This window comes from Sciurus vulgaris, assembly GCF_902686455.1.
Source record: "Sciurus vulgaris genome assembly, chromosome: 8".
Lineage (NCBI taxonomy): Eukaryota > Metazoa > Chordata > Mammalia > Rodentia > Sciuridae > Sciurus > Sciurus vulgaris.
Window position 1 is genome coordinate 102927651 of NC_136468.1, and position 72089 is coordinate 102999739.

At 38.3% G+C, this 72089-nt stretch overlaps 1 pseudogene across 1 annotated transcript; it reads left to right on the forward strand.

Annotated features, from left to right (window-relative positions):
- The first annotated feature begins 32400 nt into the window (after positions 1-32400).
- On the forward strand, positions 32401-34522 carry LOC306667301 (growth arrest-specific protein 7-like; annotated as a pseudogene). The gene is made up of 2 exons: positions 32401-33525; positions 33957-34522. The product of its transcript is annotated as a growth arrest-specific protein 7-like (transcript).
- The last annotated feature ends 37567 nt before the right edge of the window (positions 34523-72089 follow it).

A 72089-nucleotide genomic window follows, 5' to 3' on the forward strand; every position in this document is an offset into this window, starting at 1 on the left:
GAATTTTTAAGCACTTCATTTTAATTTTTTCAATTTAGAGTATTTTTCTCTGTATTTTTATGTGATTGCTCTACATATTACAGTATACAAGCTCAATTTGTTACAGTCTACTTAGGATTTATATTTTCCTCTCTTAACATGGAATTGTTAAAATCTTATTACCATATCGGTTTCCTTATCCTCCTCCATCCTTTGTCCTAGCTATCACATATTATATCTACATACTTATAAAACTCCTTGAGAAAGTTCTGTAACATTTCCTTCAACTGGATAATGTTTTGAAGAAAGGAAAAAAATAGTCTTTAATATTTATTTATATAGTTACAATTTCTTTCATTCTTTCTTCATTGCTACTACTTTTCTCTCTAGTATTCTTTCCCTCTGCCTGTAGAAATTACTTTAGCATTTCTTTTATTGCTGTCCTACTAATGATACATTCTCTTGGTTTTCTTTTATCTAATAATGTATATCTTATTCTTAAGGAATATTTTTGCTGGAGAAACCATTCTTAATTGATAGTTCTTTTCCTTCAGGATTGTAATGGTGTGGCGTTTTCCTTTTTTTTTTTTTTTTTTTTTCCTTGGTTTCCAAGAAGAAATCTGCAGAGATTCTAATCACCAATTCCCTGTGATAATGCATTGTTTTTCTATGACTGATTTCAAATTTTATCTATTTCTTTGATTCTTAATTGTTAGAGCATAAAGCATCTGAGTGTGGATTTCTTTGAGATTATCCTTTTTGGAGTTTTCTTCTGTAATCTGTAAGCTTATGGCTTTTGCCAAATTTTAAAAAATTAAGCCATTATTTCTCAGACAAGTTATTTTGTGACATACTCTGTCTTTTTACTTTGGGACACTGATGACACTTTATCTCTTTTGGTTTTTCTAAGGGTCTCTGAATCTTTGCTCATTGTATTTTTTTTTTTTTTCAATCTCATTTTCTCTTTCTGCTACTTGGATGGCATATTTCCCTCTACAAATGTCTTAACCATGTTACATGTCACTGTCATTCTGTTTTTAATCTCAATCACTGAATTGCTTATGTTACTTTGGTAACTCTCAAATTTCCATTTGGTTCTTCTTTGCATTTTCTATTTCTTTACTGAGATTTTCTATCTTTCTATTTGTTTCAAGAATGTTTATCCTTACTTTGTAGAGCATAGTCAAAATAACTGTTTTTATTATCTTTTCCATTTATTATGAATTGAGATTTACCTAGACTTTCTTTTGATGAGCAGTTTGGATTAGACATTTTGAATATGACATCATGAGATCATGGGTCTTATTTAAATCTTAAGGAAACCGTTGACTATCTTTTTTTAAGCAGGGAATTTATCTGGTTAATTTTATTCCAGAGTTTTGACCCACCATTTTTCAGCTATGGTTCTAATTTCTATTGATTTTTTTTTTTAAGGTTTTGTAGCACTTCTTAAATCTGTACCATATATGTAACCCCAGTGGCCAATCTTGGGTTTGGCTGGTGGTCTATCCTGTAATGAAGTTCTCAAAGTCAATCGTATGTTGTTTAAGATTAGATGAACTCATGAACAACTCTCAGATAAGCCTAGTAGTTCAGAAATAACATTATGAGGTGTATCTCTTGAGCTCCCTCCTCTTCAATCTCTCTTATGTTTTCATGGTCCCAGGCCCCTCCTCTTTCCCTGGCACATTAGTCAAAAAGCCAGGGTTTTATTTGCTCTGTTCTGCTTCAGAATTCCAATGACTACATCTGTATTAGAATCAAGAATTAAGAGGACACAGAGAGAAAAACAGTAAAAGAAGTTGCCCCACACTCTCATGAATTCAACTCCTCTGGTAGAGTGAATCCTCCTCCCTTGGACCTTGGAGTCGGTTCCCTTCCAGCCACGGCTGTCATTATCTCCTCTACCATGCCACTATGATGTTGTATGTGTATGTATGTGTGGAAGGGAATTCTGGGAAAGAATAGCAAAAGTGGGGATTTCCCTACTCTATATATAACACTTGGTGGTCTCGTTTTCTGCTCTTGGTCTATAAGAGAGGAATTCTTCAGGAATTGTTTTCCATCTCTGCCTGCTATGTACTTCCAGGTTTTGGTGACTTTTGAGGCAGAATGTTCTTGAATGGGAAAAGAATGAGAAACTTAATCTCAGAAGTATATTACATCAAATTGTGATCTCTTTTCTAACCTATCTGCTATCATTTACTTTCTGGAGTTCTCAGCTGTTTCATCATGCTGTCCAGAGCTTAGCAGTTGCACACAGTAGTAAAGTATCACAGGATAGAGTGTATTTACTCCATCTAGCCTGGAACCAGAAACTTAAGAACATTAAAAAGAAATTGTAGTTAAACTTATTGCATAAGGAAACATCTCAAATTATTGCATCTGACCTATTGGATGTGTCTTAATTTAGTGACCCTACTCTTATCATTATGAAAATGATATTGTTTTGAATGTTTTATCTTTTTAGTATAGCATATGTCTATTTTCGGTCTCTTCTGAGAAATATTTTATTTTACCAAGACTATAAAGCTATTCGACTTTATGTTGGACCTGAAATTTCAACTGAAATTATAACTCTTCTCCTCAACAATTAAGCCTACCATCTGAAAGATTTATCACTAAGACATCTGCCTTTACAACAATTGTAGGAAAAAGTAAATCCACTAGATCATCATAATTGTACCATCTTATTCAACGAGAGTTAGCATCATTACATAAAGTGACAATTCAACTAGTTACTTAGGACCAAATTGAATTAAAAGTAGAGAAGGGGAAGGAGGTTCAATCTTCCATAGAAGCCTACAATAAGATGTGATCAATATGAGGTCCCACACTCTGAGAATGGAACTCACAGTCTATACTATGGTTTCAATGTCCCACCAAGACTCATATTGAAATTTAATCCCCATTATGAGATATAAAGGTAGTGAAACTTAGTCTAACTATGATATTTGGAAGGAGGGAACTTTCACAGGTAGTTAACACTAAATGAGACCATAAAGAGGTAGGGTTTTTCCCTAATCCAATGGGACTGTGGTTTTATTGGAAGAGGAGAGAGGAGACATAGGAACATTCTGTCTCATCATATGATACCCTGTGCCAACTTGTGACTCCTTGCAGAGTCAAGCAAGAAGGTCTTCACCAATGCAGCATCTCCCACCCTGCCACATCTTGAATTTCTTAGTCTTCACAGCTGTGTGTTGAATAAACATTTGTTCTTTACAAATTATTTAATTTGTGGCATTCAGTTATAGCAACAGGAAATGGATTAAGACAATATATGTTACAAAGAACTGGTAGAGACTAATCAATCAGAGAAGTCAAAAGCAACTTGTAGTTTATCTTTTGATATCATAAAATATAATAGTAGAAACTGCATCAGATTAATATTCACAGGAGGTCCCTAAATTATTATGTAAAATAATAATTAAACCATAGATGTCAGAATCCCTTCTGCTATACATAATGAATGTACAATTTTACATCCAAGATTGTAGGTCTTTCCCATGTTCCTACCAACCAAATGCCAGGATGATTCTATTATTTACTTCAGACAAAACAAAATTTTGACTATATTCACAAGCATGTCTCAGGATTTTTAATGCCAATGTTACTTGATTACTCTGATTTTCTTGTTTACTTTATGATAAGAATATGAACAAGTCTTCATATTCAAAATTTCCCCAGAAATCACAGCAGAAATTCATAAACCTCTTACTAATGGTAACCCTGTTTGTAAAGACACACACACACACACACACACACACACACACACACACACATAAATGGCAGCATAAGTTATCCACAGGAGAGTACCCACATTGTAGGCAGAATAATGGCCTTTCATAGATATCTGTCTGTATTCTAATCCTTGGAACCAGTGAATACATCACCTTTAATAACAATAACAACAACAAAAAAAAAACTTTGTACATAGGATTAAGGTAGGGATCTTGAGATTATCCTTGCACATCCAAGTGGGCCCAATGTAATCACAAGTTTCCTCCTGATTGGGAAAGAGGGAAAAGACTCATAGGTAGTATGATGACAGAAGCAGAGGTTGGAGTGACGTCATCACAAGCCAAAGAATGCAGTTAGCCTAAAGATGTGAAAAGCAAAGAATGGGCTCTTCCCTACAGTCTCCCAAAAGAATGTAGCCCTTGATTTTAACCCCATTACAGCCCATTTAGGACTGCTGACCTCCAGAACAGTAAGATAATTAATTTGGCTTGTTTTAAAGCCACTTTTTTGATAATTTCCTTCAACCTCAGTAGTAAACTAATACACCCAGGTTCAAGGGTAGAAGCTACATGAAGATGCATGCAAGGGCATCACAACGGATTTACCTGGACTGAAGGGTACTCCAGAATCTATATGAGGGAGCAGGAGAGAGAAAGAAAGGAAAGAGAGAGAAAACATCTTCCCATTGTGATTCTAAAAGGCAAGCTAGGACTTTAGAGCTGTGTTTTGGTAATTTGAATAAAACTTTCTCTCTTGCACTTTCTTCCTATGTTGCTTGCCCTCTTGCTCAAAAGTCAGAGGTGAGATTTTATTTTTATTGCAGGAATAATATAAACCTCAGATCAAGTTTTCCTAAAAAATAAAAGGAAAGACTACCTACAAAACTATACTCAAGCAATTCTGGAACAGGTCAAATTTGCCTCACTGTGATTTCTAATTTAAATGAAATCTAAAAATTTTGAGTTGACTCTTTTTGCTTTTCCCATTTTCATGACATTTTGAAATAAAGACAGACTTCCAGAAAAGAATAATAAAATCAGCAAAGAAACATAACTTTACCTTTTCATTTTTTAATTTAAATTATGAATGGAAGTGAAAATAGAGATGAATCTCCATGAGCATTAGGAATGTCCTCCACACATAATAGCAACTTCAGGGCATGTAGATGGAAGGAAGTCATGTAAATTGGACTCCCTTCCTGAGAAGGAGCAGCTGCCTGAGAAGTCATCAGAGATGCCAATAAAATTCCTCTAAGGTCTCATAGTTCAGAGAACAGAGCCAAAGGTAAGGAAAGACAAAAAGGCATTTGGAGCCCTCTGCCACCTAGAAGTCCTTAGAAGACCATGGGAGATTGGGCAGGGGTGGGGGGTTAGGGCATGAATTAACCCAGAAAGGGGGCACTACCTCCTGCCATAATTTGTTCCTGGGGCTTGGATTGTATTAAAAAGAAAAGTCAATTCCCAGGAGACCTAATGTCCATCTTTGGGTTTTTGCAAAAACAGTGAAAAAATATCATAAGCAAAGTACTATGGAATTATAAATTGACTTCTGTGGGTTTGCTTATCTTTGTAAATTAATAAAAAGTATAATAAATGCACCTTTATTTTTCTTTTCATTCTAGGTTCAAAAATTTCAGCAACGTGCTTATCAGCTTATCTTTTGGGATAACTTTAACTCATGTTTAACCATAAAAACCAATATATAAAGAAGAGCAAAGGGAGAGAAATAGTCAACTGTTTGCAAAGACAGTGAATGCCAATAGTAGAAAGTTCTCCAGGAAACTGGAGAAACTTGCTGCCAGGAACAGGGGAAAAAATTTAGAGAATTTCTCCTATCAATTCTAAATGATTGAAGAGGATGTTTTTATCTCTGAAGCAAGTTTGAGAAGTTTAGGAGTAGGGATCATGGGAGTCTTCATAAAGAATAAAATATGTATGACTGGTTGAGGGATTGTAAACAATACAGGTGGAACATGATAGATGAGCTTTTGTAAAAATCACACAAGGAAGAGTAGATGCATGAAACAATTCAAAGTTGCATGGAAAAGATAAGGAGAAGAAAATAAAGAGGAAAAGTTAGGTTTTCCTAGTAGTTCCCTGTGCTGCAGCTGGCTGATCTATCTGAGCAGTGTCTTAAATGTTACTATCCCATTAAATGATTCAACATTTCATTCTGCAGTAAAAGGAACAGAAGCAACTAATGTAGTCCAACTACAGATAGAATTCTCTGGACAACATCCTGAGCAGCAGAATCTTGGCAGTGGTGATCTGTATATTATGGATTAATGTCCTTGGCCTGCTCTTGATCAAGGGTGAGAAAGATTTAACCATAGATCATGTACCAAATAGATGTATTGAGAAATGCAAATTGAGTTGTAATTTCACCTTTCAATTCATGGTTGAGTTGGTAATAGATTAGTTACAAATGTAAGTTTGGCAGAAATTTAAATGTATCATTATTTCAAGCATATTTTATTATTTTTCTGTAAATTATGTGCTATAATCCTTTATACCAGCAAAATTTATAATAAATTTGTGTTTATAACTTTACATAAATTCCATTTTTATATAAATATAGTTTTATAAAATCTATAATAAACCTGTGTGTTCATAATATACGATTTCTAATTTGGGGTATAATCATATGTAAGTATAATTTTACAAAACATATAATAAATCTATATGTGCATACATGTGCATACACACACACATAAACACATACACAAGCTTTTCTAGAGCCAATTATGAAGTAATTGCTTCTTGAAAATTGATACGAATTGCCTGAAACAGTATACAAAATTAATATAAAATTTCTTATGTTTTATTTTCTTTGATAAAATTGACTGCAGGATTGGATTTTTTAAATAGAAAAGAAGAGAATCATTAAAATTCATACACATACACACACCCCTGGAAAATATTCTTTCAACTTAAAAAATATTTGTGACAACTTACCTATTTTGCAGGTACAAAGCTGAGGTCATTATTTTAAAATGTGTGTATTTGTTAAAATTCCCTGTTGTCTTTACTGCATAAATCACATTCATTAATGGAAGATTTTGAAGACCTCTGTGCCTTGATGTGAATAACTTGCCCAAGGTCACACAAGCAGGTAAGTGACAGAGTTGAGATTGGACCCCAGGTAGGACAGATACAGAATCTGATTCACTCTATGTAGATGCTGGATAGCTGCTGATCTGCCAAGAGTATTCATTTACAAGTGTTACTGTAGCTTTATTTTATAACAACAACTAACTTAAAGATATAATAAAACTCTCAATTCAGGATCACAATAAGTTACTACTTCTTACCTACTAAGAAGGCTGGGATAAAAAAATATCAGAAAATAATAAGTGTTGGTGAGAATGTGGTAGTGAAGTTCAAATGTTTACACGCAGTTGGTAGGAATGAAAAATGATGTTGCTGGTATGGAAGATAGTCTAACAGTAGCTCAAATGGTTAAACATGGGGCTATCATGGGTTCCAATACTTCTCCTCATAGGTACCCATGAGAAATGAAAATGTATGTCAGCACAAATACTTATATATGAATGCTCATAAAAGCAATATTCATCATAGCTCAAAAGTGAAAAGGCATATGTCCCACAATTGTTTAAAGACTGTCCAGGAAAAATATTAAAATACATATTAATATGGTATGAAATATACTAGTTCTATGTGATAAAAGCATTATAACTTTGATGAGGAACATAAAATAAGACTTGAAAAAAAGAAAAAAGTAATTTATGTAAAAAAGTTTTGTACTGAATGTATGGATATGTGTTGGAGAATTCAATGCTACAAATAAATTAAATCATCCCACTTAATTTTTGAATTTAAGTGAATTCTTTTAAATTTAAGTGAGAGTTCATAGAAATCCCATCTCTTTCCTTTTTGTGTTTATCAGTAGGCTTCTAAAGTTTACTTGAAATTTAAGATTGACTTATTCCACCACATGTAAGTTTCAATATTACTACTAAGTTTCAATATTTGTATAAACAAGGAGACAGATAATTTAACTGAATAGAAGAAACCAGGAACATGATTTTAAAACTAAATTTGCATACAAAATAATTGAGAGAAATAATTATTGAGTAAATTTATAACAGCTGGCAAAAGATAAAATTCAATTTCTCTCATATTTCATGTTGAAATAAATTTCAGAAGGAATCAAAATATGTAAGCTCCCTGGGGCTGATGGTATTTGTTCAGTGGTAGAGCATTTGCCCTGCATGTGCAAAGCTCTGGGTTCTATTCCTAACACCATAAAAAATAAAAATTAAAAAAAAAAATCTACCTAAAATATAAAGATATAAAAAAACAAAATGAAATAACACTGGCAATATCAGTTAAGAAAGAATATCTTGTATAACTATGTAACAACAAATCCCAAATCTCATCATTATCTGTAACTATAATGCACCAATTTAAAAATGTAGGGAAAAAAAAACAATAAAAAAGAGTGTCTTTTGAAGGAAAGCTAGAAAAGAAATCATGACTTAATCTGTTGTCATATACAAAAATCTTCTGTAGAAGTGGTCAACATTCATAGATAAGTCAAAATTTTATGACAGAGTGGTTGGGTAAGAGTTTTTTGTGTTAGTCAGCTTTCTGTCACTGTGTCAAAATACCTGAGAATAACAGCTAAAAGCAGGAAATTTTTTGTGTCACTGTGTCAAAATATCTGGGAATAACAGCTAAAAGGAGGATTCAGTTTGGCCCAGTCTCAGAAGATTTAGTTCATGGTCTCTTGGTCACAATGATTTGGGCCTGTGGCAGCACAGTACATCATGGTGGGAGCATGTGGTGGAGGAGACCTGATCACTTGCATTCAGGAAGTAAAGAAGAATAAGAGACCCCAATATTCCTTGCAGGGGTTCCCTGTAGGTGACTGAACTTCCTCCCCCCTCTTGAAAGCTTCACCACCTTCCAACAATGTCATAGGTAAGGAACCAAACCTTTTTAACACCTGACTTTGGGGGAAAACTCCAGACTCATTGTCTTTCCTACAACTCAGAGTTGCAATCCTGTCCTTCTAAAACTTGGCATTTCATGTGTCTATCCTTATAGAAGATTCACAGCTTTTCTTCTATAAATTTATTAGTAGTCTCAGATCCAACAAGACATGTCTATTTATAGCCAATGGGGAGAATGTTTATTCTATCGACTGTCATATAAACAAATTCAGTTATATCCACATTCTTTTATTCATTTTAATTTCTAAGTTTCTGGAGGACAGGGACCCTACAGCTACTCTGAGACTTGTGTAGACACTAAGTTAAACACATCAATTTTTAATAAAGACACCAAAACTTTATGATTATTAAACACTGGGTTACTCAGTATATAGTAGAAAACTGTGCACATTATCTGATTAATGACTTACCTTGAGTGCTGCATAAATATGCTCTTACAACCTTGTCCATACAGGCTTTGATAGCCATGATGAAAATCATGCTTCCAGACTATTTATACAAAATTAAGCTAATATTGCCAAAAAAATTTCTTTTGAAAAAACATCATTCTTAGTTGAAAAATGTATATCCTTTTATAGGAATCTACAACACTGAAGAGACACAAAATAATTATAATGTGCATTTCTCTTTTGTCCTACCACATTCTTGAAAAGAGAATATTTCAGGGCTAGATAAATTTTACATCAAAACTTGTATTGACGCTGTGAAGAAATGGCTTGTAGCAATCCCACATTTTATTTGTTCACTTTCCTTCCTGGGATAAAAAGACTGGCAATTCTAGTATATTACCATTTTGTTTATTTAAGTCATGTGCCTAGTTATTAAGCAATCTAAGGAAATTAGACTTACATATAGCTCAGAAGAACATCAACATATGATTTCTAAAGTCATCATTTTAAACCCTTTTGTGAGCACCAAAATACCCTGAAGAACCTTTTACAAAGAATTTCCTGGCACCCATTCTCAGCAATTAGAATTTTCATAGGTTTGACTTGAGCCAAAAATTATTATCTAAAAAATTTCAGGATTTACATAGATGATTCTGATGGATCCTAAATGCTTTTAAATTATGTTAGAAAAATAAGTGTTTACATAACAGTTTTCTATGTAACTTTGATACATCAAATTAATCCAATTCCACTACTATTTATGAAATATAGACTGCATATGTCACCTTTCTTTGACTGGGGGAATATTAGATACATTAAAAACCCAAAAATCAAAATAAATAAATAATGTTACACAGATGCATTGATAATTGCACTCCAAGAGAGAATCTGGGAGGAACTCTCAAAAGATAGAAAAGGTGTTATCCTTATAATAATATTTGAAATGTGAAGGACAGAGAGCTCTTAATCCCACTAAGAAAATCTTATTAAATAAAGAATATATTGGCGAGCAGACCTAAATAGCAACCCTCAATCCCTCCACATCCCAGAAATGAAGTAGAGAGAGGTGAGTAACACAGTAAAAACTCTAGAACTCAATATTGGATAGCTTAAGGACTTGAAGGGACTTGGAATTTGGTGGCCAGAGCAGAAAATAAGGACAGAATTCCTTGACTCCAAACCCTGGGCAGGGGAGGGGGAGGGGGGAGGGGTAACAAAGAGAGAACAAGGGAAAGGAAATGCCCATTAGCCTACTTCTCTTACAATAATTGGGAAGAAAAGTAGACCAAGTTAAAGTGGGACAGAAGCAGCAGACATGGAAGTAGATCACACAGTTTAGCACAAATTGTGAAATGAAAACTGTGCAGGGCAGCCATTTTGTAATCTACATCTAGGCAGCCTCCCTACAGGAAATAAACATAGCTTCTGCCCACCAACATATAGTACCCAATAAAACCTTAGGGAATACCTCTGAAATGGGCTGTCTCAGTAATCCATCTAGAAGAAACTTGGAGAGGAATCACTGCTAGTTAAAGGCTACAGAAACTCCTTTTCCCTTATTAAAGACAAGAAGAATGGGTTGGTGCTGACCTGAGCAAATCACTCCTGGGAGTGCTCACTCCAACCCAGTGCTCCCCTCAGCTTCTGCAGGAGTTCAGGCCAAGATGCACAAACTGACACCCTACTCCTGTCATGATTATGGGTAAAAGTCTGGTGATCTGCAGTAACTAGGGTGGGGGCTTTTGTGCCAGTCTGCCCAGAGTTTTCAATCACAACACCCACAGTTGCAGTCACCAAGCTCTATGCTACTATGAAGAAGTCGGAGCTGGTGTTCAGCATCCCACAGTAGTCAGCAAAAGTCCTGAGCCCAGGACCCTGTGTCCTAAACTCAACAGCCGGCAGAACCCTCTAAGGATACAGACTCCCATCTCTGGGCTAACAAGCAGTGGTTGGTGAGAAACCATAGCAACCAGGGAAGCAGCTCCTCCTGTGCCCTGGAACTCTAGGAGGGTTCACAGCTGCAAGTTCCAGAGATGTCAATTAACTTGGTTCTCACTCAGACCCATAGACCCACAGAAGGCAATTCCCAAGGATAACCCCAACAGCCAGCAGAGCACCCCACAGACACCAGCCACCACACATTGTACCCACATACAAGCCCAACAACCTGCAAGCTGCGCACTCCAGAGGGAGCAGCAGTTCCACCCCACCATGGGCCACCCAGTGCCACATCAGACTACAATACTCCTACCTCAGACCACCACACATACATTACAAAATACAAACAAGGGACCCCACATTGAATTTGACAGTGCTAGATATCACCCCAGACAGACACTTCTGAAATTCAAAAACATCATTAGAAACTATTTGTAAAATTTAGACTCTGATAAACTGGAAAATGCAGAAGATACTGACAAATTTTTCGACACATAAGACCTACCCAATTGAACCATTAGAATATAGAAAACCTAAAAAGATCAAACTCAAATAATGAGATTGAAGCAGTAAGTAAAAGCCTTCAAACAAAAACAACAACAAAAAACAACCCAGGACCATGTGAGTTCTCAGCCAAATTCTACCAGACCTTTAAAGAACTATTGCCTATTCTTCTCAAATTATTCAATTAAATAGAAAGCTGGAACATTCCAGATTCATTCTATGCAACTAATATCAGGGTATCTGTGATATCCTAATACCAAAATCAGACAAACACATCAAGAAAAGAAAACTACAGACCGATATCCCTGATGGACATAGTTGTAAAAATCCTTAATAAATTATTGGTAAATCACAATAAAAGACATGTTAAGAATATAGTATACTATGATCAAGTGGGTTTCATCTAACAGATGCAAACTTGGTTCAACATATGAAAATCAATAAATGTAATTCACCACAGAAACAGAATTAAGGACAAGAATCATATGATCATCTCAATAGATGCAGAAAAAAATCTTTAACAAAACCCAGCCCTCACTCATGTTAAAAATACTGGAGAAACTAGGGATAGACATTCCTCACCATTATGAAGGCAACATATGACAAACGCAAGGCCAGAGTCATACTAAACAGAGAAAAACTAAAATCAGGAACGAGACAAGAATGTCCACTCTCAGCATTTCTACTCAATATAGTTCTTTAAACTCTTGCCACAGCAAACAGGCAAGAGAAGAAAATTAAGTGATACTCATAGGAAAAGTTGAGTTATGTCTGCTGACCACTCCATCCTGCATCTGAAGACCCAAACAACTCTGCTAGAAGACATCTAGAACTGATCAATAAATTCAGCAAAATAGCAGGATACAAGATCAGATGATGAATCTACTGAGAAAGAAATCAGAAAAACAATCCCATTCACAATGACCTCAAAAAATAAATACTTGGGAATAAATCTAACCATGGAGGTAAAAGATTTCTACAATGAAAACCACAGAACACGGAAGAAATCAAAGAAGACCTCAGAAGATGGAAAGAATGCCCATGTTCTTCTTTAGGCAAAATTAATATTGTCAAAATGGTCATACTACGAAAAGCAACATACACACTCAATGCATTGCCCATGAAAATACCAATTATATTCTCCATAGAACTAGGGGGGAAAAAGCGGTCCTAAAATTCATTTGGAAGAATAAAATACCCAAAATAGCCAAAGCAATACTGAGCAAGAAGAATGATACTGGAGGCACATTTTAGTTAGTTTTTCAGCTACTATAACCAAAAGACATGATAAGGTTTTTGAGTGCAGATTGCTCACTGTCAGGCACCTATCATCCACCATTTGCCTGCCTCTCACCTCTGTCCATCGCCTGCCTTACACCTATCCATCACCCAACGCACGAGGTTCACCTCCAGATCATCCGACAACAGTCAGCAAACTGATTGCCGGCCACCAGTGGAGCATCAGCTGCCTGCTGTTGCCTGGAAGCTCACTGTTACAGTACCTGCAGGTTTGATTACATGTGGCTGCCGCCATTTTGAGACAACAGCCAGGCCCTGTAGGACCCCTGGCTGGACTGACTGAGCCCCATCTCCAGGATTCCTCAGCCCGACTGATCACTCCCTGCCTCTGGGACCCTCACATTGACTGACTGCTCCCTGCCGCCAGGACCCCCAGACCAACTGACTGTGCCCTATGACCGGGACCCCAGACCAACTGATTGCAACCAGCCTCCAGGATCCCACAACCACACCAAACACACCCCACCTCCAGGACCCCTGCCTGACCAACCACATCCTGCCTCCAGGACCTCCTGCTGACCACGGCTACACCCTGAGCTGCAGCTCCCCATTTGTCAACACATTTCAAAGCCAGAGTGGACATCTTGGATAATCCTGCAAGCCATAGCTCTGATCTTTAGGTGGCACAAATCCCATCCTGAGACACCTGCTGGAGACTTGAAGCTCATTATCAGCCACATTCTACATCCCTCTGCATCCTCTTTGTCCTCCATTTGAAACTGCAGACCTTATTGCAAATCTGTTTGTTTTACTGAAGATAATATTTGAACTCATTCTGTTTATTATGACAATTTTGTTATTGTCCTCATAGGGACTATTTGGTCTAGGATTGCATAGTGTCTGAATTGGGCACTGCTAATATTGATCTCCCCCTAAAGAAAAGGTTTTGGAAACCTATAGGGCCACAATAAGCCTATAGGGGGAAATCTTAATACCCCAGATCTGCATTGCTAGAGGGGAAGATACATGAACAACATGAAAAAACAAGGGAATAAAATGATCCAAACAAATCTAGATTCTATATTAATAGAATCCAATGACAGTATGTTAGAAGAAATGTCAGAAAAGGACTTTAGATTGTACATGATTAAGATGATTCATGAAGCAAAGGATGAGATAAGAGAGCAAATGCAGGCAATGAATGATAATACCAATAATCTGAAAGAGCAAGTGCAGGAAGTAAAAGATCATTTCAACAAAGAGATAGAAATTCTCAAAACAACAACAACAACAACAAAAAAATGGAAATTCTTGAAATGAAGGAGACAGTAAACTAAATAAAAAACTCAATGGAAAGCATCACCAAAAGACTAGACCACTTGAAAGACAGAACCTCAGATAATGAAGACAAAATATTTAATCTTGAAAATAAAGTTGCCCAATCAGAGAAGATGGTAAGAAATCATGAACCCAAGAACTATGGGATATCATGAAAAGACCAAATTTAAGAATTTTTGGGATTGAGGAAGGCACAGAGATACAAACCAAAGGAATGAACAACCTATTCAATGAAATAATATCAGAAAATTTCCCAAATCTGAAGAATGAAATGGAAAAATCAAATACATGAGGCTTACAGAACACCACGTGCACAAAATCACAACAGATCCACACCAAGGCACATTATAATGAAAATGCGTAGCATTCAACATAAAGATAGGATTTTGAATGCCGCGAGAGAAAAGCATCAGATTACATAGAGGGAGAGACCGATACAGATAGCAGCCGACTTCTCAACCCAGACACTAAAAGCTAGAAGGGCCTGGAACAACATATTTCAAGCTCTGAAAGAACATGGTTGCCAACCAAGAATCCTATACTCAGCAAAACTAACCTTCAGATTTGAAGATGAAATAAAATCCTTCCATGATAAACAAAAGTTAAAAGAACTTACAAATAGAAAGCCTGCACTACAGAATGTTCTCAACAAAATATTCCATGAGGAGGAAATGAAAAACAACAATGGAGGTCAGCAAAGGGAGGAACTACCTTAGAGAAAAACCACTCAAAGGAGAAACCAAGCCAACTGAAAAACCAAAAATAAGCCAAATGACTGGGAATACAAATCATGTCTCAATAATAACCCTGAATGTTAATGGCCTAAACTCATCAATGAAAAGACATAGACTGGCAGAATGGATTAAAAAGAAAGACCCAACAATATGCTGCCTGCAAGAGACTCATCTCATAGAAAAAGACATCCACAGACTAAAGGGGAAAGGATGGGAAAAAAACTACAACACACATGGACTCAGTAAAAAAGTGGGGGTTTCCATCCTTATATCAGATAAAGTGGACTTCAAGCCAAAGTTAGTCAGAAGGGATAAAGAAGGACATTTCATACTGCTTAAGGGAACCATAAATCAGGAAGACATAACCATATTTATGCCCCAAACAATGGTGCATCCCTGTACATCAAACAAATCCTTCTCAATTTCAGGAATCAAATAGACCACAACACAATAATTCTGGGCAACTTTAACGCACTGCTGTCACCACTAGATAGATCTTCAAAACAAAAACCAAAGAAACCATAAAACTCAATAACACAATCAATAACCTAGACTTAATAGATATATATATATATATATATATATAATATTCCATCCATCAAGGAGCAGATTCACTTTGTTCTCAGCAGCACATGGAACCTTCTCGAAAATAGACCACATGTTATGCCACAAAGCAGCCCTTAGGAAATGCAAAAAATTAGAGACACTGCCTTGTGTTCTATCAGATCACAATGTACTGAGAATAGAAATCAATGACAAAATAAAAAAGGGAAATTACTCCAACACCTGGAGACTAAATAATATGCTATTGAATGAAACATGGATAACAAAAAACATCAGGGAGGAGATAAAAAAATTCTTAGAGGTCAATGAGAACAACAATACAACATATCAAAATCTCTGGGGCACTATGAAAGTGGTACTAAGAGGAAAATTCATTGTATGGAGCGCATTCCAGAAAAGAATGAAAAGTCAACAACTAAATGACCTAACATTACAGCTCAAAGCCCTAGAAAAAGAAGAAAAGAGGAACAGCAAAAGTAGTAGAAGACAGGAAATAATTAAAATCAGAGCTGAAATCAATGAAATTGAAACAAAAGAAACTATTCAAAAAATTGACAAAACAAAAAGTTGGTTCTTTGAGAAAGTAAACAAAATAGACAAACCCTTAGCCACACTAACAAAGAGAAGGAGAGAGAAAACTCAAATTACTAAAATTCGTGATGAAAAAGGAAATATCACGACAGACACCACTGAGATACAGAACATAATGAGAAGCTACCTTGAAAATCTGTATTCCAACAAAATAGAAACTACCAAAGACATTGACAAATGTTTGTCCTCCCAAACTGAAGCAGGAGGACATACACAATTTAAACAGATCAATATCAAGCAATGATAGAAGAAGCCATTCAAAATCTACCATCCATGAAAAGCCCAGGACCAGATGGATTCTCAGCTGAGTTCTACAAGACCTTCAAAGAAGAACTAATTCCAATACTTCTCAAAGTATTCCAGGAAATAGAAAAGAAGGGTACCCTACCGAACTCATTCTATGAAGGTAATATCATCCTCATACCCAAACCAGGAAAAGACACATCAAGGAAAGAAAATTTTAGACCAATATCCTTGATGAATATAGATGCAAAGGTCCTTAACAAAATATTGCAAGCTGTATCCAAAAACGTATTAAGAAAATTGTGCACCACGATCAAGTGGGGTTCATCCCTGGAATGCAAGGATGGTTTAACATCTGCAAATCAATAAATGTAATCCATCATGTCAATAGATTTAAGGATAAGAATCATATGGTTATTTCAATTGATGCAGAAAAATCATTCAACAAAATAAAACACCCCTTCATACTCAAAACACTAGAAAAAATAGGGATAGTAGGAACATAAACCTGAACACTGTAAAGGCTATTTATGCTAAGCCCATGGCCAACATCATTCTTTTTTTTTTTTTGTTGGTTCTCAGACATCAATTCTTTTCTTTTTTTTATTGTAAACAAATGGGATACATGTTGTTTCTCTGTTTGTACATGGCGTAAAGGCATACCATTTGTGTAATCATAAATCTACACAGAGTAATGTTGTTTGATTCATTCTGTTATTTTTTCCCTTCCCCCCACAACTCCCACCCCTCTTTTCCCTCTATACAGTCCTTCCTTCCTCCATACTTGCCCCCCTCCCTAACCCTAACTCTAACCCTAACACTAACCCTTCCCTACCCCCATTATGTGTCATCATCCACTTATTAGGAATATCATTCGTCCTTTGGCTTTTTGAGATTGGCTTATCTTATTTAGCATGATATTCTCCAATTTCATCCATTTGCCTGCAAATGCCATAATTTTGTCATTCTTTATGGCTGAGTAATATTCCATTGTATATATATGCCACAGTTTCTTTATACATTCATCAATTGAAGGACATCTAGGTTGGTTCCACAATCTGGCTATTGTGAATTGAGCAGCTATGAACATTGATGTGGCTGTATCTCTGTAGTAGGCTGATTTTACGTCCTTTGGGTATAGGCCAAGGAGTGGGATAGCTGGGTCAAATGGTGGGTCCATTCCAAGTTTTCTAAGGAATCTCCACACTGCTTTCCAGAGTGGCTGCACTAATTTGCAGCCCCACCAGCAATGTATGAGTGTACCTTTCTCCCCACATCCTCGCCAACACCTGTTGTCGCTTGTATTCTTGAAAATCGCCATTCTAATTGGGGTGAGATGGAATCGTAGGGTGGTTTTGATTTGCATTTCTCTTATTACTAGAGATGTTGAGCATTTTTCCATATGTTTGTTGATTGCTTGTAGATCTTCTTCTGTGAAGTGTCTATTCATTTCCTTAGCCCATTTGTCGACTGGATTATTTGTATTCTTGGTGTAGAGTTTTTTGAGTTCTTTATAGATTCTGGAGATTAGTGCTCTATCTGAAGTATGATTGGCAAAGATATTCTCCCACTCTGTAGGCTCTTTCTTCGCATTGCTGATAGTTTCCTTTGCTGAGACAAAGCTTTTTAGTTTGAATCTAAACCAGTTATTGATTCTTGCTTTTATTTCTTGTGCCATGGGAGTCATGTTAAGGAAGTCTGGTCCTAAGACGACATGTTGAAGACCTGGACCTACTTTTTCTTCTATAATCTGCAGGGTCTCTGGTCTGATTCCGAGGTCCTTAATCCATTTTGAGTTTAGTTTCGTGCATGGTGAGAGATATGGGTTTAGTTTCATTCTGTTGCATATGGACTTCCAATTCTCCCAGCACCATTTGTTGAAGAGGCTATCTTTTCTCCATTGCATATTTTTGGCCCCTTTGTCTAGTATGAGAAAATTTTATTTATTTGGGTTTGTGTCCGTGGCCTCTATTCTGTACCATTGATCTACCTTTCTATTTTGGTACCAATACCATGCCGTTTTTGTTACTATTGCTTTGTAATAGAGTTGAAGATCTGGTATTGCAATACCCCCTGTTTCGCTCTTCCTGCTAAGGATTGCTTTAGCTATTCTGGGTTTCTTATTCTTCCAGATGAATTTCATAATTGCTTGCTCTATTTCTGTAAGGTCTGTCATTGGGATTTTAATTGGAATTGCATTGAATCTGTATAGCATTTTTGGTAGTATGGCCATTTTGACAATATTAATTCTTCCTATCCAAGAACATGGAAGATCTTTCCATCTTCTGAGGTGTTCTTTAATTTCTTTCTTTAGTTTTCTGTAGTTCTCATTGTAGATGTCTTTCACCTCATTTGTGAGACTGATTCCCAAGTATTTCATTTTATTCGAGGCTATTGTGAATGGGTTAGTTTTCTAAATTCTCTTTCTGAAGATTCATCACTTATGTATAAAAATGCGTGGATTTATGAGCATTGATTTTGTAATCTACTACTTTACTGAATTCACTTATGAGTTCTAAGAGTTTTCTGGTGGAATTTCCAGGTTCCTCTAAATATATAATCATGTCATCAGCGAACAGGGATAGTTTGAGTTTTTCTTTTTCAATTCATATACCTTTAATTTCTTTGATTTGTCTAAATGCTCTGGCTAGAGTCTCAGAATGATGTTGAATAGAAGTGGTGAAAGAGGGCATCCCGGCCTTGTTCCAGTTTTTAGGGGGAATGCTTTCAGTTTTTCACCATTTAGCATGATATTAGCCATGGGCTTAGCATAAATGGCCTTTACAATGTTAAGGAATCTTCCCACTATCCCTATTTTTTCTAGTGTTTTCAGCATGAAAGGGTGCTGTATTTTATCAAATGCTTTTTCTTCATCTATTGAAATAATCATGTGATTCTTGAATTTAAGTCTATTGATATGGTGAATTACATGTATTGATTTCATGATGTTGAACCAACCTTGCATCCCTGGGATGAAACCCACTTGATCATGGTGCACTATCTTTTTAATATGTTTTTGTATGCGATTTGCTAAAATTTTGTTGAGAATTTTGTGTCGATGTTCATTAAGGATATTGGTCTGAAATTTTCTTTCCTCGATGAGTCTCTGTCTGATTTAGGTATCAGTGTGATATTGGCTTCATAGAATGAGTTTGGGAGGCTTCCCTCCTCTTCTATTTTATGGAATACTTTGAGAAGTATTGGAATGAGCTCTTCCTTAAAGGTTTTGTAGAACTCGGCTGAGAACCCATCTGGTCCCAGACTTTTCTTTGTTGGTAGGCTTTTGATGACTTCTTCTATTTCAGTACTTGAAATTGGTCTATTTAAATTTTGTATGTCCTCCTCGTTCAGTTTAGGCAATTCATATGTCTCTAGAAACCTGTTGATGTCTTCGAAATTTTCTATTTTCTTGGAGTATAGATTTTCAAAATAGCTTCTAATTATGTTTTGTATTTCAATCCTGTCTGTTGTGATATTTCCTTGTTCATTCCGAATTTTTTTGATTTGGGTTTTCTCTCATCTTCTGTTTGTTAGTGTGGCTAAAGGTTTATCAATTTTGTTTATTTTTTCGAAGAACCAACTATTTATTTTGTCAATTTTTTGTATTGTTTCTTTTGTTTCAATTTCATTGATTTCAGCTCTGAGTTTAACTTTTTCCTGTCTTCTACTACTTTTGGTGCTGGTCTGTTCTTCTTTTTCTAGGGCTTTGAGCTGTAGTGTTAGGTCGTTTATTTGTTGAGTTTTACTTCTTTTATTAAATGCCCTCCATGAAATAAATTTTCTTCTAAGTACTGCTTTCATAGTGTCCCAGAGATTTTGATATGATGTTTCTTTGTTCTCATTTACCTCTAAGAATTTTTTAATTTCCTTCCTAATATCTTCTGTTATCCATTCATCATATAATACCATATTGTTTAATCTCCAGACTTTGGAATAGTTTCTGTGTTTTACTCTTTCATTTATTTCTAACTTCAATCCATTATGATCTGATAGAATACAAGGTAGTGTCCCTATCTTCTTGTATTTGCTAACATTAGCTTTGTGGCATAATATATGGTCTGTTTTAGAGAAGGATTCATGTGCTGCTGAGAAGAAAGTGTATTCGCTCTTGGTTGGATGGTATATTGTGTAAATGTCCGTTAAGTCTAAATTATTGATTGTGTTATTGAGATCTATGGTTTCTTTGTTCAATTTTTGTCTGGAAGATCTGTCCAGTGGTGAGAGAGGTGTGTTAAAATCACCTAGTATTATTGTGTTGTGGTCTATTTTGTTTCTGAAATTGAGAAGGATTTGTTTGACATACATGGATGAGCCACTGTTTGGGGCATAGATGTTTATGATTGTTATATCTTGCTGATTTATGTTTCCCTTAAGCAGTATGAAATGACCTTCTTTATCCCTTCTGACTAACTTTGGCTTGAAGTCCACATTTTCTGAAATGAGGATGCATACTCCAGTTTTTTTGCTGAGTCCATGTGCATGGTATGCTTTTCCCCATCCTTTCACCTTTAGTCTATGGGTATCTTTTTCTATGAAGTGAGTCTCTTGTAGGCAACATATTGTTGGATCTTTCTTTTTAATCCAATCTGCCAGTCTATGTCTTTTGATTGATGAGTTCAGGCCATTAACATTCAGGGTTATTATTGAGATATGATTTGGTTTCCCGGTCGTTTGGTTCATTTTTTAAATTTTATTTATTTATTTGACACAACTTGGTTCCTCCTTTATTTGACCATTCTTTTAGGATAATTCCTCCCTTTGCTGATTTGCCTCTTTGTTTTTCAACTCTTCCTCATGGAATATTTTGTTGAGAATGTTCTGCAATGCTGGCTTTCTTTTTGTAAATTCTTTAGCTTTTGTTTATCATGGAAGGATTTTATTTCATCGTCAAATTTGAAGGTAAGTTTTGCTGGGTATAAGATTCTTGGTTGGAATCCGTTTTCCTTCAGGGCTTGAAAAATGTTGTTCCAGGCCCTTCTAGCTTTTAGGGTCTGGATTGAAAAATCTGCTGATATCCGTATTGGTTTCCCCCTGACTGTAATTTGGTTCTTTTCTCTCACAGCCTTTAAAATTCTGTCTTTATTTTGTATGTTAGGTATTTTCATTATAATGTGCCTTGGTGTGGGTCTGTTGTAATTTTGTGTATTAGGAGACCTATAAGCCTCTTGAACTTGATTTTCCATTTCATTCTTCCGATTTGGGAAATTTTCTGATATTATTTCATTGAATACATTGTTCATTCCTTTGGTGTGTTTCTCTAAGCCTTCCTCAATCCCAATAATTCTTAATTTTGGCCTTTTCATGATATCCCAGAGTTCTTGTAGATTCTGTTCATGATTTCTTACCATCTTCTCTGTTTGTTCAACTTTGTTTTCAAGGATAAATATTTTGTCTTCAATGTCTGAGGTTCTGTCTTCCAGGTGTTCTATCCTACTGGATATGCTTTCTACGGAGTTCTTAATTTGGTTTATTGTTTCCTTCATGTCAAGGATTTCTGTTTGTTTTTTTTTTTCAATATCTCTAACTCTTTCTTCAAATGATCTTTTGCTTCCTGTATTTGCTCTTTTAACTGTCGATTGGTGCGATCATTCAATGCCTGCATTTGCTCTTTCATCTCATTCAGTGCATGCATTTGCTCTTTCATCTCATCGTTTGCTTCCCTGATCATTTTAGTTATGTACATTCTGAACTCCTTTTCTGTCATTTCTTCTGCCATGCTGTCATTGGGTTTTATTGATGTAACATCTAGATTTGTTTGTGACATTTTCTTCCCATGTTTTCTCATATTGTTCAGGTATCAGTGGACCGCTGAGATATTGCAGATTTCCCCTATTAGCTTATAATGTCCCTGAAGATTTCTAGTATATCCCCTTTAGCCTTCAGTAGGCTGAAGTCTTGGAGGAAGTTGATAATGCGGTGCTCCACAAGGAAGCTGCCTCTCTAGGAGTGGTGACCTTCAGGTGGGGTATATTTCCTGCTAGTGGGCAGAGGTGCCTCCACTTGTTGACCAATGGTCATCCAAAGGGGAACTAGGCTGCATGCTGAGGCAAGGCCTGTTTGGGCCTGTGTCTCTGGTTTTACCATCCTTGTGGGGAAACCTCACCCGGCAGGGAAGACTCACCCGGTGGGGAGGTCTCGCTGGTCAGTTCCCCTCCTAGAGGTTCACCTCAATTTACAGCTACCACCTGGGCTGCCTTCCTCTGCAAAGTTCCCAGGGGCCTGGCCCTACCTCCTGGGCCTGGGAGCCTCACCCTTCGCAGATGAATCTCCTTAGGCTGCCCCTCCTCAGAGAATCTTCCCGCAATCCTGGAACTTTCGCTCTGCCCCTATGCGTGTCTCTGTGCGGCTCTTCCACCAAGAAGCCTCCTAGATCCTGGGACCCTGCTCTGCACCTAATCACCTGGCTATGCGGCCCCCCCTCTGAGCAGCCACCTGGGGCCCCATAGAATCTCTCTGAGTCCCAGAGACCTGCCGCACACCTCTTCCTCCAGACAGCCACCCAGTATTCCAGTGCAGTCACTAGGAGTCCAAGCAACTCACTGCATGCCTCCTCCTCCCACCAACCACCCGTATCCCGTTGCAATCAATCACTCCGAGTCGAAGTGACCCTCCTCGTTCCTCCTCCTCCTCCCAGTAACCCCCTGGGTGTTCAGGAGCGGTCGCTCTTAGTGGCTGTGAATCCACGTGACCCGCTGCATGCCTCCTCTGGGCAGCAGCCCAGAGCTCTGGTGTGGCCACTCGAGACCAAGCGACCTACTGTGTTCCTCCTCCAGGCAGCCCCCCTGTGTTCAGTAGCGGTCGCTTTGAGTCCAAACAACTCACCACTCGCCTCCTCCTCTGAGCAGCCGCCTGGAGCTCTAATGCAATCACTGCAAGTCCAAACGACCCGCTGCGCTCCTCCTCCTCTTCCGGGCAGGCCCCGGTGTTCAGAAGCAGTTGCTCTGAGTCAAAATGGCTCACCACGCAGCTCCTCCTCTTGCAACCGCCAGTAGCTCTGCTATAGTCACTCCGAATCCAAGCGGCCACGCTGCTCCTCCTCCTCCTCAGGGCAGGCCCCGGTGTTCTGAGTCCACACAGCTCTCCTCGCCGCTCCTCCCCTGGGCAGCCGCCCGGAGTCCCAGTGGTTGCTCCAAGTCCCAGCACTGTGCTGAGCGGCCTCCTGTATGATGCTCCCAGTTGTCTGAGTTCACTGCTGCAGTGGGGGGAGGGGCGTCTCGCCGGCAGCTCTACTTCACAAAGTTCCCTGCGTTCTGGGACTACCGCCCCATCCGGGATGCCTCCCCAACAGGAGAGACTCACCCCGCTGCTTTGAGTTGGTCTCAAGTCTCTCAATATCTCCTCTTTTGAATCCTGAGTCCTGGAGCAACATGAAATGCAGCCACCCTCTAGGCTGCCATCTTGAAATGCCCCGTCAACATCATTCTTAATGGAGAAAAACTGAAACCATTCCCTTTAAAATCGGGAACAAGACAGGGATGTCCTTTTTCACCAGTCCTATTGAACATTGTCCTCGAAATTCTAGCCAGAGCAATTAGGCAGACCAAAAAAATTAAAGGGATAGGGATAGGAAAAGAGGAACTTAAGCTGTCACTATTTGCTGGTGACGTGATTCTATATTTAGAGGATCCAAAAACCTCCTCCAGAAAACTTCTAGACCTCATCAATGAATTCAGCAAAATAGCAGGCTATAAAATCAACACACAAAAATCTAAAGCATTTTTATCTGCAAGTGATGAAACAGCTGAAAGGGAAATGAGGAAAACAACTCCATTTGCAATAGCCTCAAAAAAAAAAAAAAAACCTTGAGAATCAATCTAATCAAAGAGATAAAAGATCTCTACAATGAAAACTACAAAACATTGAAGAAAGAAATTGAAGAAGACCTTACAAGATGGAAAGATCTCCCATGTTCTTGGATAGGAAGAATTAATATTGTCAAAATGGCCATACTACCAAAAGTGCTATACAGATTCAATGCAATTCCAATTAAAATCCCAATGACGTACCTTACAGAAATAGAGTAAGCAATCATGAAATTCATCTGGAAGAATAAGAAACCCAGTAGAGCTAGAGCAATCCTTAACAGGAAGAAAGAAACAGGGGGTATCACAATATCAGAACTTCAATTATACTACAAAGCAATAGTAACAAAAACGGCATGGTATTGGCACCAAAATAGATAGGTACAGAATAGAGGACATGGACACAAACCCAAATAAATACAATTTTCTCATACTAGACAAAGGTGCCAAAAATATGCAATGGAGAAAAGATAGCCTCTTCAACAAATGGTGCTGGGAAAACTGGAAATCCATATGCAACAGAATGAAACTAAACCCATATCTCTCACCATGCACAAAAATCAACTCAAAATGGATCAAGGACCTTGAAATCAGACCAGAGACCCTGCGTCTTATAGAAGAAAAATTAGGTCCAAATTTCCAACTTGTTGGCTTAGGACCAGACTTCCTCAACAGGACTCCCATAGCACAAGAAATAAAAGCAAGAATCAATAACTGGGATAGATTCAAACTAAATAGCTTTCTCTCAGCAAAGGAAACTATCAGCAATGTGAAGAGAGAGCCTACAGAGTGGTAGAATATCTTTGCCACTCATACTTCAGATACAGCACTAATTTCAAGAATATGCAAAGAACTCAAAAAACTCTACACCAAGAATACAAATAACCCAATCAACAAATGGGCTAAGGATATGAACAGATGCTTCACAGAAGAAGATCTACAAGCAATCAACAAACATATGAAAAAATGTTCACCATCTTTAGTAATAAGAGAAATGCAAATCAAAACTACACTAAGATTCCATCTCACCCCAATTAGAAGAATACAAGCAACAATAGGGGATGGTAAAGATGTGGGGAAAAAGGTAAACTCATACATTGCTGGTGGGGCTGCAAATTAGTGCAGCCACTCTGGTAAGCAGTGTGGAGATTCCTTAGAAAACTTGGAATGGACCCACCATTTGACCCAGCTACCCCACTCCTCGGCCTATACCCAAAGGTCTTAAAATCAGCATACTACAGAGATATAGCCACATCAATGTTCATACCTGCTCAATTCACAATAGCCAGACTGTGGAACCAACCTAGATGTCCTTCAATTGATGAATGGATAAAGAAACTGTGGTGTATATATATACAATGGAATATTACTCAGCTATAAAGAATAATAAAATTATGGCATTTGCAGGCAAATGGATGAAATTGGAGAATATCATGCTAAGTGAGATAAGCCAATCTCAAAAATCCAAAGGACAAATGATCTCCCTGATAAGCAGATGATGACACATAATGGGGGTGAGAGGGGGGCAAGAATGGAGGAAGGAGAGACTGTATAGAGGGAGTAGAGGGGTGGGAGGGGTGGGAGGAAGAAAAAATAACAGAATGAATCAAACATCATTACCCTATGTAAATGTATGATTACGCAAATGGTATGCTGTTACTCCATGTACAAACAGAAACAACATGTATCCCATTTGTTTACAATAAAAATAATTTTTTAAAAAAATGTGATAAGAATAATTTTAAGTAGGAAAAGTTCTTCTGAGGGCTTATGGTTTCAGAGGTCTTAGTCCATAGATGGGTGACTCTCTTCCTCAGGGCCTGTGGTGAGGCAGACAATTATGGCAAAAGTGTGCGGTGGAGGAAAGCATCTGAGGACATGGCCCCAGGAAGAAGAGAGAAAGTTCTCAACAAGGACAAAATATAAACCCAAAAGGCACACTCCCAGAGTCCCGTCTCCTCCAGTCATACCTGCCTGCCTAGAATTACCATCAATTTAATTCCTATCAGGGAGTTAATGCACTAATTAGGCTAAACCTCTTATTGTCCATCATCTCTAAACATTCTTACATTGTCTCACAAGTGAGATTTTCGGGGACATTTAATTCATAACAAGTCCTCACAGTACCTCACCTCAAATTATACTACAGAGCTATAGGAATAAAAACAGCATGGCATTGGTATAAAAATAATGGAGGAACTTTAGATTACATAGAGGGAAATGAGAGGAAGAGGGGAATGAAAGGTGGTGGAATGAGACAGACATCAGTACCCTTATGTACGTGTATGATCACACAAATGGTATGAATCTGCATTGTGCACAACCATAGAAACGAAAAGATGTATCCCATGTGTGTACAAAAAATCAAAATGCAATCTGTAAAAATAATAAATATTTTTTTAAATAAAATAAAATAAATATTAACTGGATATCCATGTGTACTAGAATAAAACTGGATCACTATCTTTCACTCTGCACCAAAGTCAAATCAAAGTAAATCAAAGATCTAAGAATTAGACCAGAGACTTTGTAACTGCCAGAAGAAAACATAAGCTCAACACTCCAGTATATTGGCACAGGGCACTGACTACCTAAAGAAAACTCCCAAAACTCAAAAAATAAAATGAAGAATAAGTGGGATGACATCAAATTTAAAAGTTTCTGCATTGCAAAGGAAACAAAGCATGAGGAGAGAGCTGACAGAATGGGAGAAAATCTTTGCCAGTTACTCCCCAACAGGGGATTACTATCCAGAATATACAAGGAACTTGAAAAACTTAATACCAAAATAACAACAATAACAAAAACCAAAAATTACAATCAAGAAATAGGGCAGGCCATTGCTGAGACAGCCTGCCCCTCCACCGAGGACAGAGGCGCGTAGCTGAGCATGCTCGTCTGTCCCCCTACTGTTGAAGGTCACTGCACCTGCCTCTGTGCTGATTCAGCACACTCTCACTGGGACTCCTCAGCTTCTTTGGAAGCTGGTGCAGAAATTTCAAATTACTCCTGAGGGCATGGCCATCATCATTGGAAGGGCAGTTCCCTTCCTGAGACACCTAGAGGATACTGGAGGCCCTTGACAGGTACCTTTATTTACTCACTTACATCCTACACCCTTCCCCATCCTCTTGTTCACAACTAGAAATACTGTAAGTAGTAATCGAACTGATCCTGTTTATTTTAATAATGTTAAAGTCTTTATAGGGGCTATCTGGTTCAGGGGTACATTTTCTCTGTATTGGGTGCTACTGGTATTGATCTATCCTTCAAAGGAGAGGTAGTGGAAAACTGCAGGGTCATAAGAAGCCTGCAAGGGGGGAACTTCAGTATCTCTGATCTTCACTGCTAGAGGGGAATATATAGAAACAATATGAAAAAAACATGGGAAGAAAGTGTCCCTAACAAACCAAGTTTCTATTGTGATAGAATCCAATGACAGCATGGCAGTAGAAATGACAGAAAAAGAGTTTAGAATCTGCATACTTAAAATGATCAGTGAAGCAAAAGAGGAGATAAGAGAGCAAATGCAGGCAATGCATGAACACTCCAATAAACAGTTAAAAGAGCAAACGCAGGAAGTAAAAGAACACTTCAATAAAGAGATAGAGATTCTGAAAAAAAAAAAAAACCAGAAATACTTGAAATGAAAGAAATGATAAAACAAATTAAAAACTCAATAGAAAGTATCACCAACAGAATAGACCTCTTGGAAGACAGAATCTCAGACAATGAAGACGAAATATTTAATCTTGAAAATAAAGTTGAACAAACTGAGAAGATGTAAAGAAGTCATGAACGGAACCTCCAAGAATTATGGGACATCATGAAAAGACCAAATTTAAGAATTACTGGGATTGAGGAAGGCACAGAGATACAAACCAAAGGAATGAACAACCTGTTCAATGAAATAATATCAGAAAATTTCCTAAACCTGAAAAATGAAATGGAAAATCAAATACATGAGGCTTACAGAACACCAGGTGCACAAAATTACAACAAATCCACACCAAGACACATTATAATGAAAATGCCTCATGTACAAAATAAACATAGGATTTTAAAGTCTCTGAAAGAAAAGTGTCAGATTATATATAAGGGCAAACCAATTCAGATATCAGCAGTTTTCTCAGCCCAGAATCGAAACACAAGAAGGGCCTGGAACAATATATTTCAAGATCCTAAAGAATATGGATGTCAACCAAGAATCCTATACCCAGCAAAACTAACCTTCAGATTTGATGATGAAATAAAATCTTTCCACAAAAAACAAAAGTTAAAGGAATTAACAAATAGAAAGCCTGCCCTACAGAACATTCTCAGCAAAATATTTTATGAGGAGGAAGTGAAAAGCAACAATACAAATCAGCATAGGGAGAAACTGCCCTAAAGGAAAAGCCAATCAAAGGACAAGTAAAAAATAAAAAATAAGCCAAAATGACCAGGAATACAAATCATATCTCAATAATAACCTTGAATGTTAATGGCCTGAACTCATCAATCAAAAGACATAGACTGGCAGATTGAATTAAAAAGAAAAACCCAACAATATGCTGCCTTCAAGAGGCTCATCTCATAGAAAAAGACATCCATAGACTAAAGGTGAAAGGATGGGGAAAAACATACCACGCACATGGACCCAGTAAAAAAGCAGGGGTCTCCATCTTCATATCATAAAGTGGTGGACTTCAAACCTAAGTTAGTCAGAAGGGGTAAAGAAGGACATTTCATACTGCTTAAGGGAAGCCTAAAACAGCAAGATAGAACAATTTTAAATATTTATGTGCCAAACAACGGAGTATCTATGTATATTAAACAAACCCTTCTCAATTTTAAGAATCAAATACACCAAAACACAATAATAGTGAGGGACTTTAACACACCACTCTCACCATTGGATAGATCCTCCAAACAAAAACTGAACAAAGAAACTATAGAACTAAATAATACAATCAATGATATAGACTTAATGGATATTTACAGAGTATTTCATCCATCATCGAGCAAATATACTTTCTTCTCAGCAGCTCATGGATCCTTCTCCAAAATAGACCTATGCTATGCCACAAAGAAGCCATTAGTAAATACAAAAAAATAAAGATACTACCCTGTATCCTATCAGACCATAATGGAATGCAATTAGAAATGAACAATAAAATAACAAACAAAAACTACTCATACACCTGGAGACTAAATAATATGCTATTGAATGATGCAATGATAACAGAAGACATCAGGGAAGAAATAAATAATTCTTAGAGGTAAATGAAAACAATGACACAAAGTATCAAAATCTCTGGTACACTCTGAAAACAGTGAAAACTAAGAGGAAAGCTCATTGCACTGATCTCATACATTAAAAAAATAAAAAGTCAACAACTAAATGACCTAACACTACATCTCAAAGCCCTAGAAAAAGAAGAACAGATCAACACCAAAAAATAGTAGAAGACAGGAAATAATTAAAATCAGAGCTGAAATCAATGAAATTGAAATATGAGAAACAAATCAAAAAATTGATAAAACAAAAAGTTGGTTCTTCGAAAAAGTAAACAAAATTGATAAACCCCTAGCCACACTAACGAAGAGGAGAGAGAAAACTCAAATTACTAGAATTAGTGATGAAAAAGGAAAGATCACCACAGACACCATTGAAATACATAACATAATTAGAAGTTACTTTGAAAATCTATACTCCAAAACAGAAAATATTGAAGACATTGACAATTTTTTAGAGACATATGATCCTGCCAAACTGAATCAAAAAGACATACATGATCTAAACAGATCAATTTCAAGCACCAAAATAGAAGAAAGTCATCAACAGCCTACCAACCAAGAAAAGCCCAGGACCAGATGGATTCTTAGCCAAATTCTACAAGATCTTTAAAGAAGAACTGATACCAATACTCTTGAAAGTATTCCAGGAAATAGAAAAGGAGGGAATTCTTCCAAATTCATTCTATGAGGCTAGTATCACTCTAATACCAAAACCAGACAAAGACACATCAAGGAAAGAAAACTTTACACCAATATCCTTGATGAACATAGATGCAAAAATCCTTAACAAAATACTGGCAAATTGCATACAAAAATATATTAAAAAGATAGTGCACCATGATCAAGTGGGGTTTATCCAGGGATGCAAGGTTGGTTCAACATCCAGAAATCAGTAAATGTAATTCATCACATCAATAGACTTGATTGTGATCATCACATCAATAGACTTGATTAAGAATCACAAGATTATTTCAATAGATGCTGAGAAAGCATTTGATAAAATACAGCACCCTAGAAAAAATAGGAATAGTAGGAACATACCTCAACATTGTAAAGGCAATCTATGCTAGGCCCACAGCCAACAGCATTCTTAATGGAGAAAAACTGAAAGCATTCCCTCTAAAAACTGGAACAAGACAGGATGCCCTCTTTCACTACTTCTATTTAACATCGTCCTTGAAACACTTGCCAGAGAAATTAGACAGACCAAAGAAATTAAAGGGATACAAATAGGAAAAGAAGAACTGTTGGGGGCGGTGCCATGTTGACCATGCCAAGGCAGTGCCTGATCACATCAGCAGTGAGGAAGTTGATTGACATGAGCACACTCAGGTGATTTATCGTCCATGCACACAATGTATGCTCATGTGTTCTCGAGCACTCCTAATTGTGTCTGCTCGGACGTCTGGCCTAATCTTTGCATAAGAGGTGTGGCCCTGCTCTCCGCCTCCTGGAGGTGATATAAGCGTAGGCAGAGCAAGACAGTGACACACGCGCGGCAGCCGCGAGTAGGGGCGGCAGCGGAAGGCAGATCACAGAATGGAGAACTGAGACGCATCACTAAAGCACCTTAGGTAGACGTACCCTTAGTTCACAGGATGCAGGACGCAGCAGTAAGAAGCAGCAGAACTTAAGTGAGGCGTAGCAAGTTTCTCTTCCTCTAAGCTCTAAGCAAAGCCTGTCCTTCTCTCAAAGTCTCTCTTAAGCAAAGTCTCTTTCTCTCCGATAAGCAAAGTCTCTCTCTCTCTCCTCTCAAAGCAAGTAAGCCTCATTTCCTCTATCCTCAACAAACAAGCAAGAAAGCAGTGCACTAAAGAGAAAGATAGAAGTAGCTCAGTTTCCAGTCCACCATCCATAAGACCTGTGCAAGTTGTTGCTGCAAGCGGTGACAAATATCCATGGATTTTGTACCGCAAAGAGCCAGCGACAAAGAACTAAAGCTGTCACTATTTGCTGATGACATGATCCTATATTTAGAAGATCCAAAAATTCCACTAGAAAACCTCTAGAACTAATAAATGAATTCAGCAAAGTAGCAGGATATAAAATCAATACGCATAAATCTAATGCATTTCTATTCATAAGTGATGAATCCTCTGAAAGAGAAATTAGGAAAACCACTCCATTCACAGTAGCCTCAAAAAAAATAAAATACTTGGGAGTTAATCTAACAAAAGAGGTGAAAGACCTCTACAATGAAAACTACAGAACATTAAAGTAAGAAATTGAAGAAAACCTTCAAAGATGGAAAGAGCTCCCATATTCTTGGATAGGCAGAATTAACATTGTCAAAATGGCCATTCTCCCAAAGGTGCTATACAGATTCAATGCAATTCCAATTAAAATCCCAATGAAATTCCTCATAGAAATAGAGATTACAATCTTGAACTTCATCTGGAAAAACAAGAGACCTCAAATAGCCAAAACAATCCTGAGTAGAAAAAGTGAAACAGGAGGTATCACAATATCGGAAATTAAACTATACTACAGAGCAATAGTAACAAAAACAGCATGGTATTTGCACCAAAATAGACAGGCAGACCAATGGTACAGAATAGAAGACACAGAGACAAAACCACATAAATACAGTCACCTCATACTAGACAAAGGAGCCAAAAACATACAATGGAGAAAAGATAGCTTGTTCAACAAATGGTGCTGGCAAAACTGGAAATTCATATGCAGTAAATGAAATTAAACCTCTATCTCTCACTCTGCACAAACCTCAACTTGAAATGAATCAAAGACATAGGAATTAGACCAGAGACCCTGCCCTGCACCAAATAGAAGAAAAAGTAGGCCCCAACCTTCATTATGTTGGCTTAGGATCAGACTTCCTCAACAAGACTACCAAAGCACAAAAAATCAAAGCAAGAAGCAATAAATGGGATGGACTCAAACTAAAAGACTTTTTCTCAGCAAAGGATATAATCAAGAATGTGAAGACAGAGCCTACAGAGTGGGAGAAAATCTTTATCACACACACTTCAGATAGAGCACTTATCTCCAAAATTTATAATGAACTTACAAAACTTTACACCAAAAATACAAAGAACCCGGGAGCTCTTCGGTCATCTGCGATCCAGGAGCCATCTTGGGACTGCGGCGTGGCAGAGCCTATGGAAACTGAAACCCAGATTTGTGAGGTACTGGAAAACTTCAGGGACAATATAAATCTACAGGGTAGAAACTGTACTACCTCAGATCCCCACGGCTAAATGGGAAGACACACAAACAAAATGAAAAAAAAAAAAAAAGGAGAAAAGGGAATAAAGCACTCCAAACAAACCAGGATGCTCCAATTATAGACTCCATTGAAAAACCAGTAGAAGAAATGTCAGAGAAGGAGTTCATAATATACTTAGTGAAACTGCTTCATGACTTTAAAGAGGATATAAAGAGTGAAATCAGAGCTATGTTTCAGAAGAGGGAAGATATCTTAAAGAAAGAGATAAAGATTCTGAGAAGAAATCTAAAAGAAATCTTTGAAATGAAGGAATCAATAAACCAAAATAAAAATTCAATGGAAAGTAGCACCAACAGAGGAGACCACTTGGAAGACAGAACTTCAGGCAATGAAGACAAAGTATATAATTTTGAAAATACAGGTGACCACACAGAGAAGATGATAAATTGGGTGACGTTCCCTCACCCAGACACAATGCCTGAACAGCAGCTGCTGAAGCCAACGGAGTGGAGCTACTGTGACTACTTCTGGGCTGATAAGAAAGACCCCCAAGGCAATGGCACCATGGCGGGGTTCGAACTGCTGCTCCAAAAGCAACTGAAACAAATGCAGAAAGAAATGTCTGAATTCATCCGAGAGAGGATAAAGATTGAAGAAGGATATGCAAAGAACTTGGCTAAGCTCTCAGAACTCGTGGGCTGCACAGGAGGAAGGCTCCCTGGGAGAAGCGTGGGCTCAGGTGAAGAAGAGCCTGACAGATGAAGCAGGAGTTCATCTCAAGTTCTCTGCCAAGCTTCACATCAAGGTAGAAAAGCCCCTAATGAACTTTCGTGAGAACTTCAAGAAAGACATGAAAAAGTGTGACCACCACATCGCTGACCTCTGCTAGCAACTCACCAGCCGCTACGCATCGATGGAGAAGGCCTGGAAAGCCCTCACAGAGCGGCAGAGAGACCAGGAGATGAAGACCCAGCAGGTGGAGATCAGGCTGAGCAACAAGATGGAAGAGGACATCAAGAATGGAGGGCGAACGCCTGTTTTCTGAACAAATCTCCAGGCCTGCGGGGGAGGTCTGATCACGGCGGCCCTGGGCCCTCTGGATGGATGTCCCCGGGGCTGTGGGATGACACCTGATTCCTGCCCTGGAGTTTGCGGTTGGCTTGGGATGAGGGTCAGGCTGATCAGGGCTGCAAACTCCAGTGCGCCCTTGGGCCAGTCAGACTACCTCTCTGCCTCCTCTCCTCCTGTAAAATGGCCACAGTGACTTTGTAGAGGTGTGGCATTTAATTGATGGGCTTCACTCTTTAGCACATTGTAGGTGCCTCACACTGTCATAGGACAAATGTGACAATAGTAAAAAATAAAATATAGAGCCAGGTGTGATGTGGCATGCCTGTAATCCCGGCAGCTTGGGGGGCTGAAGCAGGAGGATTGTGAGAAAAAAAAAAGAAGGCACGGAGGAAGTCCACGCAGGCTGGTGATGACCTCATGCGCTTTGTGGATCTCTACGACCAGGCCCAGTACAAGGGGTTTGAAGAGATGGTGACCACCACTTTGGAGCTGGAGCGGCTGGAAGTGGAGAGAGTAGAGATGATCCGGCAACATTTGTGCCAGTACACATAGCTGCGGCACGAGTCGGACATGTTCAACCAAAGCACAGTTGAGCCTGTGGACCAACTGCTTCGAAAAGTGGACCCAGCCAAAGACAGAGAGCTGTGGGTCAGAGAGCACAAAATGGGCAACATTCGCCCTGTGGACATGGAGATCTAGACACGCCTGTGTGACCCCAGGGGTCCTGCCCAGGAGAGGGGCTGGGTGTCCCACAGAGAGGAGATGGTGTCTCCTGCTGGGTGAAGCTGTCCTCCCACCCACTCTTATGTCCACTGAGGAGAGAGGAGAGAGCTAGCAATTCCAGAAGGGTGATCTGGATGGCCCAGCTGGGGGATCCCAAATATTCCCAGGCCAAGAAGACAGACCTGCAACCCTACTCTTGTCTCTAAGACTGATGCCCCCAAACCCCATGCCATGCTTGTTGCTCTGAGAACAAACTGAGGCTGGAAAAAAAAATACAAAGAACCCAATCAATAAATGGGCCAAGGAACTGGAAATACACTTTACAGAAGAAGACATACAGGCAATTAATAAATATATGAAAAAGTGTTCAACATCTCTAGTAATTAGAGAAATGCAAATTAAACAACTCTAAGATTTCATCTTACTCCAATTAGAATGGCTATTATCAAGAACACAAACAATAATAGATGTTGGCATGGATGCGGGGAAAAAGGCACACTTTTACATTGCTGATGAAATTCCAAAATGGTGCAGCCACTCAGGAAAGCAGTATGGAGAATCCTCAGAAAACTTGGAATGGACACACCTTTTGATCCAGTTATCCCACTCCTCAGTTTATACCCAAAGGACTTAAAATCAGCATACTACAGTGATGCAGCCACATCAATGTTTATAGCAGCTCAGTTCACAATAGCTAGATTGTGGAACCAACCTAGATGCCCTTCAACAGATGAACAGATAAAGAAACTGTGGTATATATATGCAGTGGAATGCTATTCAGTTGTAAAGAATAATAATATGATTGCATTTGCAAATAAAGGGATGAAATTGGAGAATATCATACTAAGTGAAATAAGCCAAGCCCAAAAAACCAAAGGCAGAATATTTTCCCTGATAAGTGGAGAATGATATACAATGGCGGTGAGGAGGTGGGGAGTGAGAGAAGAATGGGGGAACTTTAGATTATGTAAAAGGAAATGAGAGGGAGGGGGTATGAAAAATGGTGGAATGAGACAGACATCACTACCCTATGTACATGTATGATTACACGAATGGAATGAATCTTCATCGTGTACAACCATAGAAATGAAATGATGTACCCCATTTGTGTACAATGAATCAAAACGCAGTCTATAAAAAATTAAAAGATAAATAAAAAAAGAAATAGGGCAAAGAACAGACTTTTGTCAAAAGAAGAAATATGAATGGCTAACATATATGAAAAAATGTTCCATATCCCTAGCAATCAGGGAAATGTGAATCAAGACTACATTGAGATTGCATCTTACTCTAGTTAGAATGGCAATCATCAAGAATACTAATAATGCTGGGCATGGTGGAGCTTGCCTGTAATCCCAGGGACTCAGGAGCTTGGGGCAGGAGGATTGCAAGTTCAAGGCCAGCCTCAGCAGTTTAGCAAGGCTCTGAATAACTTAGCAAGACCCTGTGTCAAAATAAAAATGAAAAGAGCTGGGGACATGGCAAAGTGGTAAAACACCCTGGGTTTAATTTCCACTATGAAAAGAAAAGAGAGAAAAGAAAAGAAAAAAATACTACTACTAATAAATGCTGGTGAGGATGTGAGGAAAAAGTTACACTCATACATTTTTGGTGGGACTGAAAATTAGTATAACCACTTTGGAAAGTGGAGATTCCTCAAAAAATCTAGGAATGGAAGCACCATAGGACCCAGATGTCACACTCCTTGGTATCTATCCAAAAGAAAGAAACTCTGTATACCATATACGATATCACTATACTAGAGTGATAGAGTCATATCCATATTTATAGCAGCACAGTTCACAATAGCAAGTTATGGAACTGTACAGGTGTCTGTCAACAGATGAATGAACAAAGAAAGTATGTAAAGTACTCACAATGGAGATTTTTTACTCAGCCATAAGGAAGAATGAAATCATGGTATTTGCTGGTGAATGGATGGACCTGGAGAACATCATGCCAAGTGAGGTAAGACAGATTGAGAAAGTCAGGGTCAAATGTTTTCTGTCATACATGGAAGCAAGAGCAAAATAAGAAAAAAGGCGGGAAATGTTATGGAAGTAGAGGGCTATCAGTAAAGTAGAGGGCTATCAGTATAGTAGAGGAAGGTGAGGGAGGCAGGAGGGATGGAAAGAGGAATGAACTGCAGAATGAAATTGACCAAATTATGCTGTGTTCATATATGAATATACCACAGTGAGGTTCACTTTTATGAATATCTATAAAGCACCAATTATAAATAAATAAATAAATAAGTAAATAAATAAATAAATAAGTAAATAAATAAATAAATGGAAGACCCATAAGGTAGAAGGAAGAGAATGGGGGAGAGATGAGAAGAGGGAAAGAGGAAATACAGAGACTGAAATGGAGCAGATTATATTCCATTTGTATACAATTCTGTCAGAAAAATGGCCAGGTGTGGTGGCACATGCTTGTAATCCCATTGGTTCCAGAGGCTGAGGCAGGAGGATCGCAAGTTCAAAGCCAGCCTCAGCAAAATTGAGGCACTAAGCAACTCAGTGAGACCCTGTTTCTATATAAAAGACAAATTAGGGCTGGGGATGTGGCTCAGTGGTCAAGTGCCCCTGAGTTTGATCCCCCATACCAAACCAACCCAAATAATACAAAAAAAAAAGTTTAAAGAAAAATTTTTAAAAGAATATCTGCAGTAGACATTGAGGGACAGACGGGAATTTGACAAGCTGCAGCTGAAGACAGGGCAAGGTAGGGCATGGTAGCAGCAGGTCATGGAAAAATATGGGACAAAATGGGATGGAGCTAAGTAGAAAAAACAAGCTTGAAGGTTCTTTGGAGAAATTAATTCCATAGGCAAAAACAGTTCAAGGAAAAGAGAAAAAATTCCTTTCTTCCCATAGAACTTAATAAGCACTCATTTTCAAAGAAAACTCAAAAGTAAGATAAATAAAAGAGATCGTAAAAACAATAGAATGAACTGAAAAAAAGAGGAGATTGCACAGTTAAAGAAATAAAGTGGGGCATGAAACAACAATATTGTAAACATACTCTGTAAACTATAATAATCAGACTACCATAGCTGAAATTTAGTTATTAAAATAAGGTTTGAGATGCAAGGGTTAGTTAGTGCAGAAGGGAAATATAAAAAATTAAATCATTCAGATAAGTGATGCCACGTTTTTGTTATATCAAATGTGCCATAGATTTTAAGACATACCATTATTTTATGTACCACTCAAAAAGGAAAAATATGTTGACAAGTTATACTATGGCCCAATGCTGTCTTTTCTTTTTTCTTCCTTAGAATTTTTGTTTTTACCAAAGGAACTCATTTAGTCTTATATAGGGTGTTTTTTTGTTTTTTGTTTTTTTTGTTTTTTTTTTTTGTAGCATAGCATTCTGGTGCATACAAAAAGAATACTATATACACCATAAATTAGTTGAAACATTCCTAGTTCTTTACATTGTGTCCAAACGTTCTGTATCATTCTTTAGTTCAGAGTCATTGATATTTGTGCTTTTGTGATTAAATATCTCAGTAACACAGAACAAACACAGCATCACCAAATTGGGAGAACATATAGTTTGGTAAGAAAATATTACATCTTGTCATTCCACCCTTGATGTGTATTTGTTTCAAAGATAAACCAATAAAGTGACTGATGTCTCTGAATAAACAATTCAAAGGATGGATTTTGAAGGTGTATTCAAAACTTTAAGGAAGAAATATGCATGAAATAAGATACACTCTGTTCCAGAAAAGAGTATAGAATACCTGTATGGGAGAAATGCTGTTAACATTTTGATCAAGTTTTCATATTTCAAAAATTAGCTGTGTAGTATATGATTTAAGCACATCAGGCTGAAACTTCGACTACCAGAGTTCAGATTATAGTCTTTTTAATTACCACACATTTCCTCCAAGGCAATCTATGCCATCTCTCTGAGGGTCAAAATAGTACACACCTCATTGGATTGTCTCAAGATCACATCACTGTCAATCAATGTGTTCCATAAATGTGAGATATTATCAGAGTGAAAAACAGTCATTCAGCATTCTGCTATGGATGGCATGAAATAACAGGGACTCAATTTACCCACCAATCCAGAATTTACCTGCCTGAAACTTTAAAAAATGGACCAAACCTTGAAAGAAACGTTTTCAAGATTTATCGAGCCACAAACCACAGGCATCTCTAGGAAATAGAAGGGAACTCCACAAGTCCTATGTGTGCCCCCATTTTCCTGTCTGGTGAGCGACTACGGGCTCCACTGCCTGTGGAGGGACCCCAGACAGAGTCCACCAGTTTCCTGGAGTTGAGCTGATGGAGACAGGTGCCTGGGGAGGCCCAGGTGTCCAAATTCCACAGGACAAAGTACTGGAGAAGATGGCTGCAAAGCCAGCCAGCTCTGAAGATTTGCATGGATCCCCTTGGGTCTTTATCTGAGCAAGGATCAGCACAGGCCTGGGGAAGCTGTCACTAACCAGGGAGAGAACCACCCGAAAGAATCAGAGGAAATGATTTCTGGTTTTGCACAGAGTCAGAAACTATTCCTGTCCCAGAGAGTCAAACTGGAAAACCTCTTGATTCCTGAGGCATGAATGCCTCCAATGTAACTTCTATGATCAACTCTAGACTCTGTTGCCCAATCCAGCCTAGCAAGGTTTAGAAGCAAAATCCAAAGCCTTGGATCTCTTCTAATCAAATCCTTTGTCTATTTTTTTTTTTTTTTTCATTTGGGTTTTGTTTCCTATTACTGAGGTTTTTTTTTTTAATTTAAATTTGTTCTGATTAGTTGTACATCACAGTAGAATGCATTTATACATTTTGATAAATCATACATAAGTGGAGCATAATTTCTCATTTTTCTGATTGTACATTTTGTAGGATCACACTGGTCATGCAGTCATATGTGTACATGAGGTAATAATGTCTGTTTCGCTCTACCATTACTACTGAGTTTTAAGAGTCCTTCAGATATTCTTAATACAAGACATACTATGTGGTTTGCAAATATTTTTCTCCAGTGTGGGGTTTGTATTTTCATTCTCTAAACAATGTCTTTCAGTGGGCAAAAGTTTTTATTTTCATAAATCCCAATTTATCAATACATACACACACAAATATTCATAGCAACTTTATTTATGGTTTTTTATTGGTGCATGTCAATTATGCAGAACTTCGGGTTTCATTGTGACATATTTGTACATACAGAAAAACACAACTTGATCACTTTCATTCCCCACTACCCTCCCACCCACCCTTCCCCATCATCCCCCTTTATCATAATGTTCTATTTTTGCAGGGACCCTTTTCCTGTTTTTCCTTCTAGCTTCCACATATGAGAGAAAACATAACAATACTTTGATACTTTTCTAAGTCTGACTTATTTCACTCAAAATTATGATCTCCAGTTCCATTCATTTTCCTGCAAATGCCATAATTTTCTTCTTTTTTAGAGCTGAATAAAACTCCATTGTGTCTATATACCACATTTTCTTTATCCATTCATCTGTTGATGGAGAGCCAGACTGATTCCATAACTTGGCTATTTGAACTGTGCTGATAAACATGGTTATGCACATATTTCTAAAGTATGCTGACTTTAATTCTTTTAGATAAACACCAAGGAGTGGTATAATAGCAGCTTTATTTGTAATAGTAAAAAACTAACAATAATGCAAATGCCATCAATAGATGAATGGATACATAAATTTTGGCATATTCATACAATGAAAGAGTGGTCAGCAATAAAAATAAAAGTGAATTATTCATTATACAACAATATAAATAAATCTCAAAATAATTTATGCTTAGTGAAAGAAGCCATATCTCCCCAAAAAGAAAGTGTACATTCTGTGTGATTCCATTTATGTGTAATTCTAGAAAATATAAGCCAACATACAGTCACACCAAGTAGATTGGTGACCTGGGGAAGGGGGTGAGGAAAAGGTTGGAAAAATTACAAATGGGTATAAGGATACCTTTGAAGGTGATGCAGATGTTCATTGTCTTTATGATGTTGATTATTTTGTGGAAATATTTAGATACATAGATCTCTCTCTCTCTCTCTCTCTATATATATATATATATACATGTATATATATTACACACACACAGACACATACATATATATAAAACAAATTGTTCACTATAATATGTCAGCAATGTCAGTAAATTATACCTTGATAAAATTCTAAAAATTAGTTAATCATCTAAGCATAAAAGTCAAGTTCCAAGAGGGTTGAAAAAAAAATCATGCTAACCTCAGATTTCTCCATGGTTCTTGCTCCTGTCCTGCATGGGTGAGAGGAAGGGTTCCTGTCAGAGGGATGGGCTGGCTGTGAAATAATAGCTAAGAAATTTATTTAACAGAAAAAATGACAGGAGACAGAATTATCTTTTGAACCAGGAGCATGACCCATTGAGCCGTCCATAGGGACTGGCTCTAACAAAATGGAGGAGCTCATGCTTGGTTTATTTATAGAGGTACAGATCAAAGTGGAGGGGGGGGGGTAGGAGCTTCTTCCATGAGAAAGAAGATGGGGTGCAGTTAAGCAAGTCATTTGGCTCTAGCGGGTCATTTCCACATCCAGGGCCTGCAAACTCCAGCAGTGAACCAGTCTGCAGGAAAACCACATACTCTAGGCAATCTGGAACAGTATTTCATAACTGTCAGTCCCTGAGAGCCAGATTTCTATGTCTGATGGCTCAACCAAGCCAGGTTTTATTTGCAGGCCATGGATGGTGCCCCGCACATAGCCATATCATTTTTTTTTTATTTACTTGGTGATTATATGAAGGCAGTTGACAGACTTTAAGTTTGTAAGTATACCAAGAATACAGTATTCGTGGAAGTTTCTTTTAAAAAGTAAATAATTACAAACCATTTCCAGTGTGAGAATTGCCACAGATTGGTCCAAGATGCTCTTGGAACACATCATGAGGCCCTGGTGTGTCTAAGTATCTGAAGATGGTGTCCCAATGGCAAGCACATTTGTGCTAAGAAAAAGAAAAGTTTGCTGGGTGAAGAGGGGTCAGAAGAATATTTTAGAAGAAAGGATGTGTGCAAATGAGTTTATCCCTCCATGGGAAGCTAAAATCTGCTTTAGAGGAACCATACCTAGGAAGCTCAATTCAAATGTTTAAGGACTCTGCTAAAGTCACACTAGGAAGTGGCAAAGTCTAGTCAAAATCTAAACATCATGATTTTACCTATTGAATCCTAAAAAGAAGTTGATATAATTTAGTCACAAGAACTGAAATAGGGAAGAGTTCTACCACCACTGGGAAAATACAGAAGTTACATGCAGAAGTGTCCAAATGTCTCTTTGCTTTTTTAAAAAGCTTCCAGTTTCTTTCTGGATGAAGTTGAAATATATTTTCATGAAATGTAAAACCTTTGTCATTTTCTCATTGCTGATTTCATTGCGTATGCACTGGCCTCTTTTTTGTGCTCATTCTAGTCATATTGAACAATTTCTAATTTTCAGATGTATTGCTGTCTTCTGCCTTTGCTAGCACTGCTTTCTAGGTCTGGGACATCATCCATCTTGTCTAAAAGGCCAATGTTCTTCTAGCTGAGAAGACTCCTTCTCTCTGGAATGCTCACTGGATGGAACAATCTGTACCAGGTTGGATCCACCCATTGCCCAGCACAAGGAGGTGCCCCATCACACCTGCCTGCACGCCTGTTGTGCCACTCTTGGACTATACTTTAGTCATTTGCAAACCCCAGAAGGAACAATGACAGGCAGATCCAAAAGTTAAGCACCTTAAAATGGCTGCATTTCATGGGTTGATGGGCAACACCAAAACTCCCTGGTAGAGAAAGAACATTCTGGAAAGGTTAAAATCACACATTAAGAAGTATTTTTCCAAAAGTGGTTGTTAACAGTGGAGTCATTTTTTTCCCCACATGAAACATTAGGATGCCAACTTAGAGTACAGATTAAAATAAGACTTTATGAGTAAAAGTTTAATTTATAATTTCACATTTGTAAGGGCCATTCATATGAACAATGAGATTACTTTAGTAGCATCAAAAATGTTGGTAACTAACACATGAGTGCATGTAATTTTTAATTACGATTTTATTAAAAGTTAAAAAAAATTTAACCACTCAAACATTTGCAGACCCCAAAGCAGTCCTGCACTTGGCTTGAAAATTACTGCCTTAAGTCAGGAGGAGCAGGGCTTAGACTGGAATCAATGGGCATTCAGGGAATTCAATGGTGTTGCTTGATTTAAGCCCAGGTCTTTCCAGTTCTGAAACCCTGTGCTCTTTCCATTGCATCACTGCTCTCTGAGCTTTGTGAATTCGCCTGGAGGAGTTACAGACAGGCATTTGCACAGTCCTGAGTCTCTAATTAACAGCCCAGAAAATGCACTGGAGAAGGTGGGGAGCAGAGGTCCTGACGACTCCACAGTCTGCAAACTCCTCACTCTTCTGCGAGGTATGCCAGGCCCCCATTCTGTAACCTTCCAGGAAAAAAGCATTTGGTGAGGCCACAATTAACTGGGTTTGGGCAGCTTAACAGTGATAACAAGGGGAGGTATTTGACTTCATCCAATTACTTTCAGGAATAGCCAGTATCAAGTGCGTTTGTGAGGTTCCTTCACCTCAATAGAAGCAGATAGCTTCTAAATGAAGTGATTGTGCACAGGCTTAGGGGAAATCTGAGCCATCGCCAAACCACAGGAGGATAATAGGCATCTCGACACAGCGACCGGAGCTGTGTAAGGCTAATACACACAGACGCTGCAGGCTTCAGACTGGCTAAAAAGGCAGGGAGGTTGCACGGTATATTAAATTCACTGAATTTTACAGCTAACATCTGGCCTCAAGGACAGCTGTGGTCAGGTTTAGTGAAAGACTTCAGTGAAAAATGGCGAAGTCAAAATATTTGAGCCTTGCCATTTGCACTAAAGCAATTTGTTAATCAGTCAATCTGCATTGGGACTTAATATTTACTAGTTTCATTTTACTTGAGGCGAGAGTAAACTTCCAAAGGAGAGTTAAATACCATCCCTTGGACTCAAGGGGGGTCTTATTCATACAGCTTTTATTTCTGTTTGAGAAGCATATATATTTTATTGTTAAGAAATTAAGAACATTTCTGTTAACACCATTGAGTTTTACTCACACTGGTATTATTGGCACTTGATGATGCATAGGAGGAAGATGTAAAATGATTGGCATGTAAGCCAGTCTCCTATAGCTCTGAGATTTTGAATAAAAGGGTATTTAGCATAAATACCAACTCCTACAAAGTAAGCATGAAAACAAAACGAAGGGGTTTATATTCAGGGCAGCAAAGTTGCAACTCAAAATCTGTTGAGTCCACTTTGCAATCTGTTTCTAATCTCTCAGAAAACACAACATGGATTTAATGTGACCCTGAAGAGTATAAGGAAAACAGGGCTTGCCCTCTGATCCCCCATTTGAAGCTTGTTGAATTCACCCAGCCACATTTGAAATGAATCAAGATGGTTAACAGCTGCCTCCCTTTATTAGAAAAATTCTCCTTTTATTTATAAATAAATACTTTGTCCGGGAAAGATTGTGATTTTCATTAATCCGAAGGCTTGTATTTCCTGAGCAACTTGAGCATTATGCCAGAAGCACAATGTACATTCTAAATCTCTCTAGAATCCATCAGTGGACACAGAGAATGAAAAATAATTAGCTAATACATTGCAGGCGTCTGCCTAGCCCCAAGTGCGGCTCAGTGCAAATCAGCTACAGTGCAAAAACTTGGGACACGGGCTGTTCTGATGTGCACACAGCAGCATGGCCCAAAGGAGCTTGAAGCCCTGAGCAGTGTTGACCAGTAAGTGTTTACACAGACTGGCTTACCTGACTCCACACCCTAGTTGTGCTTATCTTTGAGAACAGGACCCACGGAATTTATAGAAGCTCCTCTTCATATTTATGGATTGAAACCATTCAGATCCAAAGCATCCTCCTCCTAAATAACCCCTAGTAGACCCTAACCCCATTTTAATCCTATCTGCATGTTAAGTGTCACTCCTACCCAGGCACCATGACAATTGACAGTTACTGTGAGGATGGCCAGAAAGAATCAAAAAAACAGCAAAAAAAAAAAAAAAAAAAAAAAAAAAAAAAGGAGGTGCCCAGATTTCTGGAAAATCTCCCACTATCCCAGGAAAAGTCATGAATATTCCTCCCCTTTATTAGCCTGTCCTGTCCTCTCCTTTCTTTGGCTCTTACATCAATGATTCCTGCACCCCTAATGAGTGGAAAGTTTGACTTACGAGCAAGACTCCTGCTTGTCCACTCTCTGGCCATTGGTTTGTGCTATTGGCAACCAACCTCAGTTTCACTTTTGGACTTCACAACACCCAATGGAAAAAGGTATTCCTTGTGTGTATGTCAGGGGCTCTTTCTAAGGAGAAACATTTTTTTGGTAACAGAGGCATACCAGAATTTCCTTCTTGAAGGAAGAGGCCACAAAGATTGTTGCCTGCTTCGAAACTCCTTGATGCAGGTGCTCCCTGATATCAGGGGGATGGAATGTACCTGGGTAGTTCCTTTAAGGGCTGTGGGTGTTGGAAATCAGGACTTTAGGCAGAGGTTGGGTCTTCTGCCTCACACACCCTCCACCTTCCTTCTTCAGCTCCCGGGGATGTGCAGGGTGTGGCTTTAACACAGCTCTTCAGTGACCACAGTGATATCACTACCACTCATTTAATGGGTAGGGTGGTCTGTGAATTCAGATGCATATGTCACTTTAACTGCAGGGGCAATTAAAAAGCCTATGATGGGAGTAAATTTCTTTTCCTTGGAAGGACTAGACCCTCTCTCACTTGGCCTCCCATCAGAGGGAGATGGATTAGATTGGAACAATTGGTTATTATGGCCTGATATTGGACATGATACTTAATGCCTTTAGGACTGTTTCTCTGGTTCAAAACCAGTAAGAACTTTCACATTCAATAATTTTTACCAAGTAAGTTCACTTGCATCATATAATTAGTGCCACCAAATAATTCCTGCTGATCATATCTCAATAGAAAAATGAATAGGATTCTTTAATATAAAAAGGATACATTTAATCTACTTTTAAATTAATGTGGATATTTGGACTTGGTAAGATGTGGAATGTGCTATCATCTAGTCTTCCCCAAATTCCTCAGAACTGTGTTCTGACTCTAAATCCAAGATAGATAGATAGATAGATAAACAGATAGATAGATAACTTAAAACTATCCTCATCCGATTCCTTCCAAGACTTGAATGAAAGATATTCTGTTGTTGTTAATATGTTTAGCTAAATCTATAATGGGGGAGGGAATGAAGGAACTTTGGATTGTGCAGAGGGGAATGAGAAGAGGGGAGGGGTATAGAGGTGGGAAGGATGGTGGAATGAGAGGGGCATTACTACCCTATGTACATGTATGATTACCCTACCAGTGTGACTCTATACTATGTTCAGCCAAAGGAAGGAGAAGATGTGCTCTATTTGTGTACAATATGTTCAAGCGCATTCTACTGTCGTGTATAACTAGTTAGAACAAATTAATAGTAATATGTCCATTTATTTATGTTATTAGAACAAATTAATAGTAATATGTGCATTTATTTATGTTTTGATGTCTCTCATTAGTATTTTGTAGTTTTCTGCATACAAATACTGCACACATTCTATTAGATTTATTCCTAAGCATTTCTTGGTCTTGGTTTACTATTGTAAATGGTACTTTTTTCTTACTCATTTCCAACTGTTTAATGATAATACAGAAAAAGAACTGATTTTTATGAATTAATCTTATATCCTGTAAATTCCTAAAGTAACTTATTAGTTACAGTAGCTCTTTTGTAGATTCTTTGAGATTTTCCATGTAATTATGTTATCTGTGGATACAGACAGTTTTATATCTTCAAAAAAACTTAAAATAAAATTAATAAAAAATAAAAACCATGTTTAGCTAGGTGCCTGGAAAACCCATGGAAAATAACAAAAGGAAAGCTGTATGAAAATTTGTTTTTAAAACTATTGCTTAATTGTTGTGATACAAATTTCTTGTGGACACCAAGTGTTGTCTACTTTTCATATTGCTATAACCCTAGCATGTAGAATAGTAGTTGATACATTAGGTATTCCACAAATGTTTGTTGAATGATTAATTTGGTGAATTGGCAAAAAAATAATAAATGCTTAGGCCAAAATCAGAGGAAAAGTGAGAACTTTGGGAAGCAAGCCTAGCTTTCATCCAGTATTTTACCTCAAGATTATTGGCAGAATCTCACAGAGACTGTAGAGTGTGGAGGTCAGAAAATAAAGCACAGGTCTCTTCCAAGGAAGCATGTATTATGGGATGTGTCCCCCATAAAGTTGGAACACCAAAAGCCTATATCTTAAGTGTTAGTGTATACTAGATATAAACTCTACCCACCCTCCTACCAGAAAAGGAAAAAATGGAACAAGGGAGTGAAATTGTCTGTTTTCAAATCCTGGCAATGAATAAAAGGAGAGAAAAGACCCTGAGAAATTATATTGATAGGCTAGTTTACATCTAGATTTGCTGTCCCAATTTCATAGCAGATGGATAGCCCAAAATCTTTTAAGTGAAATTTAGCCTAAATAACCCTAGATTGGTTGTTACCTGGCAGATGAAAGTAATCCATTTTAAAAATACCAACCTTTATCTCAGTCCTTGTAAGATTTCTGCACACCAGAAAACTAACATGGGGAAATTAGCAGCTCACCTTTAATAAAACATCACTAAACAGATGAAGAAAGAAGACACTTTGAAACAGAGACAACAGAAAGCTAAAAATTCTTTGTGAAGACTTTAGACACAGAAACAAAATGACTATGTTTGTAAGTGTTGAAATAAATAGAAATTATATGTTTGCAGATGTGGGTATAAAATATAATATTGTAAAGAAAAATAAGGCAGATTTGAACTTAAAAAATAAAACTTTTAAAAGGGAAACATACAATGATGAAAAATTTAAAGCTTAATGGGTGTGTTTGAAAACGGATCAGAAAAAATGGGATTAAATGATAAATATGAAGATTAGGTTCAAGGGTTTATCCAGAATACAGAAGAAAAATAAATGAGTATAAAAGGGAATTATGAAATTAAGAAAGATATAATTTTTACTTAATTAGCATTCAGAAGGGAGAAGAAAGAAAGAATATCTTCTTAAAGATACTGAAGGAAGCCAAAGAGAAGAGATCATTTACCTTCAAATGTATTAGACTGAGAGCAAATTTCTCAAAAGAGCCACATGAAAATCAAATGACTGTGAAATGGAATATTCATTCTACTGAGAATAAAACTAGCCAAATTAACAAAATAACCCCGTCTAACCTAGACTCTGCTTGTGTTGATAGCTTTCCAACACTGTGACAAAATACCTGACATAAACAACTTATAAAGAGGAAAGGCTTATTTTATCTCATGATTTCAAAGGTTTCAGTCCACATTCATTGTTCCCCTTGTTTTGGGCCAATGAAAGCACAGTACATCAGGGTGGGTGCATCTAGAAGAGCTCAGTCACCTCGTGATGGTCAGGAATTCAAAGAGAGACAGGAAGGGGCCAAGATTGCAATATCCCCTCAAGGGCACACCTTAGTGACCAAACTTGCTCCCATTATCCCTCACCTCCCTACAGCTCCAGCGATTCCCAGTAGTGCCACAGCTTGTAAGACATGGGCCTTGGGGAACATTCAAGATCCAAACTACAGCAATACTCAAGGAAGGTTATCATTCAAGAATAAGATTAAACACTTTTAGAGAATCAAGAACTGAAAGGTTTGAGGGGCTCACAGACACTAAAGGAAATTCTAAAGGATGTTCTTCAGACTCCAAGGAAAGTACTTTCCAGGTGGGCAATTCCAATGCCAGGAGAAATGAAAAGGAAAGAAAGTTGTACAAATCTGGGTCACGTTTAATAAACACTGAGTGAGGAAATCCATAACTGTCCTGAGATAAAGAGAGAGAGAATACACACCACAACAATATCATTCAATTTGGGAAGGAAGTGACTGGAGTTAGTTAAGGTGTTCTAAGACTCTTACGTTTCCCAGAAGATGATAGATAATAATGAAATTTGATTTTGATTAGTATGCATATTATCATTTCTTCAGTAAACATTAAAAGAAGAAATGTTAATTTTACAACATCCAAACTAGAGGAAGAAAAAAGATTTTAAAAAGTATTCAGCTTTCCAAAAAGTTCAAAAAGGAAAAAAAAAAAAAAAAGACAATTACACAAAAGACAATTACAGAGAAGGAAAACAAAAAATAAGATAATAGATATAATTTCAAAGATAGTACTTGAGAGGTTGAGGCAGAAGGATTGCAAGTTCGAGGCCAGTCTTAGAAATTTAATAACACACTGCCTCAAAATAAAAAAGGGCTGAGGACGTAGTTTAGTGGTAGAATGCCCCTGAGTTCAATTTCCAATGCCACAAAAGCAAAACAAAACAGAGAAAATTATAGTGATAATATCCAGGTATAGATGACAGATATAAATACAGTATCCAAGCATAAAAAATGCTATAAATTCAAATTAGATATTATAGAAAGTGTAAATACACTAACTAACCTATCAATGTCTGACTGAACAAAAAATAACACAAAATAATTGAATTCTACAGGATGTATCTATATAAGGCTGATCTCCAACAATAAGGACACTGAAGGTTAAAAGAGAAAGCATAGAAAATGTGTATGAGAAAATATTAATAACAACAGAAGCTACTGTAGTTATGTTCCTATTATACAACATAGATTTTTAAGGGGAAAATTTATTTCCTAGACATGATTTCACACTATTAACAATTCAATCCACCAGTGTGATATAACACTTCTAAATGTGGTATGCACCAAATATCACAGTTCTGCTTAGGAAGCCCCTCCAGTAGCATTGTCAGGAAGGATGAGGAGGCTTAGACATGACTGACTTCAGAACTTTCCAGAAAATATTCACTCCCAGAAAGAAAAGAACTTTACTGAGTGAACTCCACCGCAAATAAGTTTCAGTGGACAAGGATATACTTCTTGGGGGAGGCTGAGAAAGAAAGCAGGTAATGTGCTTCGAGGGTTGAGAGGTCAGAAAGGCAGAGTAAACTTTTGAAAGTGAGGGCAGCATCCTGGAAGACAGGCCTCTTGTTTCTTGGTTAGAGAATTCATGTAAATTCAGAACTCATCACAGAAGACATCTTGGTTAGGAGAGAAAGTACACCTGACCAACCAGAAAGGGCAGACTTTCCTTCGGGTCCCATCTCTGAAGCCACAGAAGACAGAAGCCCTCCGTGGACAAACCTGCGAAGTTGCACAGAGAATGTCTTAATGCATTCAGGGAAAGGAGCTCCTCATTCAAAGGTGTGTTTTTCTTTGAAAGAAATAAAAATCATTTTGAAAGAAACTCAAATAAGAAGAAAAAAACATTAAAACTCCCCTATGTTGAAGTCACTAGCTATCCTGATGAAAAAGGAAAAAAAAAAAAAAAAAAAAAAAAAAGGTAGCAACAGAAAATGCACAGAATACAGAATGGTGAACAAAAAATAAATAAATAAATAAAAATAAGGAGGCATAATTATTACCCAATTCTGTGGAAAGAATCTTTAGATAAAGTAACTTTCTAATACAATAGAATCTACTAAAACTGCGGATAATATGAAACATCTTTTAAAACTTTAAAATAAAAGAATTAAATGTATAAAAAGGGCTTCCTTCATAAATGACAAGGCTTAGATGGTTTAGTTCTATCAAACCTATATAGGCCAGATAATTCTGTGCTACTTACATTAAACTGTATAATAACAAAATAAAGATAAATAGTCAAAAATGTGAACTAATCTCTCTTATGAATATCATAAGTATAAAATTTCAAATAAAAGTTTCAGAAAGATAATATAATATCCTGGTAAATATATAATCCACTTAACACAGTGAGGATTGTTCCAGGAATGAAACAATATTGGAAAATCTATAAATATAAGTTAAATTATTACTACATCTTAGAAAAAAATGATATGCTTGTCTTCACAATGATATAAAGAGAATTCAACAAAACTCAATCTCATTTTGACAAAAATGAAGCAAAAATAAAATCAAAATATATTTCCCCCACAGCAACAGATTATAATTAGCAATACATAATTATGGTCAAGTAATTCTACTTCCAGTACATAGTCAATTTTCTCTTGCTATAACAAAATTCCTGAGGTTTGGTATTTTATAAAGTAAAGAGGTTTAGTTAGCTCATAATTTGAGAGGCTGAAAGTTCAAGATCAAGAGCTACCATATCTGCTGAGACTCTGGTGAGGGCCCCCTTAGCTACATAATGTAGAAGATGGCATCATGGCAGAAGTGCACACAGAGAGAAAGATCACAAAGTGAGAAAGAAAGTCAAAAAGAGATTCCTGGGCCAGACTTGCTCTTTTCTAATCACTCACTCTCATAAGAACTTGTTCTTATTCCACAAGGCTAACACCAGTCCCTTCCAAGGGCAGTAACTCCAAGAACAATAATCTCCTACTAGGCTCCATAAAGATTCCACAGCTTCTCACATTGCCACACAGGGGCCCAAACTTCTAACACATGAACCCTTGTGAGACAGACTCAAATGATATCCAAACTCTAGCAACATCCTAGAGAAAGGAATTCTTGGTCATGTTCCCCAAGAGTGTTCAAGAATGCATACACATATACATGTGGATATATGTATGGACATATATGTGTCTATATATGCTTATGCACATACATATATAATACATAAACAGTGATGTGAGATATAAGTATACTGTATATTTATACATTCCTCACATAAATTTTACATATATCTATATCATATATAAACCACATGTGTAAACACAGATGATATATATACAGAGAGATAACTCCAAAGATTTTGACTTTATAACAAATATTTGAAAAGAAATTCATCAATGGCCAAAAACAACTGTGATGTATTGATGCAATGAAATATTGAGAGGTAGTACAAATTAATAAACTATGGCTTTTATATGTCAACATAGAAGAAGCACAACAACATGATAAGCAAAGTTATCAAGTCAGAGATTACAACCACATAATTTTATTTGTCTGAATTTCAGAAACAAGCCAAAGACAATCATCCCTCAGTATTTGTGGAGGATGGTTCCAGGAACTTCTGCAGAGATCAAAATCTCCAGATGGTCAAGTCTCTAATATAAGATGACAAAGTAATTGCATACAACCTATGCATGTCCTCCTGCATAATTTAAGTCATCTCTAAACTATTTATAATAACTAATGCAGCACAAATGTTTTCTAAATAACTATTGTGCTGTATTATTTAGAGAATTGGAACAAGAAAAATGGTTGTACCTGTTCAGTGCAGACCCAATTTTCAAAGCAACACTTTTGATGCACAGTTGGTAGAATATATGGGTGCAGAACCCATGGATACAAAGCTCCACCTGCAATATTTATTATGTGGATACATTTGGAAGTCATGAAATCCTAAAGAAAATCACAGCAGTAATTAACACAAAAGTCAGAATAATGACTACATTTGGCAGGGAGGCTGAGATGAAGTACGGGGAAATATCTAAGAAAATGGCATAGTCTATTTCTTTACTGGGATGGTAGGTACCCAAGTATTTGCTCTATTATTCTTTTAAACAAATTCTTAATACACAAAAATGCACAAATAGGGCTGGGATGTAGCTCTGTGGCAAAGTATCTGCCTCACTCGCATTTGCAAAACCCTGGTTTGACCCCCGGTTCCAAAAAAGGACAAAAGAAAAAAAAAAAAAAAGGACCCCACCAAAAAAATAAATAATAAATAAGATTTTTAAAATGCACAAATAGTGTGCAGCTCAATGAATGAAGCAAAAGATTTCCCATACACCAACATCAAATTCCCCTACCTCTGAATCCCTAGCTATCCTAAAGAAGACAAAAAGAGAGCAAGCAAAAATATAAAAATATACAAAGAATGGCAAATCAATAGCCCCCTCTCAGAAGTATTCACTATTTATACCTCCAATACCAAAAATGAGTTTTGCCTGTTTTTGAACTTTATAAGGGGAGTTGCAGAGTGGATGCTCTTTGGGTCTGCCTGTTTTTCCTTGTTTTGTTTATGGAATTGATCCATGTTGTTGCATGCAGAAAATTATTTGTTCAGTTCTTTATTAACTTTGAATTGTGTATCTCTACAACCCAAAACACATTGTTGTGCATAGACTATACTTCACAATACAATAAATGAATATGGAACTTTTTAAGATTTGGACTCAATAGAGAGTTCCTGTTACTCTTTGCATGCCCATTAAAGTTGTAAATCCTAACAATTAAAATATCTTGGACATTAAATATCTCAAGAGGATCTAGAAAAAAAGTCCTTTCTCAAAAACCTTTTGCTGCCACATTTGGATCAGATGCAGGCACAGCAGATAGGGACTCTGCCCACTCATTTCACCTACAGTGTTTATGTGACCAAAATTCAAACAGAAAAACAAGGTAACACTCTGCCAGGTTCTCCCGGTGGACCTGCTCCTAGCAAAGTGATGCCACAGGTCACTTGTCTCGGACAGCTGCCTGGCACCTGCCCACCTCTGCCCCATGCTACCTGTTTGCCTTTTACTGTATCTGTGCCCTTTGGATTTCTAGGTCCCACCCTCACACCATGCTTAACCCAGATTTCTTCATGGGCTAGTTTTTTAATACTGATGGGAAAAAAGTCTCGTAAAATAACCGACAGTGAATATGAAATGAGGGGGAGCTATTCCATATTTCCTGGAGCTATGCACATTTTACCAGGGAAATGGTGAGGGCAAAGTTATCAGAAAGCACCAGCCAGATAGGAGAATTTTAGGGAGGTTTTTGACGGGGCCTTTTGTATTACAACCTTATTTGCTTGTACAGGCTTTATGCTCTGGAAAACTTTGTCTATTTTGAGTAAGGGGACTATTCACAGCAGGAAGAAGGTCTTATTCTGTGGCCTGCAAACCAGAAACCACAATTCAAAGATGAAAGCTAATCTTCAAGGAAGAACAATTTTTTCTAAGCTGCTGCCACTGCAAAAAAGCAAGAAGTCAAACCAAAAGAGGCTGTCGTGGAAGAGTGCCCAAGTGCTGCCCACGCTTCTGAACAGGCCAAGCGGTGCCTGGAAAATGCCTGCTTCTATAGTTGTGTCTGAGGGCGGATATTTATTGGTCCAGTGGGAAATGGCCTTGGGACAGCTGCCTGAAGCCAGACCTGGGCCTGCTCTCAACTCTATCTGAAGCTGTGTCCCCAAAGATGTTTTTGCTGCATCCTTCTCTAGAGATTGGTATTCAACCTTCCACCTGGGGGAACCATACTTTCCAGTTTGCCTCAGAGTGCTGGCTTGTTCCAGCTGTACCAATGTCCCTTTTGGTTTTGCATTTGTCCTGGATTTTTCTTTTTTCAGTACTGGGCATTGAACTCAGTGGCACTTTGCCCCTGAGCCACTTCCCAACCCTTTTTATTTACTTTTTTTTATTTTGAAATAGGGTCTCCCTAAGTTGCTTAGGGCCTTGCTAAATTGCTGAGGCTGGCCTCAAACTTCTAATCCTCCTGCCTCAGCCTCCTGAGTTGCTGGGATTACAAGCTTGCACCACCATGCCTGGCAAGGATAGGGTTTTTCAGTTTCTAACAAAACATGATTAAAGGTAGTTGCCTTGAAGTATGCTGGGAAAGGCTGGATATACCTCCTGTACCTCCAGTTTATACCATGGTCTCATTTAGGCATGACAGGTAGATGATCAATAAACAGAGTTCTCACTTTATTGCAGAAAGACAGTAAGCAATAATCCACCTTCTTTCCTCAAATATGCCCAGGTGAAACATCTCTTTTGGGCATGCAGATATTGGATGACAAACAAGAGTCTGGTTGGACATTTGTTTAGAGACAACTCAATCTCCAGTGATATGGTGTGAGAAGTATTCCACAGTCTGCAAGCCACAAGAAGCCACAGGGCCACTAGTCAGAGCTCACAGATAGACAGTGGTTGAACTTGGTTATATTTGACTTTAAGTTTCATGTTGTTGTTGGTTTTGTTTTGTTTTGTTTTGTTTTGTTTTGTACCAGGGATTGAACCCAGGAGCACTTAACCACTGTGCCACATCACCAGTCCTTTTTAATACTTTATCTAGAGACAGGGTCTCACTAAGTTGCTGAGACTGGCCTCAAACTTGCGATCCTCCTGCCTCAGCCTCCTGAATTGCTGGGATCATAGGGGTGCACCACCACACCCAGCAATTCTTATGTTCTTAAGCTACTACCAACCATCCTCATTTTCACTGAAGACTCGATAACAAAATACCCAGCCTCCCTCTCTACTGTGTCTTTCTTCACAGGGGAATTTCATGTCCGTGTTGTCAGCTGCATCATCAAGTTCATAGCCAACTGCTACACTTGAGAGGATAAAAGGTGATGGGAAAATCCCACAACTCTTGGCTTAAGTGTAGTTATCATTCCCTGGTCTCCTTATAATAGATCTTGACAACTCCTGGTCCTTGATCTGCTCACTTGCCCCTCACCTAAGCAATGACAGAAAATATTCACCCTTTCCTTAAGGCTGCTGTCCTATACTTACTCTCCTCCTCTCAAAAGGTCGCCAAGCATTTTGCATCATTATTTGGAGCATATTGAGGGACCTGATTATGCATTTCTCAACCATTAGCCACCCTATTCTCTGCCCCCATACACCTTACCATTCCCTCTGTTAACAGCCGTCATATTTACCTGTGCTGTGGTCCTCTCTGCTTCTGTCCTTGAGGACCTGGCTCCATCACTTATGACTTAAACTTAATTCATATCCTTAAATCATATCCTTATCCTTTTACCTTTGACCTATCTCTCTACTTTTATCAGTTAAACATCCTGAAAAATTGGAATAAATTTCCTCTATCTCTATTGACAGTTTTTTGAGGGGTATTGGGGATTGAATTCAGGGTTACTAAACCACTAAGCCAACCCCCAGTCCTATTTTATATTTTATTTAGATACAGGGTCTCACTGAGTTGCTTAGCACCTTGCTTTTGCTGAGGCTGGCTTTGAACTCAAGATCCTCCGACCTCAGCCAAAAGCAGCTGGGATTACAGGCATGTGCCACCATACCTAGCTCTCATTGACATTTTAATGAGAACATTTATTTTTTTCTGTTACTGTCCTTGATCCTCAACATAATTGGATACGTTTTGGTATTCCATTTCTTGAAATTTTATGCAAACCTGACTTCTTATAATGGTTGCCTTCCGATTTACTCTCCACTAATCCTACTCACTTTTCTCCTTCTTCCCTTCAGTGTGATACACCTCCCTCAATTCTCAGCATTTCTTCTCAATCTCCTTCATGGGAACTTTGGTGCTGTAGTCTGGATTGTGATTGTCTCCCCAAGGTCATGTGTGAAAGGCTTGGTCATCAACCTGTGGTACTATCAGGAGGCGCTAGAACCTTTAGGAGGAAGGAAGTAGAAGGAAGTTCAGTCATTTCCCCTGAAGGCAATATTGGCTCCCTGGCTCTTTCCTGTCTCTATCCTGTCCCTTTCCTAGCTACAGTGGGGTGAACAAGCTGCTTTTGCCATGTATTCCTTTCAAGAATACTATGCCACCATAGGCCCAAAGCAACCCAACAACCATGAACTGAAATTTTGAAATTGTGAACCAAAATAAACCTTTTCTCCTTAAAAGTTGATTATCTCTGATGTTTTGTCACAGTGGTGGAAAGATGACTAATAAAATTGGAACTCCCAGAACTGCCTGCTTGGCTCACTATGATCCTCATTTGACTGGTGTCCCAAGGGAATGTCACCCACACTCATGGTTCATAAACTACCTTAGGACTTGTCCCCCTAATTGACATGTCACTGACACATTAAATGCAAATACCTACTTGTCCTCCTACAGATCCAATATGCTTCTTTTATTTACCCCTAAGTTATATTCCATATAACCCCCAACTCCATCTATCATGATTCCACCATGCAATAATCACTTAACTTAGGCCAGAAATCTGGGAATCCTCTATAATTCTCCCCTCTTCTCACTGTTCAATACCAAAGAATAATCAGTTATCCATCTTTTATCCTAAATATTTTTAAAATAGTTCCCACCTCTTATATCTGTTATTTTCAGGCACTCACTCCCTAACTTTTCTCCCTGCAACTCATCTGACCTTCTCTTCACTTCATTCTGCCACCAGGCTAATATGAATCCATCCCTCAACATTTTTAAAACAAACTTGTCCTGGGCTCCCTGTTTCCTGCAGGGCCAACTCCAGCCTCCCAAGATGGCAGACGCAGGTCTTCACGTCCAGGTCTCACCATGCCTCCTACTGTCTGCTGCCTCTCTGTGGAAGACTCCAGAGGAAACACACAGAAGCGCTTTTTCTCTTCTCTGCTGACATGAAATTTGAACATGCATAAACCAGCAGCAAGGTGATGTAATCCCATCCAATTTTCACAGATAATATCCAGGGTGGAAATGTTTCCAAACCACAGCTGAAAGACACATGTGGTTTTATTCGGCATGAAATTCAGCAAGTAATTAATACTCAACTCTGTCATGCTCCTGGAAGCAGGGCTACTCTTGGAGCTTTGGGGAGTGAGAGTGAGACCCTCATGCTGCTCTGTGCTGACTCCCTCTGTCCCAGCAGCGAAGGCCAAAGTCTTTCATACGGACTCTGGGCAATCACACACCTGTGCTGGCTGCTTCTCGGGGTTCACAGAGATGTGTGGGAGATTCTGGATGATTGTGTAGAATCAAGATTATTATTTCAGGGACCATCTAGGACTGGTTTGGGGGCTGATTGCTCTCCCACCCTATCTTCTAACTGGACATAACTAAAGACATTCTAGAAGAAAATATAAAATCATACTGAAGGTTAATACCATACTAAAGGTATCAGATGCTAGAAAAGCACACTGTTAGGCCAGCTGAAGAAAACCACAGGGTCAATCTACAGGCAGTATCAGGCTTCAGCAAAAAGGTTCACAAGTAAACCTCAGCTGGAAACCTCACCTAAGGGCTTCTTTGCAAGCAATTGCCATAACCAGTGTGGAGTTTTCATTTCCATTCTGTTCTTTCCTTTGCTCCCTCCCCTTCTAGATATATTCACTTCTAACTTGATCCTACCGTTACCCAACCTCCACTTGATAATTGACATCAGTGGTTTTAATAATTTTTGGCTTTCAATCATATTTTGATTTTTAATTATTTGAGGAGCTTCTTCAGTAACAAGATGAACTTACTTTTCTTCCTCCAGGAAAAACCCTATATATGGCTGAAATTTGCTTATAATTCATGGAGTTCAAGGACCCGTCTTTTCCAACAAAACACATCTACAACCCATCTAAGGTCTAATATACCTTCCAAATGACAGCCATTAAGGATTGGAATGTTCTTTCATATACTACTTCCTCTTTCTTCTCCATGTCCAACTTGACTTATATGTCTTTTCTTGATTATTATGCTTCTCCCCCAAACTGAATCTGTCCACTTTCCTTTTTGAGTGATGTCCTGAACTGCATTTGGGTCTGCATTTGGCTCTGTAGGTTTGCCTAGCAGGATGGGCCACTGCATCCTCTCTATTAACATCATATTACAGGAAGTATAGTCTACTAGATGAGTAGTGTCCTCCCCAACTTCATGTGCAGACACACTCCTAGCTAAAATTCTGAGGATTTTGTGGCCCAATTGTTCTTTTTTTATTAGTACATTATAGTTATGCATGCTAGTGGTGCCAAATCACATCTTTATAAAGCTTCACTTGTCAGGTCTCTAGGCACCACACAGAAAGGCCCAGTCAACTGTAATCCAAGAAAACAGACTAAGAGAGGCCAGGACCTGTAGTCCATTTCACATGGGAATGAGGGCAGCTGTTGTGCTGGAATCCATTGGCAGAAGGAAGTCAAGGGTAGCTGCCAGAACATGCACCCTTTGCAGAGCATCCATAGGCACAGACAGGCTGCAGATGTGGAAGCTACGGTATAATCTCAAACAACCAGAGGAACAGAGCAGTGGAAAGCACACTCATTCATTCCTTTTTTCATTCAGTGAACAAGTTTCCCCTGTGTTCCTGTTAGTTCTGGGCTCTATTCTAAGTGCTTGGAAACAATGATTTAAAAAAACAAAAAAAAAAAACAAAAGGCATAGTCCAACCTTCATGGAACTTCCTAATGGGTGATACAGACATAATGGTATGATCATTAAACCATGTAGGTAAGTACAGTACAGAATTTTAGAGTTTGTTGGATAAAGGGCACACTTTTTGGGGAGTTGGGGTAGGGCTCAGGGAAGGCTCCCTCTGGGCAGGGGTGTCATTACTGATGAGTACTAGGTGAGCAGATGCTAGTCAGGTGATGGGGGTCTGTGTTTGCTGGGGGCACAGCGGGAGGCCATGTAGAGAGGGCCAGAGGAACAGTGGAGAGGAGCAGTGGAGGCGGCTAGGAGAAGAAACATCAACAGATGTTACTAGAGGGCTAGAGGGCTGGGAGGCCCATGACATGCAGGGTCTCTGAGGCCATTCTAAGAACTTTACACTTCATAGGGAAGTCATATTTTAAATTTTTAAATATTATTAATTTATTTGTTTTTTGCCGTGTTGGGGATTAAACCCAGGACCACCCTCATTCATGCTGGGTGCACTAAGGAGTCTCAAGCAGGATTCGAGTCCCAGGCAGACAATGAAAATCTGGGGCATTTTCAGTTTGGAGCAACCTCCACCCCCACCCTGCCCCCACCCCTGGCCCCAAACACACAGGCATTTACCACCATCCCACCACCATCCCAAGTTGGGTGGAGAACCAGCAGAGAACCATCAAGGTCCAACCCTACCCTGGGGGCCAGTTCACAACAAGGAAGCAGTAGATAACAAGAGCCCCCTGCTTCTTTTACACATTTGTCCCTCCTGCCCCCAGAGTAGTAAAGAATGTCAATCCATGGAGCACTTTTACTTTTGTTGCACGTCCTTCGGGAGGGAGCACTTGGTGATGCCCAGAATGAGCTGGACACCACAGAGAGTATCAGGAAGGAAACAAATTCATTCCTCTTTTGCCAAATCTCATGCACGTATTTGCAAAGTCCAGCCCTCTGTGGAGTTCTGAATTCACCCAGAGAGCCTGAAACCGGAAGGCTTTGCTGAACATCCGGGCTCCAGGGCATAGGCAGGGCACCAAACATCATGGGACCTGCACACAGAGCATCACTGCTGCCCAGTTGGAGGCAGAGTGGACCGGGCAGAGAGGCCGGGAGGGGCTGGGAGCCGTGAGGCTCGGCCTTCCTGATTATACTCACATGGGAAGTGACCAAATTGTTGAATAAACTGACGGGTCCCTCGGGGGCAGAAGGAACAGGTGGGGCTTGTCTTTAAAGAACACTTCTTAAAAACAACAGGCTTTTCAGGGTGTGTAAAGGCTGTTGGACTCGATGTGCAGCAACTAAGAGCCATGTACACTTCTGTTTGAGATCCTGGGGATGAGATATGCTGCCTGCCTGTTTCAATTCTCTGTTCCCCAGCCTCACAGGGACACAACTGGCAATCAAATTCCTTTCCCCCTGGAAATGACCAGCTTACCTTGGCACCCAGGCCAGGCTGGGCTCCTGATACAATTTATTCTGAGAACAGTGTCTGTTCCTGTGTGTGAGGAAACAGTGACATGGTGCCCCCCACCCTGAGGCAGAGCCCCCTCGTCTCTATAGTCCTCAGGGTGACCTTCTAATGACCCTGCCCCCTTGGGGAAAAATCCAACGGGGGCAAATGCCTAGTAATTCCTGGTAGTAATAGGACCCTTTCTAAATGCTTATCAAAGTGCCCACTGCTGACCATAAGTAAGCTCTGGAAATTACTTTTGCTGAGAGATCCCCGGTGCCTGCCCCTCCACTGTTTCCAGGAGCTCCGAAACCACTGGGTGTTTTACTGAGCTCCCTCTCTATTTTTGCAGCCAGCTTGTAAGTCCTGGATGACATTTGTTAAATGGGTTTCCGAGGTCTTGTGTGCTGCCTGTTTAGGAGCCAAGCTGTAAAACTCACCCTTTCATGGGGAAGGTTCCTGCCCTCTAATGTGTGGGTGAGTGTTTGAGGGCATCCGGGATTATCTTGGCCTGAAAGCCAGAGGAACACGTTCGTCCTGCTTTGGTTTTGAAAGCACTAATGTAATGTAGTCCCAAGATGGGAATAAAACCCTCAGGGTTGCTGTCTTTCCCTCAAAGTCATAGTTAAAAAGTACAGGAGCCAAATTTTGCATGGAATCCAGTAATCCCTTAGCATCTCAAACCACAAAACCCCTCACTCTGGCAGCCCACCTCCCTGTTTGGAGAATTTATTCTTGTCTCATAGATCAAGGCAATTTGCAAATTCTAGTAGGTTCACTCTGTAAATGTTCTGGGAACCTTTATGGCGAGAGAGTCAGGAAATAGATAGCTCTCATGCCTTTTTAAGAAGCCCGATTAAAGAGAAAAAAAAAAAAGTACACACACTCTTAAAATTGGAAAGGGGTTAAGGGTCAGTTAGGCCAACCATTCATGGGAGCTCAATTCTCCTGAGTTACCTTCTTATCTGGCAGAATTTGAGCCAAGGAAGAATACTCCTAGTGATTCACTAAGCATTTGCCTTCTTTAAAGGAGCAGCTCATCAAATAACCCAAACCCAGTGTCCTGTGACCTTCCTTGCATCTTCTCCAGTCCTTCTGAGATGTGGCCCATGGAGTAACATTTAAAGTCACTGAAATTCATTGTACTCCTAAGCCTTTCTGCCTCCTGTGCTTGTGAAACAGATTTTTTTCGATCTCAAACCAGCATCTCATTTTAAATCTATAATAATCATCTTTTTATTTCCATTTCAATCCTTCGTTCTAGATCAAAGTCAACAAGTGGCATCTGATGGGCTGAATCTGGCCTGCAACTTGTTTTCTTCTGCCTACCATCTAAGAATTCTTTTTACATTTGTAAGTGAATGAAAAAAAAATTAGAAGAAAAAGTTAATGATTCATGAAAATTATAGGGAAATACTTACATAATATCCTCCACTTTACCTCTTGGCCTATAAAGTGTAAACTATTTACAGGGTGGTTGTTTACAGGAAAAGTTTATCCAAACCCTAGTCCTGATTTAATTCTGTTGTTGAATATTGCATAAGAATTCATTTTTGCAAGTACTCTGATCTGATAATGATGACATATTCTATCTTTTGTAAAATCTCTGAAAGTGCACACAGAGCAAGACAGGGTTGAAATAGCAGGAGTCCTGCTATGTACCATTACAGCCATCACCCAGATACTATCCATCTAACATCAGTGTCGGGCAACTCCTCTGCTTTGGTTGTTTACAATGTGCCTGTATTTTAGGGATATCAAGAGAATAGTTGTTATGGTTTGGATGTGAGATGTCCCCCCAAAACTCACATGTGAGACAGTGCAAGAAGGTTCAGAGGAGAAATTATTGGATTATGGGAGTCTTAATCCAATCAGTGATTTAATCCTCTGATAGGGATTAACTGAGTGATAATCAAAGCTGTAGGGTGTGGCTGGAGGAGATGGGAATTGGGGTGTGACTTTGGGTATATATTTGTATCTGCTGAGTGGACTCTCTCTCTCTTTTTCTCTCTTTCTCTTCCCTTCCTGATTGAAATTGAGCTGTTTTTCTCTGCCACACTCTTCCACCATGATGTTCTGCCTCACCTCAAACCCTGAGGAATGGAGCCAGCCTTCTATGGACTAAGACCTCTGAAACAATGAGCCCTCAAATAAATTTTTCCTCCTCTGTAATTGTGCTGGTAAGATCCTTTTAGTCACAGCAGAGAAAAAGCTGACTGAAACAATAGTGTTAATGATCTTGTTGACATCTAGATATATCAAATATTCCAACACATCTCGCTGTTCTTACTGAGTGAAGAGTTGTTTCAAGTAAGACTGACATAAATTCTTAGGTGCTAGTCTCCTTTTCTAACAATGCACAAGATGTGACACAGAATTTTTCCAGGACTTGGTGGTATGGTTCTATGTCCTGAGCTTGACAAATCTGTTTGTCCTGGAGAGGGTATTCCTTCCTGCTAGAACAGGTAAACTGGATTCCTGCAATCAAAGTTCGTTTCATTCTTGGAACTGTTCTAATTCTTGTAACTTCCGCAACATAGCTTAGGGACTTAATCACTCATGACTCTGTCTTTCCCTGAGGTTTCAGAGAGGAAAGAGGAAGGTAGGGAAGATACACCTGCCTAATCTTTTATCACCTTTACCCACATGCCATTGGTGTGAAATAGCACATGACTCTTATACAGAGAGGAAAACTCATGCCAGCCTCTTCCCAGCATTATTCTAAGCTACAGAAAGGAAATACCAGTCACTGGAGGGCAGCTGACCCTCTCTAACATGATATTTTCTTTTTGAAAATTGTAGCCATATGTACAAATATCTAAGATGAGGCACCTTCTCCCACCCAACTATTTCTCCTTTGAGCAATGGCAAAGGACTTTGTACCGAGGCTAGAACACAAATATCATCATCATCATCATCATCATCATTATTTTGAGATTTGCCCAGGCTTGCCTTGAACTCTTGAATTCCTGAGAACGAGAGGGCTATAGGTGAGCACCATGTCCAGCTAGAATTACTTCACTTACTAAGTGATTCTATTTCCACTTTAAAAATTTGTTCTACCCATTTAAGTCTTAAGTTCATTCTCTTTAATTGAGATCTATTTAGCAAAGACACATGGTTTCAAGTGAGCGACACCCAACTTAAATAACTTGTTTTACCACAAACAAAAAAAGGTGGTACTAGGGCTATCTCAGAAATAAAAGACTGCAGCAACCATACCCTTGGGAATTAAAATGGGGATTTAATGGATCTCCTTCTCCCTGTCTCTTTCATCCTTACTTGTCTGTCTGACTTCATTCTTTCTTATTGCAGACAAATACCAGCAAACCGGCAGGCCAGCCTCATAGCCAAAATGCTTCTTACTTAACTTTAGATCAAGAAATTTTGGATAAGACTATTGATTGACTGGACTATGACCATAGAGATGGTAGTAAATTAATGGGCAATGTCCAAGCATCAGCTAGCACTCTGCCCTGACTCTGGATGGCAGAAGCTAGGTTAATAAGAATGCTTGTTGAACAAATGACAACAATCATTCTACTCAGAGACAATGGAAGTCAACTAGAACATGGGGATTCCTTGATCTGCTGTTTCCATTCTTCTATATATGACACATGTTATTCATATGCAGACCCATATGCTAACTACACACAGCCTACCTAGACTAAAACTTCCTTGTTTTTTTTTTAATTATTGTTTGTCTTTAACATATACATGCACACATGCATTCACATGCACACACACACACACTTACACACACATACATCTAGAACATGTTTACCGATAACCTAAAGTAAAATATATTGCATGGTATAATTGAGACATGAACAGAATGCTATAAAAGTTTGGAGTTAAGACAGATCCTTGGATTACAACTTAAAGGATGTATAGGATTTCAACTGGCGGCAACAGGGGAGAGGAGGAGAGGAGCCGGGGTGGTCATTCTAGGCAAACTACAGGTTCTGAGAAAATCCTGAGTGGTGATCTTTATTAGAGAGGGTCAGGGGGAAGGGCGGCGTGGAAGAGTTCCAAGGAGTGTTTTGGGAACAAGGAGTAGCTGGGTCTGGCTGGGGCCAATGAAGGCCAGAGTATCAGGCTACATAAATTCTGGTATGTCTGTGTGAGAAACAGTCTCATTTCCTTATCGTCTCTCATTGTAGATTCGGTTTCCCTCATTAAATTCCAAGCTCCTTGAATCCCCGGGGAAAGAAACTCCTTTATAGAAAGTCAGCTGCGTGCTGATGTTTTGTTAAGTCTTCATAAATCATGGGAGCCCTTTCATAAATCACGTAGCGCTGCCTTCCTTCTGCAGCTGCACTCCACAGATACTTCAGGGTATGCTTCCATTTGTTCCAGGCAGAGCTAAGCATCAAAACCTGGGTAGTCCCAGACCCCTTCTGTTTAGAGATGGCTCCTCTTCCTGTCCCCTTCATTGGCCCAAAGGCCTCTGGCGGCTTCCCTGTCCCCTCCCTTTCCCACCCACTGCACCTATGAAAACAAGAAAGACTCTGTTATCAGTCACTTATGCCTGATGATGGATTGATTAATTGCACTTTAACTGAAATCCAGTCACACAGGTAGAACCTGTGCTTTCAACCTTTAATTTGCATTTTAATCCTTTTATCTTCTAACATGGAGTGAAAGACTATTTTCTATGCTAAATGAAATTCCAGACTTTAACTAGTTTACAGGGATATTTTAGATGGTGATGGTAAAGGAGGAGAAAGAAAACGAGGGAGAAATTAAGAATAAGAAAAGGGAAGGAGGCAAGCTATAAAGCAGGAGAAAATACAGACGAGGTAAAAGAGGCATAATGAAAATTGACTAGAGTAGATAAGATGTTTGGGAACTTTTTTTTGATAAATGACCATAGAATGCACAGGAGAATGGATACCAGATTTAGAAAAATATAGTTTTTACCCTCACAACTAGACAGGTGGGAAATGTGAGGTTTTTTTTTAATACTCTGAAACCTAGGATCTATTTACCTACTTAGCAAATAAGTAGAGACATAATAAATATGAGCCTATTGAGGTGCTACATGTATATTTGGCAAATATTACCAATATACATTCCAGGCCCACAGTTTGTCAATAAAGCGATTTTTTTAAAAGCCCCAAACTTCAATGGTTTAGTCAATGGTTTAGACACCTGGTTTTTCCATCGTCTAGCTATACTATTCTAGTCCATTGATCATTTGTCTCATTTCTTCTGATACTAACTAAATAACTGTAGATGATAGCAAATTTCAACCCACATTTTATGGAACCCTAGATGTTTCTGGAAGTGTCTCAGAAGCCATCATGGGGAAGTCAAGAACTAATCCCAGTGGTAAAAGTAGAAAACCCTCCAACAAGGCACAGCCTCAGCCTCCCTGACCTGCTTCCTTCCTCCCTGACCTGCTTCCTGCCTCCCTGACCAGCTTCCTGCAATGTTATGTCAAGGAAAACAGCTTTAGTTTTACCTTCACCAGCTTTAGAATTCCGAGTAAATTATTATTTGATGAAGAGAAATGTTTAAATATCACTCCACTTGAGGTAAATTTTAACATGAACTCAAAATATTTTTAACTCTGTAATTTATTGTTTTTAGGTTATTTTTTCCCTAGCAGCAGTAGTAATTCATTTTAGCAGCTTGTCAATTTTTCATAATTAATATCCTTAAAATTCAAAATAACACAATTTCAACATATTTGCCAAATGCCTCACAAAATAGGCATTAGACTTAAGATATAGAATTAGACATGATCTGAAAACTACTATCATATAGTTTGCAGTGCTTCCCAAAATAGTTGCAAAATCCTTCAACTATATACAAAGTGTTTGTTGAATTGACAGATACTAATAGTAATTTCTGAAAACATCTCTTTTTTTCCTAACCAAAAAAATGAGTCATATTTTGTGGGTTCATGGGAAGGAAGCACTTTTCAGTTAGTGATCTCTCTACTGTGTTGTAACTGGAAAATATTAAATCTCATATTAATGGAGAATATAATTAAACCCTTGGTTAGTCAATAATTACAGTGGAACCCCTGACCTTCCAGGGATATATTCCAACACCCCCAGTGGATATCTGAAAACTCCAGTAGTTCAAACCATATCTATACTAAGCTTTTTCCTATACATATATGCCTATCATAAAGTTGAATCTATAAACTAGCAACAGCAAGAGATTAGCAACTAATAATTAAGTTGGACAGTTGTAGCAATGTACTATAATAAAAATATGTGAAGGTGGCCTCTCTCTCAAAATATCTTAGTATATACCATACTCTCACCTGGTAATGATGTGAGATGATTCAAAGACTATTTGATAAGGTGAAGTAAAATAAATGACACAGGCATTGTGGATACCTTGACAGTCAATCTGGTCATCAAGATGACTACTAAGTTGAATAACAGGTGAGGAGTGTATACAGTGTGGATACATTGGACAAAAGGATGATTTTTTGTCCTGATCAGAATGGAGCAGGATGGCCTAAGATGTCATCATCCTGCTCAGAATTATAGCAATTTAAAACTTATGAACTGTTATTTCCAGAATTCTCCATTTAATATTTACAGATGGGAGCTGACCTTGTGTAATTGAAACTATGAAAAGCAAATTTACAGGTAAAGGACTACTACTGCAGTGACTTATGAAAACATGGGGATCAAAGGTAAACGTATGTTCAACCTCTAGCTTGATGATAACCATACTCAGTTCATGTATTTTACCTAAAATAATGTCTGATGACAAAGAGGAGGTGGGAAGAGATGGAACGCCTTGTATCACATCAACTTGCATCACTTACAAGTGATTTTAGAGTTTATTGATACCTCGTGCCAAGAAGGAATAATTAAAGGCCAACCTCCAAGTACTTCATGTAAATGTACACTTATACATATGGTCCCATTTAAGGTAGTTTATCAAATATTTCTGGTACATGAAAGGATTGTACTTCTGGCTTCCTTGTGACTCTTTCTGTTCAACATCTGAGGTGGGTTGATTCAGGGCTCAGCATTTAATTACTAATACAAGACCTTTCAGAACTCTCTTTACACCTCTCAGAAAAATCTAGATGGTGCCTATTTTCCAAATTCTGAGGATTGGTGACCCCATGGTAACTATGATGGATGTGTAGTTTTGTAGCATGAATGAGAAATAAGTCACTGTGATGTTAGCCTTATAATTTGAAGATTAATTACACAATATCAGCAGATAGAATATGTGAAAGAGAAATTTGTTTCTAGTACGTAGCCTTCCTATTCTAGGCAAATTGGGAAATTTGTAAGAGATTAGGGTTTAGGGAATAACTGCAGTACACCACTTTGGAAAAAGCAAAAACCTGTACTTATTCCCGAAGCTTCCATGGAATATTTAAATACTTCTCTGGGAGATTGAAGGACCTAAATTAAATGGAAGCATATGACTTTTATTCTTCCATCTTGAAATTTTTAAAAGACATGTGTCATATTTATTTGAAAACAATACTCACCGAGGTTAAAAATAAAAATAATGCCCACAATGTTTTCCATTTGAAAAGACCTTTGAATTTTTTCCACAAAGCTTTATTTTTCCAACTCTTACTTTTTTTTACTTTGAAAGAAATGCTAAAGAAATAAAAAAAAGTTTTCAGAGCATGTCATTTCTCACAATTCCAGTCACTATCTTCAAATACACTGATGACACATCATACACTTCTTTTTCCATGTAACTTTGATGGCTATTAATATGCTCAAGGCATGGAGGGGGGCTAATGGCTGATGGAAGTGGTCAGATCCCTTCTGAGAATGGTAGAGGAAAGTTTTTTCCCGGAATGAGTCACAAGGTCCACATGGCTTCTGAGTTCAATGGTTTCTGTTAGCCAGAGTTCCAGAATGTACTCCCCCCACTCTTGTTTTTACAGCAATATTAATTCCATTCCTATGAACTGAGGTTTGGATAAGTTCCTCCTTGATTTTTAAAAACATATTAGCAATGAATCAGAATGGGTTCCCAAATAAGAAAAAAATTACACAAAACTGCATGATTCCATTCATATTAGACCATAAACTCATCAATTTCTTACTCTTTATACTTCTTTTTCCAACATTTAGTCTTACTGGGGAAAAAAAAAAAAACAACTGAAATATTCTCCTCTGTCCTCCAGTTAACCAAGTTGTCACTGAAACTTTCACTTGTTTGTTAAGATAAAATGTGATGTGGATAATATATTTGGGGGTTAGTCCTTTGAGTACTTTCCCCTTCCTAATAAATGCCAAGTACCATGTCTATTTTATAGTCTCACTCAAAGAGTATGGTAGCAAGGCTTGCAATACACACAGCTACTTAATTACCTTTTGCAATGATTCCATTTTTCTTTTTGGAATATAATACTTGACCCATAATGCCCCCAAATAGCTTTATTTTCAAGCTGAAATGTATTGTTCATATGTGACCTTGTAGTTTTATAAATTAATATTTCAACATTTGAGATTCATAAAACTTCAAAATTGAAGGTTGTATACAAGTACAGTGGCTGAATATAGTGTGTTAATAGTAACTGATGGTTTGTTATCACTTGGTAAATTGAAAAGGCAGACATGGTTCTTGGTGAGTAATATTAATCTCTGATATCACTTGACTTCTGTAGAAGAACTAGCTTGAAACAGTGACTTGTTCACTGGCAACTGAGTCATTGAATAAGTCAAGGATATTCTTACCATTATTGCTCTAACCATGTTTCTGACACTTACAACAGATGCTCTAATCTGGTTTAAAGAATAAAAAGAAAGCGGGGTGGGAAGAGGGAGAGAGATTGGTGACTTCAAAGTTTTAGTCATCCACTAGTAAAATATGTGTGAATAACATTAGCTTAAATGTCCGTTTTCTGAGTTTCCCCTGAAAACATATAGTTTGACTAAGGGTTTGTCAAAAATCATTGATTCCATAAGTAGACTCGGGTGCAATGGAAGGAGCATTATAGGGTATGAACAGCCACAGTGAAGTTGCAGAAAGACTTGGAAGTGTGATGAAGCCCTTTAAATGCTGCCTTGTGCTCATCAGCATTATGGCCAACATGTATGGATCCTCTGGTGCTGCTCAAGTGCAGGGGGTCTGGTTATGACAGTCTGTTGATGAGATGAGGTTTAAAGATCATACCTCAAACAGTTGTAGTACTCTGAGAACTATTAAAGCATTAAGCAAGTATAAAAATTTTTTCAAATGCACTAATTTTATGAATAAGAAAGGGTCTGGCTGGTTTTCCAAAATAGTAGGTGAGAGGCAGTCAAGGCAATGTTAGGTTAGTGGAGTTGCCATATCAGTATGCCAGATATGCTCCTGAGTATACCCAAAGTTACATTGGGCAGTACACACACAAACACATTTGAGAAAAAAATGGCTGGATTTAAACTGCCCATTATTTATTATTCAAGTCATCAAGCATCTATCAATATTAATGATGATTTCAATTTCTTTTTATTAAACATTTTACATGTATCAGACCCTAAGCTATGCTCTTAAGTTTTGAGTTGACTCTTATCATCCTCATTTGGTAAAAGAAAAAAAATTAACTAAATGTTGACAAATTGTGAAGCTGAGATTAGAAACTGCATCTATTTGAATTCAGTGGTTGTTTGAAAATAGATGCATGGGATGAGTTAACTGTTTGCTTGTTTGTTTATCTTAAGTATTATTATTATTATTTTTTAATATGGTCAGGGGAGTGAGTACACAAATAGTGGGAAAAGAGAACTCAAGGAATCAGGGAATGATGCTCTGCAGGTCGAATACAAAAAACATCTTATTGGGGAAAACAGAGACCAGGAAGAACCTCAAGTGAAATGAATGAAGTTCTTTTCTTTCACCCCCATCCGCACCCCCTAGGAGATGCTTGGATTCATTGACCAGGAACCACAGTTAAAAAAGCAAACAGAGTAGATAGAGCCGGAGGCTAACCCCATTCATTCTTTGAGGATGGTCACTAGATGAATCTCCTAGAGCACCCGTGGGAGGGGGCAGGAAGAACCATGAAATTTTACCAACTTCCATTTGGTATAATTGCTCATAGCAAAGAATACAAAGTCACCATATTAAACAGAGGTCCACAATGACAAAGTGAGAAGCCTCAAAGAAGGCTGCATATACCTGGAGCATTCCTAAAGAAGAGAGAATACGTTTTCCTGGCCAAAGTTGTCCTGGAATTCTCTCGGTCTGTGGATATATACATATACAAACATATGTGTATATAGAAAGAGTCCCTGAAGTTTGCTAGTTCCGCTTATGAGTTTCTGACTTCATAACAATGCAAAAGCATATCCATACAAACATTCTTTTTGTTTGCCTTTGCTTTCAGTACAGTATTCAATAAATTACCTGAGTTAGTCAACACTTGATTATAAAATAGGCTTTAGGTCAGATGATTTTGCCCAGTGTAGGTTAATGTATCTAAGTGTTCTGAGCACAGTGAAGATATGCTGAGCTAAGCTGTGATGCTCAGTGGGTTAGATGTATTAAATGCATTTCCAACGTTCTATACTTTCAATTTACAATAAATTCTATACATATGTAATTTTTGAATGTTTGCATTTGATTTTCTAATTAAACTTTTTAATATAATCTTCTATTGTGTATTCTGTGAGCACCCGAAGAAGGAAATATGCCATGTGGCAATATTCCATGAGACTGCCTGGAGAAATGACCTCCTGCCATGGGTCATGTTACAGCTTATATGTGATGGTCCCCTGGTGTGTATGTGTGAATGGAGGAAGCATGGAAGAGATTGAGTCTAGTTGCTATCCATCTGTTGTAAGGAATTTTCCTTAAAGAGCAATGGGTTTTTGATGTAGAGGAGAGGAGCACAGGGAGAGAGGTTTTAGGTACTTTTAAAGTCCACAGTACTTTTTCTCGGCAACAAATACCACTTCAGGATTATCACCTAGTATTCTCTTCCCTGCCTTTGCATCCCCCAGGCATAATAATTCTGTGCTGCTCAGCGCAAGATAGAATCTTCTGGACAAGCACCACTGAACCATCCCTTGCAGGGGATGAGTTTTCCACTAGAGGTATAGGTACTTCGAGTGAGGGCCCTCTCTAAGCATGTTCACAGCTTCTGTGAGGCTAGTCCTCCATCACAGTGAACCAGATGGCCCCCTCTGCATTCTTGGGAAGAGAGCAGGAAGAGTAGAGTTAGCTGTGGACTGAATGGCTTTTCTCAGGGAAAAACTGCCTTCTTCGATTGATGGAGTCTAAGGGGGATGTTTTTCTTTCTTTTCTTAAGATTCCCAACCTCCCTACTTTGTCCCATTACTGCCAAATTGCACACACACATGTCCTTTTAAGCTAGACATTTTCCCGACCCTCTGGCTGTGTCTTGATATCTCCTGGTTAGGGTCCCACACTGGATCTGGTGTTCACACAGTACTGCACGTGGGGAAATTGCCTAATAAATCATAGTGATCATAGGCTCCTTGTATAAATGAAGTTTTTATTCATATATCTTCTACTTGGTACAAAATGCATCGAGGACTGATTTTCTATGAGTAATTGTGCAATTTTATGCATTTGCAAGAACCCAGGTCTTTAATAAATCAGATCTTTGGATTTCTGGGAGTGTTTTTCTTTATACCATGGGTCTGAATATTTTGTATGGTTTGTGGTCTTTTTTTTTTTAATATTCTGGCTGGTTTTCAGTTCACTTGGTGGTGTTGGCTGCAGAGTTGTAATTTCTGCTAGAGTTGAATTTTCCATCTAGAGCAATTTTATAGCTCTCTGGTGTTCACTGAGACCAGGACAGATATTTTTGCCAATTTACCCAACTTCATTGATGGACTCAGAATCTAAAGTATGGGTCAGATAATGGATGTGATTCATATCTTACAAGCACACCCATTGATTTGACCAGGATCTGATGTTGACCTTATATGAATAACATTCTCCAGCCCCTCATCAGGGTGTGCTGGAGTGTGCAAGATCGTATCCCACATGACAACACAAATGTTATCCCTCATTCCTAGCACTTATTTTCTGGGTCAATAAAACCATTTGGAAGAGATGCAGCGTCCACACAGTCATGAATATCTTTCTTTGTGACTATGTATGAGGTGAAAGAATGTTTAGGGTCCAGAGCTAATGCAGAATTATCTCTCACAGAACCAGTAGACTGGTTTTATAAATAAAAATGGTGTTATAATAATCTGTTGCATGGCTAAAATGATTTTAGACTCCCTCATTGTGTTTCAAAAGAATGATCTTGGGAGAA